This window comes from Pelmatolapia mariae, linkage group LG16_19 (assembly GCF_036321145.2).
Source record: "Pelmatolapia mariae isolate MD_Pm_ZW linkage group LG16_19, Pm_UMD_F_2, whole genome shotgun sequence".
NCBI lineage: Eukaryota > Metazoa > Chordata > Actinopteri > Cichliformes > Cichlidae > Pelmatolapia > Pelmatolapia mariae.
Genome location: NC_086241.1, coordinates 49022531 through 49092890, shown reverse-complemented (window position 1 = coordinate 49092890; position 70360 = coordinate 49022531). Strand labels below are relative to the sequence as shown.

The 70360-nt window shown below is 40.2% G+C and overlaps 6 protein-coding genes across 7 annotated transcripts; 1 reads left to right on the top strand and 5 right to left on the bottom strand.

Annotated features, from left to right (window-relative positions):
* Positions 1-8511: 8511 nt before the first annotated feature.
* On the bottom strand, positions 8512-15303 carry prox2 (prospero homeobox 2). The gene is made up of 4 exons (XM_063500100.1): positions 13753-15303; positions 11899-12006; positions 10350-10544; positions 8512-8679 (listed from the first exon to the last, which is right to left on the bottom strand). Exons 1-4 carry the CDS (start codon positions 15301-15303, stop codon positions 8512-8514), a joined length of 2022 nt encoding a protein of 673 aa, XP_063356170.1.
* Positions 15304-20863: 5560 nt separating this feature from the next.
* Positions 20864-30152, top strand: dlst (dihydrolipoamide S-succinyltransferase). The gene is made up of 15 exons (XM_063499213.1): positions 20864-21002; positions 21768-21801; positions 21885-21927; positions 22176-22237; positions 22503-22577; positions 22660-22715; positions 23015-23123; positions 23218-23388; positions 23561-23646; positions 23762-23859; positions 25852-25982; positions 26385-26458; positions 26555-26638; positions 26766-26933; positions 29443-30152. The coding sequence occupies exons 1-15, from the start codon at positions 20940-20942 to the stop codon at positions 29575-29577; spliced, it is 1389 nt and encodes a 462-aa protein (XP_063355283.1). The 5' UTR covers positions 20864-20939; the 3' UTR covers positions 29578-30152.
* A 2308-nt stretch (positions 30153-32460) lies between these two features.
* On the bottom strand, positions 32461-38320 carry rps6kl1 (ribosomal protein S6 kinase-like 1). 2 transcript variants are annotated; one of them, XM_063498144.1, is made up of 12 exons: positions 38211-38320; positions 37397-37513; positions 37037-37209; positions 36634-36758; positions 36343-36435; positions 36121-36168; positions 35577-35709; positions 34003-35445; positions 33818-33907; positions 33239-33321; positions 33035-33130; positions 32461-32938 (listed from the first exon to the last, which is right to left on the bottom strand). In XM_063498144.1, the coding sequence occupies exons 2-12, from the start codon at positions 37429-37431 to the stop codon at positions 32828-32830; spliced, it is 2430 nt and encodes an 809-aa protein (XP_063354214.1). In that variant the 5' UTR covers positions 37432-37513; positions 38211-38320; the 3' UTR covers positions 32461-32827. The 2 variants fall into 2 exon arrangements, with proteins under 2 accessions (XP_063354214.1, XP_063354215.1); XM_063498145.1 differs by lacking the exon at positions 38211-38320 and adding an exon at positions 38019-38187.
* A 1989-nt stretch (positions 38321-40309) lies between these two features.
* olfm4.2 (olfactomedin 4, tandem duplicate 2) lies at positions 40310-42041 on the bottom strand. Its single transcript, XM_063497017.1, has 5 exons — positions 41982-42041; positions 41713-41880; positions 41416-41628; positions 41190-41331; positions 40310-41103 (listed from the first exon to the last, which is right to left on the bottom strand). Exons 1-5 carry the CDS (start codon positions 42039-42041, stop codon positions 40310-40312), a joined length of 1377 nt encoding a protein of 458 aa, XP_063353087.1.
* Positions 42042-44712: 2671 nt separating this feature from the next.
* Positions 44713-46477, bottom strand: olfm4.1 (olfactomedin 4, tandem duplicate 1). Its single transcript, XM_063497684.1, has 5 exons — positions 46424-46477; positions 46147-46323; positions 45844-46056; positions 45627-45774; positions 44713-45548 (listed from the first exon to the last, which is right to left on the bottom strand). Exons 1-5 carry the CDS (start codon positions 46475-46477, stop codon positions 44713-44715), a joined length of 1428 nt encoding a protein of 475 aa, XP_063353754.1.
* Positions 46478-46949: 472 nt separating this feature from the next.
* Positions 46950-52392, bottom strand: LOC134644596 (leucine-rich repeat-containing protein 74A). Its single transcript, XM_063497683.1, has 13 exons — positions 52281-52392; positions 51982-52154; positions 51799-51906; positions 51602-51695; positions 51335-51384; positions 51134-51215; positions 50957-51042; positions 50694-50888; positions 50512-50607; positions 49605-49748; positions 49315-49419; positions 49099-49184; positions 46950-47559 (listed from the first exon to the last, which is right to left on the bottom strand). The coding sequence occupies exons 1-13, from the start codon at positions 52390-52392 to the stop codon at positions 46950-46952; spliced, it is 1941 nt and encodes a 646-aa protein (XP_063353753.1).
* Positions 52393-70360: the final 17968 nt, after the last annotated feature.

The following is a 70360-nucleotide window of genomic DNA, read 5'->3' as shown; positions in this document are numbered from 1 at the left end:
AAGAGGAAGTGAGAAGGAGAGAGAGGGAGTGAGAGGGATGGGAGTGGAGGAGGTGGGATGGCGAGAGCAGGTTGACTGAGTATGTGTTTGAGCTTTCAGGTGAGTGTCCATCATTCAGGGAAAGAGAATGGGTTCATGGCCTCTGAAATCCATCCATGGCAAGGGGGTCTTCACAGTGAATATAAATATATGTGTGTGTGCCACGGCCAGGGCCACTCTTGACAAGCCAACAGCTGTTAATTATGAATTGGCCTGCAGCGAGGGAGACAGGCTAGTGAATATGCAGAGCTGAAGGAGCGCGCAGAGCCCGTGCAACACAAGTGTCAGACCCCCACTGCACCTAGAGTGGCAGGGGTTGACCTGGGTGTCAATCACAAGCACTGGCCAAGCAACAGGACAGAGTTTGCTTGGAAAGGACCCAAAAAACTGCAGTTTGACTCACACAGAAATTAACTTTTCTATTTGACGACAGTGAGCAGACGTAAGTGCAATCCTTACCTCGTAAATATTGGAATATTAAAAATTAAGACTCGAGGGTGAAAGGAGGGACAGTTCAATCTTTGTACAGTGCTTGTTTTTAGTTTCTCATGACTTACTGATGCTGTAACAAGCCAGTCACTTTTTTTTTCTTCTGTCTGCAGGCATTTTATCCAACTTGAATCATAGCTAAATGCACGTTAAAAATCCAGAATAGAAGACAGCAGGTACATTTTAATTAAATATAAATGTACTTCAAATATAAGCACCACAAAGCAACATTTAAAAAGACACATGGGATATTACAGGTAAGAGAAAACAAGGCTAAGTTTACATTCTTGCTAGCTGCTCTGGTAAGGGCTTTGAGCTAACTGCTAACACAAGATTAGCATCAGGCTTAGCTGTTTTTCCACACTGTTTATCTTATTTGGTTTAGCCTGTTAGCAAAGATAATAAGAGCTAATGAGAAAATAAGTCGCTAAGGGCAATGGTTTTGGAGATATTTGGAATCAAACAACAAAGATGCCAGAATTTTGATTTATGTTTTATGGATGAATTTCTGTATACAGCGTCCTTAGAAAATCCCATAGCAATTGTTATTTAATTGCTGTATTTTACTGTATTTTTAAGGTACTGAGTTTAAATCAGAGCACTAAACCAAGTAAATGATATGGCTAAAAATGCACAACTAACAAAGACTAATTTAGATGAGAAGCTTCAATTTAAATATGTCTTAATTTCTTATTGATTTTGGTATTGGACAATTAAAGCTAATGGTACTTTAGTTTTAAGTATGGCCTGATTTTACTGATAGTCTTCTACATTTGGGATGTAATGGCTCTCTAATGCAGACAGGAGCCTAACCATGCAAAGGTTAAAAAAATGTCATCCCTAAAACATATATATGCACATCTCCTTCCATTCACAGTGGAGAGCCCCTGTGTATACACTAGCTATTCACAGTAGGACCAGGGTTAACAGGGCCTGTGCCTTTAATGACAGGGATATCTCCAGGAATTTTAATTAATTTTCCACTCTTAGCAGCTGAATCTGCGTTAATTTCCCCCTCAAGGACTTTTATAAATTTCATCATTAATAAAATCAGACATTCAATTAGTCCCAAAATCCAGATTGCCAACTGTTTCATAACAGTCGTGGTCTGATTTTCCCTTTTTTTATTAGGTTGGGTGAAAAAAAGTTAAAACTAATTTCATTAATCTAATTGTCATAACTTCGAACCATCTCTTAATTAGTTCAAATTAATATGATTAATCACAATAATGACAAAAACTCATTCAATTACAGGTTTTCAATGGCAAGTGGATGTGTTCGGGGTGATAGGGGCATAAAGGATGAGGGCGGGAAGCTGAGCTGGCTGCGAGAGTTGGGATTGGTGGTGATTATTCCAATGACTGACAGGTTATCAATCATGCTGCACTTTTAATAAAGGCTGCCTGAACTTCAGTGGAAGGCCTGGCTCAGTTGTCTCCTTTCTTGTTTTATTTCTTCAAAATCCTTTGGAACTCTCCTCATTCCTCTGTGAAATATGATCCCTCTTTGAATGACTTGAACTGCACATTTTAATGAAGAGAGTAGTGTGCGTGAAAACAAAAGTGGACTCATCCATATGTAAATAAAAAGATGGCAGTGCATATGCTCATCTCCACTACCCCATTATTGCAGAAAATTGCATACGTTTATGCACTGGAATGATATCACTTTATTTTCATTTGTCTGAGCCGTTCACTAAAGCTGAAGATGAGTCTGCACCCTCTTGCGTTCCTTTCTCTCCGATCCTCTGCAGACATATGGGTGTGAGAGGTGCCTGCTGCTTTGCTTTCAATCAGGGCCACCGATCTAACAAAGCAGGGAGCGGAAGCATGTCACCATTTGTCACATGCCACTGGGGCACAAGTCGAGCAGCAGGTACACCCTCGGGTGTGTTAGGCCAGGAGGGAGTGCTGCAGCTGCCAGTCTCAGGCAGGTTCCCTCTTGTCCCGTGCTGTCCCCCTGGGACCAGCCACCCAAATGTCCCCAGTCAGTTGTCTGGGACGATTTGACCTGTGATCCACCCATCTGGAGAGAAGGCTGCATTCTAACGGCTGCTTAGTTTCCATCACCCTGAGGAGGAAGGAGTCAGATGATCAGTAAGTCCATCTGCGGTTTGAGATCCCCCCCTGGAGACCTCGGAGTCCTAGAGATGTACCTGTTTTGGCTATTCGTGCCTGCTTATTCCCTGCATTACTTCAGACACCATGCTTTGATCCCTTCTCTCGTGGGGATTGGTACTCAACAGGGGAATTCACCTGCCACCCCAGGTGAAGCCAGCCAAAGCCTGCTGGAGCGTTAAGCAAAGCATAGCATAGATACATATGTTATGTCTCTGTGACAGTGCTTATCATGAAGCTCAAGGGCTCCCATCCTTTACCCAATGGTTATATCTCACACAGCATTGGATCCATGTCTGATGCATATCATGGGTGACAACATAGTTGAAAGCCTGGAGCAATGATAGACATGTAAAAGTATATATTGTATATTGAACTGCTCAAAGCAGTGTACACTGCAGCTTTTAAGTCGCTCTACTCTGCTGTGGCATTTGTTTATAGACCCCAGTGATTACAGGCTGCTGGATATGATGCAGAACCACATAGTGCCATACTTTCTTGATGTTGCGACCACATGGGGCAGCATATGGAGCAAGTTCCTCTTCTCTCTCCAGGACTTTTTAGACATGTCACTTGGGCCTTAATCATGCGTTTTTCTGCACAAGGAGAGAATTGGAGTATCTGTGCCAAGCTGGCTTTTGTGCCCATGCAGTTTTTCCACCAACAAAGTCGATCAATAGTGCCCAGCATCAATATGTACACAATACACAAACACACAGTTACAGACAAGCGCAGTAAAACACATACACACACACACAGTTTACCTCAGTCCTATTTAGGAGTCCAAGCTTATGCTGTCTGTTATTCAGGCCACCGTGCTTTAGACCATTCCTTATTGTCATCATGCTTTTTAATTAGAAGAGAGTGGGAACTGGTGGATGGGGGACCATACCTCAGTAGTTTAGCCTTCCAGAGACTCAGGGACAAAAAGGGCATTTTTCAAGGTCTAAACCCACCCTCCCCTAATATGCTCAGCCATCTCCAAGTCCCCAGCCACCCTTGAGAGGGAAGCACAGCCTTCCATGTGCATAAAGTTGAAATAAACTGCAGTCTGTATTTTCATTGGGGAAAGTGAACCCAATTTACACGCTGCTCCATTGGAGATGAGCACTCTAGCATACCCTAGCTGGTAATCTTGCCCAGATTCCCCCCTTTGTGTCCTGCATTATTGTTGAAATAAATAACCTTTCACTGCAATCAGTGTGGGGATCTTCACTTAAATTATCGCCCCACAGATAGCTCACTCATGATCTGCTTCTATATCCATTAACTATCCGGGAAAGTGATTTATTGGTGAAGGGTAAGAAAAAGGGAATGAGGAAAAGCAGAGGATTCGGTTGGGTTAGACAATAGTGCCCTCTACTGTCTGCAAAGTGGATCAGCGTGACGGAGTGAAGACTGGAGTCCTGCACTGATAACATCTTCAGCGGTGATTCTGCGATGGAGTTTTAGGAATGGCTTCAGTATCGCTTGTAAACAAAAACCTTGTTATGTCGAAGTCTAAAAATTCAGTTAAAATGATCAGGCAGGATGAGCAGATTAGATAGACAGCAATATTAGCGCACAATGAAAAGGCCAATATATTCAATACTTTATTCAGAGAGACAGCAAAAACACAGAACTTTCATTTCAGATGGTAGCATGGGCATCATTATGCCCTCTCTCAGCAGCAATTTAAGCCAGGGCTCCACTACCTACCCCCCTCTTCATGCCTCCATCCCCTCCTCTGCAGTCCCTCCATCCCCACACTCCTGTGATGTGTCGTTACACGCTCGACTGGCTCCTCTTCCATGACAGACTGTTACTTCCTGGAGCGGAAACACATTTGATTGTTAACATCTGGGCCATTACAATTGCAAACTAGGGCTCTGTACATCAATCAGGAAGTGATTTCAAAACAAAGAGACCGTCCTCCAATCAATCTATTGGGAAGCGGGGGCATTACATGCTCCTGTAATCCCGGCTAATTAGCGGGATAATGGGAATGAGATTTATGAATCTGCTGAGGAGAGTGGAGGTGCGAGGGAACACTCAAATTAGCAGGGATGCGCAGCAGCCATTGCTGCAATAAGGAAGATGTGCTGTTGATTTTTTTTATAAACCTCTTGCTGCCTGGCCACCTTTGGCTTGGTGTCATTGTGAAGGAGGCATTACAGGGTAATGTACAGGAACTATGTAAGGCAGGGGTACAGTAATCACAAAGAGAACCAGGACTATAAAACCATGATCAGATTCTTAATGCTCCTGATGAACATCTGCCACTTTGCAAAGGAATATGGTTTACATGTTATTAAACAACAGCACTAAAATGACCAAGGTACTTTAAAGACTTTTTATATTAGATGTGTTTTTTTGCTTGCTCTTTGTGTGGTTGTTGCTTCCTACACGCCAGTTGTTCCATGTTTTACATTTAAGCCTCCTCGGTCCCTACCTAGCACATGTTTTTACGTCTTTGTCTGCTGAAAAAATACCCACTTTGTGAGCTGTATAGCTACACACATCGGTCGGTGTTGGATTGCAGATAAAGCAGCTCTGATGATTTGAATGGCAGCCTGGTTGTCTCTGTCACCTGGAGTGCAGTGTATTCAAAAGTAAACATTTTGGGAGTCTTGACTTCTGGTTTTATCATCAACGCCATTGTCTCTTCCCTGTCTCTCTTTATTACCAGCTACTTAAAATCTATGATGTTAGGAAGAAAATTACACTCTAAACTAATTCGATGTATAGTTTGGAATTTAAAAAATGTGGCAAACAGCCACCGGTCTCCTCTTTTCCACAGCTGTCTGTATGAGTGTATGAGAAAGATTATGTGTATAACACTTGCTGTGTGGTAGGCACTGTGTGTGAGGCAGTGGATCCCTGGAGGTGGCTGTCTTGGTGGGACCCTGAAGCCTCTTTCGCCCCAGCGGGCCCCAGGCCTGACCTTGCCCGCTGGCGGGGGGACATCTCCCATTAAAGCAGTGCATTGTGATAAGGCCATTTCTTTTCCTTCAGCATCCCTTTAATGTCATCCCTGAAATATGAAGTCATTAAGCGATATTAAAACAGTGCTGACAAACTAATTAACAGAAGACATTATACGGGATGGGCTCGATTAATCCGCTTTAATTGCTCTTTTAAATGGGGGCTCCAATTAAAATTAATAAAGATTTACTGGTGATCGCACCAAACTACACCAAGAAGTGGTTGTCTGAAGGGCAGCCTAAAGTCAGCGGCTTCCATTCTCAAGTTACACTCCCTTTTGCTCCGAGGGCCCTCCCTGTGCGAGCCTGCCAAAAAGCCCCTATCCATGAGCAGGAGATTAAACAGAGGGACTCTCCCAGTGCCCCCAGTCCCACAGCTCCTATTGTTTCTAGCTCAGGGGTCTTTGATCCTGCCTTTGTCTTTCCAGGACCCTGCTAAGGAGACCAGATCTTTTTTTTTTTAATTATTATTTTTTTATTTTACACCGCACACACTGACAGTGCAAAATCATCCATGCTTCTCCAGCATCCAGACGCACATTTTGCAAATGAAAAATCTGTTATGGCAAAACATTTCATTCAGTATTTCATAGGGTCAGTTTGCAGTGTTTGCTGTCCTAATTCTCTTGGCATCCTCGCAGATTCTACACAGTGACAAGTGCACCCCTGTGTGGAGAATAGTGTGCATGACGCAAGCTGATGCTCGATATTTAATAGAATTAAACATTATACATGCAGAAACTTAAATTTATAAAGAATTGTAGCAATTGGTTGCAAGTGAAAACATATTTGCATACAATATACACTTAAAAGTATTAAACTTACTCTGTCGGAGTTGAATCAGTCAAGTTTGGGTCAAAGCTGAGATGTATGTGCGATACAGCAGACAATCACTAGATGATGCTGTTACCCTTCTGTGAATACATTGCTCTATTTCTAGGAACTGAGCGATTGGCTCTGATTTTTCTTTTTACTGAAAACAAACATCGCATTGCCGAGAATTTCCACGAGGTTTAATCCAAACAAAAAGCATCTGCTCAGCCAGTGTTTTTCTTTTCATTTTATCACGTCCCCATGCCTTTTACTTTCCATTTCATCTTCATTACACAGCGCGGCGTTTTATCTGAGATTCTCTAATACAGAACATAATTTCATATCGCGCCGTTTAAGTTGAGGCCTCGTCAGCCGGAGGCAGTTAAACAACTGAAGGTATTTTCTTTGTTTTCTTTCATTATTTCAGAGGTTACCAAGTCTTGTTCAGAAAATGTCACACAACAAATTAATTTGAGCAAAGCACTTTGGTCCAGTCGGAGGCATTTTAATTGAGTTGAGAATGTAAATCAATTTGCTGAAGAAGACTGATCTAATTGAAAAGAAATGTCTATTAAAAGATTAGTGAGGTTTATTGTCTCCAGTCTTTGTCATCAACCAATCCAACTAATGTTTTAATTTCCTTAATGTTATCATTTCTGATGTAATTGGTGCTTGGGTGCCTAACAGGTTTTCCAATTAAATGTTTGGTTTTGGGCACTGACATTTGAATCTCACGCGGTGGAGAGAAACACTCAGCCTGCACTTTCGAGCTGTTGTGCACGGTACGGTCCACCTTTCTTTTTTGAAATTTTTAAAACTTAAATGCATTTTGCAGCCTTGTTCCTAAGAGTTTTACTAATGAAATTACCTGCAAATATTGAATAATATTATAAAAAAATGTCTATTAAAAGCGACACAAAAAGGAGTTGGCGAATTTGGCATTTAATTCCCCGCTGTGTGTTTATATTAAGCCCGGGGCATCGAGAGTAGCCAATCTGTGATTTCTGTGACATCACCAACCTGCGTGCTTGCGCGTGGTGCTTGCGATCAGCGTGGTCTGAGTGGATGCCTGGAAGAAAGAGTCAACGGGTTTGTGGAATTTTGCTTTGGTGGCACAACTGCGATATGAGGTCACCTCGGGCATTAGTCATTAGGAGGGAATGCATTGTGGCTGTTTTTAAGACATGGCAGTTGTCCGCATCCGCACAATGAATGCAGGCCTTAGAAAGTTGACTTGAATTGGCTCTGGTGAACAATGTGAACAGCATAGTTTGGGGGGCATTTAACAGCTGGCTGTTGGACGTGGATTAGAGGCACCTTAGGGGCTCAGTACTGGGCAATACTGCTTTCACAGGAGGGTTAAACATTTACAACCCCAAATAAAGCGTGTACCTGCTGCTTCTTGTGTCTTCAAATCATGAAAATATGCTCAATATAGTGGAAACTGTAAATTAAAAAAGCCAGAACACACTAGTTTATATTATAATTTAGTGCATCTTTAATTTCCACCATCATCCAATACAATGTCTGTGTCTGAAACATCAGAAAATGATTGTTCTTTACATAAGAGTCATACCTTTACACGTGGTAATAAAAAAAACACATTATTTTCACATGCTTTCTGTCAAGGTAGTAGTTTACAGCATAATTATAATACAATCTGAAACACAGAGTAAGTAAATATACAATTACAAGACACACAGAGCAACAACAAAACAAAAACAGAAAAATGGAATTAAAACTAAACTAATACCAGCATATCGAATGAGTTCCAAAAGGCTCAGGCTACGCTATGAATGAATACACATCTGTAAAACTTTATACACACCTACAAACTCAAAAAGCTCTCTAAATGTGTCGAGGCAGAATATATAAGTGAACACTACAAAAATCCACAAGAGCATTGCTGTGTGTTGTTTTCAGACAACAGATTCGTAACTCTTAAAATTGTGTGTGCGTGTGTGGGGGTACAAATTTCATCTACAGTTCACTTCACTAAGATACACTACAATAAATTATGATATAATACTGCCAAGTGACTAATTTCAAAAATCACCCATTCCTTCACCTGTACATTTCTCTACTTCAGCCTATAAGTAGGAAGACGTCTTGAACTCCTCCGGGACGTCGCTGTCCAGTTTACAGATTACCTTGTATATGGCTTTTTTCCACGATGGGTCCGAATCTTTAGTTGCGGAAATGGCGTTGTAAAACTCGTGCAAGGTAATCTCAGCAACCTCAAGAAACCTATCAGGGACCTGGAAGAGCAAAAGGAAGTGAAAGTAAGTCTAGTTAAAATCATGCTTAGTGGAGAAATGCTCTTTGTGTAAAGCTGTGTTGCAAATGTGCCAAACCACCTGCCTTCAGATTTCTCAAAGTCAAAAACATAGCATTAAGAACTGCGGTGCAAACTCTTCAAACACTCAAACTGATGAAAGGCAGCTCTACTCTTTGTTCTCTGCACAAAATACAATAAATGCAATGCTTCAATAATTAACTTTAAATTATGGGCCTCTTTGATTAGCTTTTTGTGTTTTCTTGAACCTTAACTAATTATAGGTAAGCCTTCTTCCCAGGGATTCTTCTCAGCTCACTAAAATAAAGCATTAGTATGAATTTCAATAGGGATATGGCAAGAAGCTGAAATTCGCTCGTATAAACCTTCAGACGAATAAAGATAATTGTGGATAAGTAAAGATTTGGAGTGGTTATTGCTGGGGGCAAGAATATGGGACTGATAGGATCCACAAAAACACACCAACAAATAAAGACTGGATGCAACTGATACTGGGAGGAAAACTATCCAGCAGTGCAGCACTTGTTTCCCATCCACTGGCCGGTTAGCACAACAGTTGTTGGCATAAGTTATTTTTCTTTCCCCTCATCTCCTGACACAAAAGCATCCCTGGGAAAGGAATGTCTTGGTCCCAAGGTAAAGAAAACGGTCTCATCCCTTTCCCACCAACCGGCCTTCTCCCTCAGAATCCACAGCGTCTTTCTCAGCATTCCGCATCAGTAGCAATCTCTGTCTCGCTCAGGCGTACTGGTCCTCTAATCCCAAGTTGTTTTAGTGGGATTTTGCGGCTTCCTCTTCCCACAGTTTGATAAAGCATCACTCTGGAGTTTAGATAATGGCTGTAAAGGCTGGCCAGCCACAGGTGCAGTGTGACACACAGGTCAGCACACAGACATACATGACTGCAGCCACATGTTGGAGGTCTGACATGGTTACTAATAATAGTTGGTAAATAATGAGTCATCCCTGGCACTTTAAATTAATTGCTTGACATATTGGGAAATACACATTTTAGTGACGAGTTTGATGAGATTTATATTACCCTTACATCTGTCTGGTAATTACAATTACAAGGCTACAATCAGCAACTAGTTATCTCAGCCTACTCTGTAAACAAGGGGAACGTCTAGCTTGACGAAAAGTAAAACAAAAATCAGCTAATACCTCTAAAATCACAAATGAAGTTAGGTAGATATATTCTTCATAGAAGAAGTTCAGAATAAGTCATTTCAAGTGTTTCTTGGCCTTGTACGATACAACTGCACAACATCAAGACAATGTCTATTCCAGCATCCCAGTAAGTGATAAACTGAACAGTTTGTTAGACTATGTCAACACTAATACGTTTTTGTTTTAAGCCTAGCATCTGCGCTCCTACAATGTTTTGGAACCCCTTAAACTAGAAGTTTCTGAAACACTGCTGACACAGTTTTGCTTTGAATCCTCTGATTGCATTTTAGTCAGGATGAGCAGAAAGCTGGGACTGTAAACAATGATGCGGACGTCCGCGTTCACAGGACGAGAGCGCTGCTTCTTTTGACTAAAATACCTCCTCAGCGAAAGCATCAGCAAGATTTGTCAAACAATGCAAACTGGAAAACAAAAGGTCGGTGACTAACAGGTGACACTTACGTGAAAGTCGTTGGCTTTATTGTAGTGCATGTTCAGTGCCCGGAAGAGCTCCGAGTCCCTGCTAACTGAGATGTCTTTGACGTCGGTGACGCCGTCAACGATGGCCTGGCGGGCAAACTTCTCCATCTGGATGTAGTAGAACTCCCTGAAGTTACTGAACCACTTGATCAGCTGAGAGGTGATGCAGCGATTAAACTGGAGGTGGAGAGAAAAGACTTGTTTGACATAATGTAAATTAGACCAAGTTCACAGCAAGAGACTGCCCTGCGACTGAAGCTGCAAGCTGAGAAGAAATGCTCCAGCCAATTGAGAGTAGCTCAGGGGAAAGTGGCTGTTTTGTTGCTAACTCTGACCTTTGTCCTCCTTGCTTGAGCAGACAAATAAATGCAGATTTCTTGAAATGGAATATATTATTTCACAATTCAATTACAGAATTCAATAACGAATCTTGATGCTTTTTAATTAAAAAGGTCTGGTGTTTTGGCATTAGCAGCCATTTCCATTATTGACTAAAAAAATAAATTTAGTACCTGTAGGGCAAAATGCCACCTAATGGTCGACGGAACATTAATTGCTCCAATCTTTTCCCACCGATGTCCGGGATAAAAAAAACATCTGTCGGGGCTCTGTGTTTCTAAACTCAGTCTTGACATTAGTCTTGTTTTTCTATCTTGTCATCCAGAAAGACAGAAAAAAAATGCCTAAGGGCTGGGCAGGCATCAAAGACGCTTCTTCTCTCTGGTGTGGTGGGTGAGAAAGCGGCGGCATAAGGGCAGAAGGAAGCTTCCCTCTCATTGACTCGGGCTGATAGGATGGAATCAGACATTGGGATTAGGCGCTCTTTTGTTCAGTGCCACTTCCCACCACAGGATTGTAAGCAAGGAGGAGACGTTTGCAGGGCTGCAGCGACAGCATCCTCCCCCCTGACCCCCGGGGTCAGAGCAGATAGAGAGGCATGGGGCCCGCACTGGCTCACAGATCCAGGAGACAAGATAGGAGAGGAGATGGGAGAGAAAGTTGAGAGGAAGCAAGGAAAGGCAGTGAGTATGAGTTTGTGAGGTAAAAAGATGGAAGAAGAGGAGCATAGAGGCTAAATTAAAAATGCTAACAGAAAGAAGGAAACAAGAGAAAGAACAAAAAGATGACATGAGACTGAAGCCAGAGCACACAGGATGTTGTGTTTAGGACGAGCTCACCACAGCCTGGTTGCTACCGCATAAGTCTCTTAATACCAACTCTCTGTTGACACTCAATAGCAATGCCTTGCCTACAGAGTCCTTTGTCAGTCCATTTGCTGACTGGAGTGGCTTTTTTTAAAGAGAGAATACCCCCGTATCTCCCTCTGCCCCCAGGACATACTAGCAGCTCAGTGCCTTTGTTTTTTAAGCCCTCTGCGTTTTTGTTTCTCTCCTCCAACACACTGCTGATTGTTTCTGCCCCAAACACACACTGACAAGTAGATACCAGGAAGTTAAACAAAGGGCAAACCTTCCATAAACTGTTCGACATGTTAAGAGATTTGTGTACGTGTACATATAACAAAAATTACCTTGACATCAGGGAAGAAGGTTTTCAGCACGTTGGAGCTGGGGTAGCGGGTGTAGAAGAACATGAGCTTCGCCTTCTTCAGATGACTCGGGGTGAGGCCCTCCTGGATGTTCACGGTAATGTTAAGGGAAAAAAACAACTGAGAACTATACAGCACAGCATACAGTCCCGTGCAAAGTGATAGGAGACCAGAGTATTGTGTTGCCTCAATCTTCAGCTAAATTGAATTTCACTAAAGAACAGCTTGGCATTAACTAGCGAGTCAATAATGACCCTAACATGTGCTTATTGGCAAAACAGAATTACGAATTAGATTAGGGATTTTTAATTAGAGCGTGAAGCACTTCATGCCTGGCAGTTAAGACAGCTTGTTGTGAAATGTTTTGAAAAAAGGAGACGATTTTCTGATATAATTGAGTCGATTTAAAGGCGGCTTATGCTGCTGCGTGTTGTTTTTCTTTTTTTACCCTGTGAAAAGCCGTGAAAATGAAAACAATAGATTTTAAACAGCTTAAAATAATAAAATACAATAATTTAAAGGAGTAAACAGTTTAACATGTAACAACATTTACTTTAATTAACACATTCAAAATTAATAATTGAAATTTTCTTTCTAGGTTTTTGCCCCCCTCCCATGGCAATAAAGGTGCTCTGGATCATTTCCTCTGTAGTCCACCATTTCGCCTTCGGTCATAATATTTCCTTATCAGGTCACCGCACTACACATTTATTAGGGAATCCTACCTTTGAAATATGGAAGTTTGATAAAAGATTTATGTGGTATTGTTCAAAGAGAAGCAGAGCTCTTTACACTGTAAAGATAAAGCAACTCCTGACAGGATCCACACAGTATTCATCTCTAATGCCCCGACAAGACAATCACAACACTTGTGGGATTTTATTTTTTTTAGGATTATTTACTTGTTAATGAGCAGCAAAAAATTAAATTACTTTCTTTTGTCTTAGGAAAAGAAAAACGAATATACACATTATTTTAATAGCATAAATTGTGCATGCTGATGACCTGAAAAATGCATATAGTTTTCAAACAATACCCATTTTTCTTTTTCCCATAAGAAAAAAACCCAAAACTTGATTTTCTTTGAGTTCCTGTGAGGTACAAATACTATTATCTTACACTCAATTTCAATCATGTACGTTCTGACAAAGGTATCCAACAACAAATGCTCAAGACAAGAGCTCAAGTGTTATGGTTTGGAAGCACTTGTGGTTTCCACCAGCACTCAGATGTGACCTTTTAGATGCACCCCTATCACTCTGATGATGGAGAAATAGATCCTGCACCTTTTCAAGTCTGAAAAAACCACGCTTCCTGAAACAGAAACCGATGCTTTCTCTGCCTTTGAAAAATTGGCTTTTGTTCCTGGCAATTCTTATCAAAGCCTTGTATTCCTTTTTATTTGTCTTTTTCTAGACTTAAAGTCATTACTCTGCTCAGATTAAAGAAGATGCTATAATTTTCTATGGGGTTAGTGAGATCAAAGAAAAAATTCTCCTTGAAGTTTGTTACTGGAACTGCTCATGCTGCAATGAGCCTCAACCGAGCATTGTTCAAATGGAGAAGCTGAAATATGTGGGGTTTGTATAAAAGAGAAGGTAAATATGGTCTATATATATGAAATTATCAAACATAATCTGCGCTGTGAGAGTCAGGTTTTCGCTTCAAATTTTGTTTGTGCAGAAAAAAGAAAAGATAAAGAGGAAGTCTTAAATTAATACATTTGATATTGCTAGACTTTAAATCTGCATATGTTAAAAATGAATATCATAAAGGTGATTATGTTTATAGATACAGATGCCATTCTGACTCAGCTGTTAGCGAGTGAAAGGATATGTTTAGAGACATATACGGGTTTCTGTCGGCCATGCCCTGCAGTTCACCGCACTCGATCTTGACGTGAGGGAGACACAGGTTGTCGACCGTCACCCCCCCAAGGGAGGAGGGACGAGCGTGATGGCCGAGGTGGCTGGATGTGACCTTGGATCTCATAGCAATGGTCTCCCAAGGCAGGTCGACTGAGTCCGGGGAGGTTCTGTCCATAGACGGGGGCAGGCAGGGGAGACCCCCGAAGTTGGAATGCGGCCCATATTTGAGAAGATGCTCGAGGATGTGGCTGTCGTGCAGAGGGGTACTGTAGCTGAATTGAAAGGGTGCCTGGTGCACAGGGTAGGGTCTCTTCACTGTAGGGGTGACGGAGCTCATAGGCGGCACCGCAGGCTTCCGTACCACCAGTGACAGCGCCTCGGTCTGGTCCTGTGGGCTGTGAGCCTCAGAGCTTTCGTAGTATTCTAACGACCGGGATTTTATCCCGACTCCCTCCGCCTGGGAATGGTCGAGGGCAGAGCTGGCTTGCTGGCTCTTCCTCTCTGCACCTGTGCTAATTTGCATCTCTGGTGACGAGCAAATGTGCTGCTGAGGGGACAGGTCGAGCCCTTTGGAGGACACATTCTTGAACACCCGGTCGACACAATCATTAACAGCCCTGGTGAGCTCCTGCTTCAGTGTTTCCTGTAGGTTCTGACTTTCTCTTTGCTGTACCAGATAATCGGCTACTTTAATACGGTCCTTACACTCTGCAGCCACCCTGTTTTTTTTCCTCTCAAAGTCATCTTCAGCGCTTATGTAATGTGACTCTGTGCTTTCTTCCTGGATGTCATGCTCAACACCAACTTCGGTCTCATCCCTGTCATATTCGGCTTCTTCCTGGTGGTAAACTTGAAGGAACTTTTCCTGGAGGTGGCGCAGAAGTCGCTGCATGCTGTGGAGCTGTTCTTTCAGCTTGTGGCACTCCTCATCCTTGGTGTTGCAGTTGTCACTGCTGCTGCTTCCAGGCTTTCTGCTCACCTGCGCTGCGGCGCTGTGTTCCTGATGCTGAGGCAGCCTCTGCTTGCGTTTGTTCTCCCTGTATGCTTCTCTGGCCTCTCTGGTGTCTCTCGCCTCATTTTCAGACCGCTCACTGTCTCCATGCTGCCTGCTGTTGGGAGAGCCAACCATGACTCTGATAATGTTCTCCACTCTGGCCCTCTTGGCCTGCAGATGATCGGACATTGCATGCTCTCCCTCTGGGCTGGCTCCTGTAGGGGCGTGACCGCTGGGCGATGCAGCTTCCACAGTGCTGTCCTTTGAGGAGACACTGCTCTGGTCCTCCTGGCCGCAGTCAGCAACTGCGGAGCTGGAGAGGTAGAAAGGGCTTTCATCTAGTGCCCTCTTGCTGTGGATTGTCTTACGGAGGAGTTGGGAAATGATGGATCCGTTTGAGTACGAGGCCAGAGGCTCATCGTACATGTTTCGGTGGAAGCACGGCAGCATGACATCAGCTTTGTCATCCTCTATGCAGCCTTCGCTCGAGCTGTGCATGCTTTGGTCAGGAAGACTGAGGTTCATGGTCTTTATTGGGCTTTACAGTACACACTGATGAATAAGATACGTAATACACAAGAATCTGAAAAGAGAGAAATTCAGACAATAAATTATAAATAATAACACCACCTCTTTACTGTCGTTAAATCCTGCGTTTATAAAAATACTTACCTAATACTTTTAAATGCTATTTTCTGGACACTGGGAAATTAAACATGCCTAGTAATGCTGTGGAATTATGACTATCTATCTATTATCTATTTATGTTTTCAATAGAATATATAAATGTGTGAAGAAAGCAGATAAATGAAAAGGTACAAAACATGTAATGCTTTAATTCGGTCTAAAACTTGATATTATAATTGTGATTGTGAAAGCAACTATATCACTATCACACCAACAGAAAAACAAGGAGACCGATGTTATTTTCATATCTTCAGTTAAGGAAAAAACAACCACAACAACAACACCCATAAATGCTGAGCTTATATAAAGGAGCATATTCTTTTAGATCCTTTCAGCTTTGGATTGTATTAATGGTTGACACAAAGGTTAAAGAAATTGTGATAAAATCATGAAAAGTTACATTCAGGTCATGAGAGCAAAGCACTATGCAAAAGAAAGAGCTCTGTCTATACATTATTCACAAGAGAAACTACTCAGAAAATGTCTTTCTCCTTCTGATTTCACTCTAAGGAATAACAAAGATCATCAGTGCCGGTGAAAACAATAAAGCTCATGGGGTGTAGACTGGCTTTAGCCATGTTTTGTCATAAAATGCTTATAAGGCACAAATTAATCAAATCAATTCAAAAAAAATGTGAATAGGGATAAAAACCAAATTGATGGTTTCAAGGAGAGCAGGTTGAACTTTTAATGTTCAAGTCAGGAAGTCCCACCTGTGTCTGTTTCTTGCTTTTTATATGTGTTCACTACAGTGTGGCAAATTAAATAAATATATAAATGAATAAATAAAAATAAAAATTACACACTAAAAAATCTTGGGAGTGATTTCTATATTTCCTTTACTCACAACAATTTTTTACAGCTTCTGCAATATAATGTAGCTGCAGTCCAACTGCTTTGCTGGGCAAATTGTGATTTCGCTAATGCGCACTGCGTAAAAAAAAAGGAGCATGCACTTGCAGTTTAGATTCATTTTAAAATTTCAAATTCATCTAGATAAATCTATAACAGATTAGAGTACTGACGACATGTCTATAGCCTTTTTAATAAACATAACACCCACAAGAAAACACTCGTGAAACATTCTCTAGACAATAAATAAACACTCAATTAGTCGATCAAGACCTTCAAGATTAAAACCATAAAACACGCATTTATAAGCTGTAATGTGTGTGAGAGAGTGACTATTATTAAGATCATTAAGTTATTAAAAAACAAAACCCTCACTAAACTTGAAGCAAAGTGAGCTGCAGGCATGCGTTTTCACACTTGTAGGGTTGTGCAGCTAAACCACGGTTCGCAGACGGAGTGAGCGGCGGTGATGGGACCTTACCTGTTGCGCTGCGTCGCTGGTGTCGAGCTGCTGGCCTGCGCAGACTGTGAGTTGGATAGGAGAGTGCAGGAGAGTCGATGCGATGAGAAGGAAACTGAGCTGGGGCGTGGCCACATGAAAGCAAAGATAGTCCAGTCAACCCCACTCAAAAAAAAGGCCGTGCAAAGGAGGAACCACAGCAGTAATGTTGTATAGTTTTCACTTCTCCTTATGCTTTATGCTTTTAAAATACTGTTTCATGGCGCTGGGGAAACATTTATTTTCAACTTTAATAGCAGCGAGGCCCTCTGGGTAAAACATCGTTCTTTTTGTGTGGTTTGTGTACACATATTTAAGATGTTGATATTTTTGGAGTCACTCTTTCACTTTGTTTCAATACTTTAATATTTTTAGGTGGTGTTATGCCACAATATTGTTTGCCAAACTGTGATAGTGTTGCACTTATATTCACAGTTCTATGTATGAATAAGTGGCCTCTATTGGGCTATTACAGGTCAGTATTCTGTTATTTTTGCCCTTTTTGTCCTGATTTAAAAACGTTTTTCATTACAAAACGTAACTCAAAACAGAAGAGAAGAAAAAGTAATTTAGGTAATCCAGAAATGTTCCTATTGTATAGTTTGCCGAGCAGAACGGACTTCTTTTGTTTACAGTACTCTGCAGCACCTATAGCAGAGCAGGTCTGAGCATCACAGCTGAGCAGATGATGATGTGACACTGCTCCAGTGTCAGCATAGATTCATAAATAATGAAATACATTTTCCCCTAAAAATATCTCTTTTTTTTTTCATTCTAAAATCAAAGTGTTTGGTATTTGGTATCTGTGTTATTAATATTATTATTATTAGTAGTAGTAGTAATAGTAGTAGTGATGTGCAATGAAAGCACTTGAGCTGGTTACACAACACCCCCACCCTTTACATCCAAATGTTTTATTTCATCATTATGTTTAATTACAGTGCAGGTTGTGGCAAGTTTAAAGACCCAGACGTAGTCTGATTTTTCTATTTTTTAAGTGTATCACCTACCTGATGAGCTCTAAAACACTGAAATTGTGAAGAAAGCAGAGGACAATGAGTGTGCAGGGACATTTCTTTACCAGCTGTAAAGGAATACATTTGCTCAGAAAAACTTTCACACTCACGGAGCAATATTAGAGGCCATCTTACTCTTACTGTGAGAGTAACAGGGCCTAAAGGTAGGTTTTAAGAATCAGTGCTAGTTAATTGAGTAGACTGCTTCATTTTCTCATTTGCGTATCCATTTAATTTTTCTGTGTGTTGCATTGACAGGATCGGTCAAGATATGGTACACAGACTGTATGTGATCACAGCGCATACAGTCATAAAAAGGAGGCACAACCTCTTTCACTTCTAAGATATCAGGATATAATGGAGAAAAAAAAAACATCTGGTGCTCGTCAGGTAAATACAACTTCAGGTCAATGACAAATGACATATTAGACCACGTCATTATTTATCTGACAAAAATTAAGGCAAAATACAGAGGCAGTGTGTGAAAAGCCTTATTGCTTCCACAGGAATTAACAGGGTAAGTAGTAGCCAGGTGCTGCTAATCAAATGCATTTGATTAATTGATCATCAGCAAGTGTGAGCACCTCTATAAAAGAAGAGGTTTCGGTAAAGTGCAGTTCTGGAGCAGTCAGATCTAGTAACACTATGCCGTAGAGGAAAGCATCAAACATCACTATATCCCATCATTCAAAAACTTGTTGAACCACTTTGGTAGACATAATGGGTAATCATTTTCTATTACGTCTTGTGGTTTGTTCAAATGCAGTTTTGGAAACCTGAGACAATCTGTCATGTGCTTTTTAAAGAAAAGAGGCCTTGTTCAGTGTTTTTTACGCCATTAATTTTAACATTTAGCATGCTGAGGGCTGTAGTATCTGAGATGTAGCTCTTGGGTTATTTGCAGTTTCTCTGACCTTTGCACAAAATAACCTTGGGATGAATTTACTGGGATGTCAGCTCCTGGAAAGATAGGTGGGTATCTTCAGTGTTTTCCACTTAGAAACACTCTTTCTCACTGCAGAATGGATGAACTTCAGATAGTTTGGAAATTACCTCATAACCTTTGCATTTGGTTAGTCACCCCTTGATGCTAACCGAATGCATGCAGTAAGGATGTACTTAGCTTTTCACATGCTACTTTTGCATTTTAGCTGAATTTTTTGTCAAATAAATAATAACACAGTCTAAAAAGAAATGCTTTGTTGTTCATCTGAGGCTGTGTTTACCTAATTTTGAGACCTGATAAGGGCCAGATGTTTTTTAATTATGCACTGATATGTAAAACTGTCTCATTTCAGAAGAAATCTCTAGAGAGGAAGTGTTGTGAGGAGCACTAGAAGGAGAAGGCTGGAAGATTAACAAGTACTTCAATGGTTTTGTCTACTGCAGTAATTGAGTTTACTTACCTTCACTGAAATAAATCTAAGGGTTGACAACTAGTTTGCTGCAAAGACTCTGTATTGATATTATTTTGAATGTGTTGAATTTGATTAGAATCTCGTCATGTTTTTGGCTACAGGAGGTGAAGTTTAAAGTCTTTTAGAATCGACTGAGCCCGATGGGCTTCTGCTACAGCTGCTAATCATCTCAGAAAAGGTACAGAGTATCTAGCCAACATAAAGGAAACACGGGTCTATCCATGTTGCTTTCCACCTACCTTCAGATATGCCAGTGAAGCATCGCAAATTACAAGCATTTTCAAGCTTGACGATACTTACCTTTTCACCTAGCATCCTCACATATATCATCATTTGTAAGACTAAGACAAGTTCTATGTGCAGAAAATTTAATGCAACTTAATAATTATATTCTAATTTAATCAATTATGTTTATTAAATTTTGATTCATTTTTTTTCTTTAAATGACATGGATGCTTCAGTTATTATACATATCTGTTTGCATGTCAAACAATGCAGCGAAAAATGCAAATACTTTCATAAATCCTTTGAAATAATGTTCAGATAGAGATAAAAAAAAAAAGCTGACGGTGTAAAGCTCTGACACTGAGGACCTAAATTCAACCCCAGAGTTTGCCATAATCTGATAACTACATAACTGTATACGGTTAATATACGGTTAACATATTATTTTAATGTGTCATTTGGAGAAGGCAGTTATGCTATACTGCTGTTCAATGGTAAACATGACAGTTAAAAATAAAATATTGATCTTATGATAACATTGTGTACATAGTTATACACTCGCTTTAAGTACATATACTCACATTTTAGGTGTCAAATGAATAAATAATCATAGTCAATAATTTGACTGATGGGCTTTAAATTCTCGTTTGTTTCCATTTTTATACATACTGCATCAATATTCTTATTGTAACTTATTTTGGCCATGATATCAGACTACTGAAAACCTGTTATCACATAAACTCTTATGCAGTTATTACTGCAAGTCACACTACAGTCACTGTGAGTTTAATCACTGACTAGCCACCCATGTAATGCCAAAAAAAGAAACTCCACTGAAAGGTGTGTTTCAAACAGAATGGGCCTAAAAGGACGATTACAACTATTACAAGTAAACTAAAACTGTGGCAAATAGATGTCAAACATGATGCAGGCCTTTATAAATGAACATAAGCCTCAACCTCTTAATTTTTTATTTTTACTAAATAAATTACCACATTTGTCTTTAAATCCAAATGTCGTTAAAATCTTGAGGATAAAGAAGGAAACAGGAGAAGAACAGTGAAAAAGTTTAATATTTTAGGTTAACTACAGATTTAAATATTTAACCAAAAAAATCATTATCTCATTCCGTTTTTTTAAAGCTCACCAAGATAAGCTTTGTCAGTTGAAACCCTAAATTATCTGTACCTTACCTTATTTTATTCAGTTCTATATTACTATTTCCGCGTTTACGTTGATACTTGTTGGCTGCCTGCGGGTGTATTCATGGGTGTACTGTGCGTACACAGTTGGGGGAGTAAAGGCTCGGAGGGCCAGTATGGACTCCCCTACTCCCCCTCCAGTAGGAGCAGTTGGTTTATCCCATAGTACTTCCTCAGTTGTTGCGCGTGCCTAGCTTAGCTGGTCTGTGTCACCGGAGTTTCCCTTCCGCTGACGGGCTGCTGTCACACACACACAGGTACCATGTTTTCCCATTCCCGGTGTCTCACCAGGAATTTTGGCCGATCCCTCTCTGCCATCCGCCAGGTAGGCCGCAACCTCATAAAATGTTGTCTTTGCCATTCACAAGGGAATTGTATCCTGCGGCAATTTCTTCCGTTCAGCTCTACTAGAGCTAACGTTAGCATTAGCCGGCTAGTTGCTATAGGCCAAGGAGAGGCCGTAACATTGTAAGCCAAGGACAGTATGACACTTCCGCTCACAAGTACTTGCTGCAGCTTAAAGTTAGAAACCGTACCTTCTGGATGTGTTTGATTTTACCTTTTGACATACGTGTAGGAGGCTTGTGGTTTAGGCAGAGAGTAGTTGATCTATGTTCATGCAAAATCATTAAAAATGATTTCCACAGAATATGCTAGCTGTAAGCTAATTGTATGGATAACATAGCTAGCTGTCATTTTTCCGAGGTCATGTTGTGGTATATGACAGAAAAGTAAGAGTCTGGTAGTGTAGCTTTCTGTGGCTTTGTTTAAAAAAAACTTTCAATTAATCAAGACAAGTCCAGTTAATATAGACTGTCAGGTTGTTAGTGAGATTAGTAGTAAATAATTAAGCGTTAATGTAGCTAAGAATCCCCATGCTGAACACTCAGTCCAGCTGTCGTTCAGGTCATTTTATTGATCATGTCAAAGGTCATCTTACGTCAGTGTGTGGAAGTGACTTTTGACCGCCAGCTTTCTCCAAAACAATTTATTCAAAATTAAAACTGTGGGTACTGTTTAACTTGGTGGATATTTGTGCATTTCCAAAGATTGCAGATGTTTTGTAATGATTAACTTTGTCGTTTTACAGGGGAATAATGTGTTAGCTCGTCGGGCTGCAGCAGGTGTGTATACTTACTGGACAAACATGTTCATCCCCTTCTCTAGAGAAGTTCTTTACATGGTTATCTTGTCATTCCTCGAACAGCTCTGTCAGCTAGCAACTCTGTCATCATCAACAGCAACAATGTGTAAGTGCATACACTCTCTAGAGACTGTCTGAGCTACTGTCAGAATTTGAGGACACTTTTACAAGAAATATGTGATAAATTATCATCAAGTGTGAGTGTTATTCTATTCTTAGCTGGCAAAGTTTAATATAAATTCCATTTATCAGTGTCTCTTTCCTTTTTTCAAATTATCCAATAAACACTGCATGCTTCATGGATATGTTTCTTGTCTGATTGGGGTTTTTTTTCTTCCTCCCTTTTATGTTTAGAAAACATAATCCCCGATCCAGTGTCTTCCAAATTCAGTACTTCAGAACATCTGTAGCCTACAGTAAGTATTAACTTGATTTCGTGAGGCCTTTTTAGCATTTAACATATTAGAACAGTGGACAGAAAACAGGGGAAGACATGCAGTAAATGTCTTCAAGGGAAGTCGAAACTTGGGCTTATAGGTTGTCTGGTCAACCCAGTGATCTAAACTGGCGCCTCAGCATTAACATATTTTAATGTTTCATTTTTACTCTTGTCTAACTGTCACTAAAGCACTTTCACAATACATTGAAATGAATGTCCTTTTACTCGTCTTTGCCCTTCAGGAGATGAAGTTGTCACAGTTAAGACCCCTGCATTTGCAGAATCTGTCACAGAGGGGGATGTGAGGTGGGAGAAAGGTAATGCTTTTAATTCCTAAACATAAACTCATTGTTTCTACTATAGACATGGTAAGATTGTTACAATGTTTTCTCCTTACAGCTGTTGGAGACACTGTCTCTGAGGATGAGGTGGTGTGTGAAATTGAGACCGATAAGGTAAAACTAAATAAATGTTAAACTAATTCAATATGTTTTTTACTGCTGGTCGTTGTTGGACTTTGAGGGCTAGGATATATTTCCTAACTTTACAATCTGTTTTGTATTTACCTCTTCAATACAAAAATGTAAGATTGCAATCAAAAGGTGGTTTTTAAATACATTCTTAATTTCACATGTTTTAGTTTGGCACGTGCCGCCTCACGAAGGTAGACTGTGTGGTATTGGGTTAATATCCTGGAACTTTGTGTATTTCTTTTTATATTTTAAACATTTTTACTGCTTTTCCATGTTATTAGACATCAGTGCAGGTTCCTTCTCCTGCCTCTGGAGTGATCGAGGAGCTTTTGGTCCCAGATGGAGGGAAGGTTGAAGGAGGAACTCCACTTTTTAAGCTTCGAAAAGGAGGTCTGTGGATTTTTGTAACTTTTTTTTTTTTTTTTTTGATTAAACACACTTTAAAGACTGGGTTGTCATAACTGTTCATATCTCCATCTTTTAGCTGGTGCTCCTAAAGCTGCAGAAACTCCAAAAGCCGAAGCTCCAGCTGCTGCAGCCCCTCCACCACCTTCTGCTGCCCCTCCACCCCCTCCCCCTTCATCCGTGGGCCCAATTCCCACAGCCATGCCCCCTGTGCCACCTGTGCCAGCACATGCTATGGACAGCAAACCAGGTTAGTTGCCATCAGACAGACGGTCTGTGTCATGTGAGAACTGTTTTGCTTGACAGCTGCGTTCTTGACCTCCAGCTTACTTGATTAAACGTTGTTTGGTGCTCTTTCGGCAGCAGCTTTCAGCAGTTGTAGACTGTATACTGATGTCCTTTTGCCTCATCAATTCTCACAGTTTCAGCCATCAAGCCCACCCCTGCTCCAACTGCACCAGTGGCACAAGCAGAGGGAGGGGCCAAAGCAGCCAGGACAGAGAGCAGGGTAAAGTGCAAAACATGACATTTAGGTGTATTTGAAAATTTCAGAGTTGTTTGATTTGAATAGTGTAGAGATGAAAAATATGCAACATAATTCTGTGTGTATTTGTTTTTTTTAGGTTAAGATGAACCGCATGAGACTGAGAATTGCCCAGAGACTGAAGGAAGCCCAAAACACCTGCGCTATGTTGACTACGTTTAATGAGGTCGACATGAGGTAGGAAATTCGAAATTAACTGACCTACATTATTAAACGCTCTGTGCTATTTTAGATAATCAATGTGTTCCTTGTTACATGAACACACACAAATGGAAATTTCTAAAGAAAAAAACGACCGACTTTGCAAAGTTTATGAGCCAAACTCTGTGCAACTGTGCAAACGTGTATTTGTTTGTGGTATTTTGTGTATGTATTATACATACTGTATCAGTGTTAAAAGCCAAAGAAACACTTTCACAAATGGTTATAGATTGGAATCTGTCCAGTAGGAAAAGCTTTTTGAAACCCAATATCCTCTTAAACACTGGAATGTAAATATTTGGTCGTAATTCCATCTAAAACGAAGATAAGAATTGTTAAAACAGGTTTTATTAATTTACAAGGAAATGTTATTGTCTGCACTTGCCCCCTGTGCTGAAGAGGACACTTTGAGGATTTCTTTTCCCCGCAAATGTGTGGTGTCAGCTTTCAGCTATTCAGGGTTTTCTATGTATCCTAATTAGATTGACATCGACGGTCTGGAGGAAGACTTCCCAGGCTAGGGCTCATCTGGAGCCGAAGGAGCTAGTCAGAACAGGAGGCTGGAGCATCTGCAGGGGCCCACAGAGACCTGCGCTCTGAGTGGAAGAGCTGCCTCAACCGATATGGGCTTTTATGACAGCCCAATAAGATTTACAGGCTCTAGAAAGTGAAGATTTTTATCGCTTCTTCTCTCCTTTCTCGGAGAGTCTGTGTCTTGGGAGGGGCTAATTACGTTAGCGGCGAAACCCTAGAGCTTCAACAGGGTTAGATACAGGAAAACAAACAATTAAAAGAGATACAAGAGGAAAAATGACCAATAGTGAAACAATTAGCAGGCCCAAAGCTTTTTTTTTTTTACTACTATCAGAGCCAACATTCTTTTATAGCCATCAAAAAGCTATGTGTTAAACTTCAGAAGATACAGTATTTAAAACTCTTAAATAAATACAATAGTGGTGCACTTTGTAGTAGAAACTTGCACAATGGACAATTAAACGCTGCTCTTGTTTGTCAGCATGAGAAATAGGTTTTCATACTTTATTAAATTGTAGCTCAAAGCTTGCTAACCATTGGTTCAAAGATGCTACCTGGCACAGCTCTCTCTCTGTGTCTCAGGAATTTAGACACAGTCAAGTTAGACCAAGACAACCAGAGTAGTTCTGCAGTATTTTGATCTATTAAATGAACTCTGTCAGCGTTAACTGAGCTATAACCACTTAACCAGAGGAATCCTCAAACACGGTTTACACAGACACGTAGACGCTATCCTTCAAATTCATAACTCTGCCGGTGCTAGAACGGCCAACATGAGCCACACTAAACAAGCTAGTTATTTAAATGATATTGTTTATAAAGCTATGTCGTTTAAATGGCCTTTAAAAACTTATGCTAAATTTGTACAGACAATGTTTATCCATGTTCCTTTTAAATGTGCTCAAGTTTGGAGTGTGGTTTTTACTGTTAGACTAGTCAGGTAGTCTTTTTTTTTTTTTTTTTTTTTTTTTTTCTTCTTTTTTTTTTATCACTTCGTAAATTAGTCAGTAGGAATAATTTAATGCCTTACTAGCATGAGTCATGGATTGTCTAAGAAATACTAGTTAAATCCTCAGAAAACCATTAACTTAAAAAATAAAACTACTAAAAAAACTAAAACTACTACTAATCAAGTCAACCAGGGATTGTAATACTATAGAAATGATGGCATTTCTAAGTAGAGTATGGCCATTACATTATATTTTTGGTTATGCACCACCTTTTTGTTTTTAAAGAAATCAAGTTTTATAAATATTTTACATCTTTTCATTCATATTTAATGTGAATATATATTCAAATACTCAGATCTTGATAGACTGCTCTAGTTAGAATTCCCTCCTTTTTTGGATTCCATCAAATCCAGTGTCTGTAGGCTTGAACTCTGCTTAATCCCCAATTTCTTTCAAGTTGATGTTGTTTCTGTTTTTTCCACAGCAACATCACAGAGATGAGGAAGACTTACAAAGATGCTTTCCTGAAAAAGCATAACATCAAGTTGGGCTTCATGTCTGCATTTGTGAAGGCTGCTGCCTACGCTCTTTCTGACCAACCTGCTGTTAATGCCGGTATATATCAACCTCAAAAGAATGAGAACCCTTACTTGGTGGTATCAGTTTCGCACCACTGCTTTGCATGTTTGGTATCAAGTCATAGCAAGTATGTGCGGTGAAGAAAAAGATTTAAGTTTCAGTATCTTTCATTGCCCAACCACAAAACCGACTCTAACTTATTTACTGCTCCTAGACCACCCTGACCTATTTAGATAGACCTCAGTGAAACATGGGTGGTCTATATTTCTGCCCTATCTATAATTGTCTGTGGGTTTTTCTTGCCATGAGTTTTTACTTGCATGTAAGTGAAAATGGTACATAAGAAAAGGAACTTTTGGTTGCATGTAGTAGTGGAGATTCATAGTTTAAATCTGCATGTAGATTTTTCAGTAAGTCTTTCTTGTTTTGTGTTTCCAGTAATTGATGACACAACCAAAGAGATTGTGTACAGGGACTATGTTGATATCAGTGTGGCTGTGGCTACACCAAAGGTAAGACAAGTGAATTTTATGGTCGAGCTCATTGTGAGTGCTTGATGGCTCATTTCTGAAATCTGACTCACGTGACTTTTTTTTTTTTTTTCTCAGGGTTTGGTGGTTCCTGTAATACGAAATGTCGAGGGAATGAACTTTGCTGATATCGAGAATGCCATCAATTTGTTGGGAGAAAAGGTAAGATTGTGAAACATTAAAAATTTTGTTATAGTTTGTTCCTTTCTTCTGTTTCTTTTTCTAAATCCTTGTTGGTAAAGAGTTTCTATCCATGCGTTTCCTCATTATATAAATAATGCATTCTTAGGCCCGTAAGAATGAGCTGGCTGTCGAGGACATGGATGGAGGAACTTTCACCATCAGCAATGGTGGCGTGTTTGGGTCTCTGTTTGGCACCCCTATAATCAACCCACCGCAGTCTGCTATATTAGGCATGCATGGCATCTTTGACAGACCTGTTGCAGTCGGTGGAAAGGTTTGTGCTCTCATTATTAAAAAGGATCATGCATGACAGAATCACTATTTAATGAAAATGTGCTGATAAATCTCTTTTACAGGGTACAGCTTGGTTTATTTACGAATCAGGTTTAACCTTTGTGCACATATCTCACTAACATGCACTGGTCTCCAACTTGACTGGGGAGAAACTTCACATTCAACCTAATATGTACAAACACCATATATTTTTATATACATAAAAATCACTGTAGCGCATACACATTGTGTCAGTAGTTATCTGCTGAATAATATGTTTGATTAAGTTAAGATTGCTTAACTTGTGCACCAAATGTAAAACAATTGTTATTGTGAGACCTGATATACCCGAGACACCGACCAGAGTGCAGTGGGTCAAGCAGGTGGTGGGCAGGTTGCAAAGGCTCACCTGTGATGGCTCTGATTCTCCTGAGACAGGAGGATCTAGCGCTGGGGGTGATAGAGAGCTATCAGTGATTTTTTTGTTTTTGTTTTTTTTTGGGGGGGGGGGGGGTTGGTGTTAATTACCCTCTGTACAGATTTCCTGTTCTCAGTCGTGCCCCCTGCGTACCAAACACCCAGGCAGTAGGAGAGCACGCTCTCCACTGAGGAGCAGTAGAAGGCCAGCAGCAGCTTCTGGTCTAGGTTATTCTTCCTCAGGACAAAGAGGAAGTGCAGCTGCTGCTGGTCCGCCTTTACCAGGGCATTGGACCTGAAACCTTAAGGTGGAAAAAGGATCCCACCTGTTCTACATTTATAACATTTATGATTGTTCCTGGTGTTTTACTGCCAAAACTCAAATATAGTTTTGAAACCTACAAATACGAGAATGTAAATACATTGGAAAAGTGGGAAGTAGTAAATGATTCACATTATGAAGGCTGTCCATTGTTTTGGGTTTTTTTTTTCACATGTACAGTAGAGTTACACTGATCAGGCATAACATTATGACCACCTGCCTAATTTTGTGTTGGCACCCCTTTTGCTGCCATAACAGCCCTCACCCTTTGAGGCATGGACTCCACTAGACCCTTCGCCAAAGTGTCTGGCACCTAGATGTCAGCAACTTTAAGTCCTGTAAGTTGTGAGATGGGGCCTCCATGGATCTGACTTGTTTGTCCAGCACGTCTCACACATGCACGATTGACTTGAGATCTGGGGAATCCATTTTTGCTCCGTGGCAGGGTGCATTATCCTGCTGAAACAGGCCACAGCCATCAGGGACAACTGTTTCAGTGAAAGGGTGAACATGGTCTGGAGCAATGTTTAGATAGGTGGAATGTGTTAAAGTAACATCCACATGTATGACAGGACCCAAGGTTTCCAGCAGAAAATTGTCCAAAGCATCACACTGTCTCTGCCAGGTTCCTATAGTGCATGCTGTTGTCAGGTGTTTTCACAGGATAAGCAACCAGGCCACCTTTTTCCATTCCTCTGTGGTCCAGTTCTGAGGGTCACATGCAAACTGTTGGCGCTCTTATGTTGTTAACAGAGGTCAGCATGGGCAGCCTGATGGTCTCCAGCTATGCAGCCCCATATTCAACAAACTGCGATTGCAACAAGCTCAACGTCCAAAAGAGTAAAAGTCGCTCTCGAGGATGCCGCTGTTCACATTTTGGACCGAGAAGACAAATGGTTTGAAAGAGGAGTAAAAGACGCCATCTACGTCCACTGTAAATGGCTGTCACTGAAAAGAGGTGGTGGGTAACAACACCAACTGTCAGCCATCTAAAGTGTACTCTTGAGATCCCTTCCCACGGTCTTCAAACCCCATTCACATCTTGTGTTAGGTGACCTCAATAGGCCACGTGATGGGGTGGGGCAAGGTCTGATAGTGGTTTCACCTGAAACCTCGGGTGGTATAACCCACACCTCTTTTAACACTTTGGCTCACATGATTTATAGTGGGTCAACAACCGCCTCCTAAGAGACGACCCCCACTAGGGTTTAATACCTGGGCCTCTCTGGCTTTTGGTTTTTCATTTTAAAAAAGTTAAAAAGAAGGTGGCTGAACTTCTTTAAGCGCTTACCATGACCTGGATGACTGAGAACCTACACAGACAGCTCGTCTGCCCACACAGGCCAGCATTGGTTTCTCATGTGTATCAGTGAGCCTTGGCAGCCCATGACCCTGATCGCTGATTCACCACTGTTCCCTCCTTGTATCACTTTTGATTGATACTGACCACTGCAGACTGGGGATACCCCACCAGAGCTGCAGTTTTGGAGATTCTGTGTTGTCAAGGCATCACAATTTTCCTGCTTCTAACACATCAACTTTGAGGACAAAACGTTCACTTGCTCACTAATACATCTCACCCGCTAACAGGTGCCATGCTGAAGAGATAATCAGTATTATTCATGTCACCTGTGATTTCTCATAATGCTGTACCTGATTAGTGTATATCATTATGACTCTCTTTTTTATTAAACTAAATTTTATGGACAATATTATCAAGTAAGTTAAGTCTTCACTTTCTTCATCATTATCGTTTGGTTGTGTCTTGTAGGTGGAAATCCGTCCAATGATGTATGTTGCCCTGACGTATGATCATCGGCTGATTGATGGAAGAGAGGCTGTCACTTTCCTGCGCAAGATCAAGTCAGTGGTGGAGGACCCCAGGGTGCTGCTCCTTGACATGTAAACCTCTGTGAACTCCAGGCCCAAACAAACAAACCACCCCACACAAATAGTGGCTGTACTCATCTGACGAACATTACTACATGTAATTATATAATGTGTTGTTGTATTGGTTAACTACAGGAGGGAAAAAAAGAAGACAACACTTGGGTTGTGCAATGGACATTTGCAAAGCTAGCAGTGATAAAGGGTTTTGTGCTGCTGTGGAGAATTGTTGGGGTCTGGGGTTTCTGGTGCTGGTCTATAGATCAAAAAAAGAAAAGAAAATTCTCATACTCATGTGCGCCATATGTCGTTTTCTACATAGGACTGAAAGATTTTCAACTTATTGTGAGACGAATGGCAGACATAGATAAAACTCCATAGATTAATTTTATTGTTTTAGCTGAGAGAAGAACAAAGAGCACATATTGGGCTAGAAACCAAGAAAAGCTGTTCTAAAATCTCCAAAGTGATGAAGTCCTCAGAGAATTTACGCCACCTGTTCAGAATAAAAGAAAAATTCTCATTTTGCTGTGTAAGAAAAACTATTTAAGGAAAAAAAAGAACATTTTAAACAATAAAAGCTGAATTACTCGACTGTAGTCCTTGTCTGGGTTTGTTTTATTCCTTCCAGATTAACCTAAAGGAATAGATGGCTTAGAAAGTAGCTGATTGACGTGTTTCAAATGAGGGGTGGATATGTTGGTTTGTAACATGAATGATAAAAATATGGCATGCTATGGGATGTAATCCAGCCCAGTGGATGGTTTTGTTTAAAAAATGTTTGAAATGTCCACTGCAATTTACACCAGAAAACATTCTTGCAAGTGCTTAAGAACCGATTGTTTTGCATAAGTTTGGTCAGAAATGCCAGATGTCTGACTCATTGTTAGCTTGGAGGCGGCCTTACTCACAAATTACCCGTGATCTATCTTAGTACGCACAAAGTTCTGTAGGCCAAAGCGCCATGCTGACACACTGCTTTGAGTTATGACAGTAGTGTTCCTTTGTAATGGCACATTGTGTAACTGCAGTTATTTTTCTGAAGACATCTCAAGCTGTTAATGTGTTTTGTAAATTAAAGGTTGATTTAATGTGAACTTTTTAGAATCCAGTTGTAATTCTACTAAAAGAAAGTGGGAAATGTTGGCAAGGATTTTGAAGTTGGAGCTGCAAGGCAGTAGGAGGAGAGACCACAGAGAAGATTAACTGATGTAGTGGAGGAGCACATGAGAAGGACTTGTGTGACAGAAGAGAATGATCTGCTGTGTTGACCCCTAAAGGCACCGGCTAGAGGAAAAATGCAAAGTAGTTTTACATTTCTGACCCATTTGAGATCAATTTGCACCTCATGTGATTTAAAATCAAACACTTCTGGTTTAAATGTAACCAACCAGAAAATTAGATAAGGCTCCATTAAGAAATATTGCTCAACATTGATGTGAACTCCCTGTGCCTTTAAAATATGATATAGTGTAAAATAAATACTTTTATAATAACATGAATACGAGGTGCTTGTTTGGTAGTTTGTTCTAAGCATCTTGTCAAGCCCCAGTGGATTTATGCTGTCCTCTCTTAAACTGACTCATAATCTGTTTCTGTGGGGGCGATACCATCTGTTGTAAATAACTTTTTTATAGTAGTTTCTGAACATACACTCACTGACCACTTTATTAGGTACATTATTGCTAGTAATGGGTTGAACCTCCTTTCACCTTAAGAACTCGCTTAATTCCCCATGAATTAAGCTTTTTTTTTTGATTCAGCAACATGCTGGAAACATTTCCCAGAGACTTTGGTCCATACTGTCGTGATAGCATCACAGGGCTGCTGCAGATTTATTGGCTGCACACCCATGACACAAAACTTTCATTCCACTACATCATAAATGTGGTCTATTGGACTGAGATCTGGTAACTGTGGAGGCCACTGTGGATACTCAAACTAGCCCCCGTGTCACCAATAACTGCACCATGTTCAAAGTCACTTAACCCACCTTTATTTCCCCATTCTGGTGCTTGGTTTGAACTTGACCACGTCTTCATGCCTAAAAGCACTGAATTGCTGCCACATGATTGGCTTATCAGCTTAATGTTGGGGCTAATGTGCAGTTAAACAGGCTTACCCAACAAAGTGATCAGAGAGTGTAGGTATCCATGTCAATATCTGTACATTTTGAGTCATACTGCTGCAAATCTAATCTCAATAGGTTTAATGTATCCCTGATAGTATTACTGTTGTTTTAAAACAGTGGAGCCTTAAGACTCAGTGACAGACTTTGTGAACATATCCCAATGTACACCAAGGAAACACAACTCCTGAAGGGAAGGAAATGTCAACTTAAATGTAAGTTTCAGAGTGGCCTGTGGAGGTCCACAGCTATGGAGTGAACTTGAAAGCACAATAAAAACCCTTCTCTGTCTTTAAAAAGTGTTTTGCACCGTAGCCGCTACTAAAATATGTTTAATCCCAGTACAGCTGGGATTTTACAAAATCTGCAACAGCTTTACACTTGAAGTCCACACCCTAATGAATCTATACTTTTTATATTTTCATGTACCACTATCTAGAGATGTAATCATTTAATGTTATGATACTTTAAGATCTAGGTTAGTATGAGAATGCATGTTCAAAATTATATTTTAGGTATTATGCATGTATTTTCTGGTGTTTTGGGTCCCTGGTTATGAGCCCTGGATATCTTTTGGGGAGTCCCACTTCACAAATGGCTACTTTATATGTAATCATATTTGAAAAAGTTTAAAATTAATTTGAATAAACCAAAACTTAAAATTGTGCCAATCTTTGGAAGCAGTAATGGCCTATTTATGAATGATAACCCAAAATGACAAAGGCTTCATAACAGGAAGGGATGTTCAAAGAAGATGTAACAATTTATTGCCTATTTATTCATTCTTCATTATTGTTTTTCTACATCAAGTAATCCAAAATTAGTAATTTTTTCAATTGTCACGTTAGGTTTAGTTGGCATCAGTTTTCATGCACGGTGATACTGAACTTGTAAAACTATCAAAATTACATCAAATATATATTAAGTTACATCTCAAGGGTTTAAAATAATCCATCTTGTTTCACTGTCCATGTGACAGTTCACCATTTTTGTTTCAGTTTTTATTTTGTCATATTTCTTTGGGAAGCACAAAATTCAAATGAAACCAGTATGCGGTGCTACAACTGTTAGGGCCACGTTAGGATGCTCGGATTCAGCCCAGAGTTTCAAGTCCAGTGTAACACACAGGGATCATCTCCTGCTAGCAGCTCAGAGCCTTCCAGGAAACTCCATTGAAAAAGGGATGACATTTGATGTCACTTACACCCCCACCTCCAGAGCCCAGGCGATAACCAGCATCGAACTGGAGTAACTGTAAGTGAAAATGAGTAGAAACACAGTTTAAAACATTTTTGAATACACCCTTTATAACAAAAGCCTAGCAGATCTTTCAACCCTTAACTCTAACCTCGGTAAGCAGAGAAGCGGCCGCGGTGCTCAGGTGGTCAGGGATGAGCAGCTGAGTGTGGGAGTGGATTCCTGCTGGGTGGAGCTGCCACAAAGGCTGCGGGAGAGTCAGAACCAATATTTTGCAGGGATGGTACAAAACTTACAAAATTCAAAAGTTGCAGACTATTACATTATTAATATGCTTGGAGAGCGTTTAGCTTACCATTCCTGTAAGAAGTTCGAACAGCAAAGCCCCAAGACTCCACCAATCGCAAGACTCTGTGATCCGGGACACTCCGCCAATTTCTGTCAACAAACATCAAGCTGAGCTGAGTTCAGTTATCACTGATGTTCCCTGAAGGTGTGTTTCTTGTTATCGCTTTATATTCACTTGCAATGTGTCGAGTTGGTTGAGATGAATTTAAAAGGCTCTACAGCTGAGTGAATGTGGCTCAGCCAATAGAGTGGCCAATTTCCTAATTGGAACGTTGGTGGTTTGATCCCTGGCTGCTCCAGGCTGTGTGGCAAAGTATTTTTGGGCACGACACTGAACCTCTGAGTTTGTCCTGATGCTGGATCACAGTGTGAATGTTAGACAGAGAGCACTTAGATGTAGAAAAATGTCCTTGTGTGAAGGTGTTTTGTATAAGAAGAGTAGAAAAGTGATATATAGAGACCTCTCCACTTACCATGAAGTACCCGACTTCTTGTTCAGGACAAAGCGGACCAAATGGACATTGCCACTAGGTGGCAGTTTATGCTAAGGAGTAAGCAAGGGTGCCAGCTTAGAGTGAAGTCTTACCGGGAGCACAGTACATCTGTTCCATGGCTTTGGAGCTGATCTCTGACTGAACCTCACTCCACTGGCTGAAGAACGTCAAACACACCTTACCTGTGAGAACAATATAGCAAGTTAAACTCAAATTCAGCACAAATTGGGTTTTTTATCATGTGGTCTTTGACAGTTGCTAGATTTGATAGCCTTACCGTTGCTAGTGAGCAGAACATTTCTAGGGTTAAGATCCCGACACAGGATGCCTTGCTGATGCAAACTCTCCAAGGCCAACAAGATCTGTGCCCCCCAGATGCGCACTTCATTCTCAGGAAGCCCCCAACAGGTCTGCATGGTCTTATCTGCAGCCCCGGGCGACTTGATAGGGAACCGAGGCAGATGGCACCAGCCATCCACCTCTATGAGCTGGTCTTCTCTTTCACCATCTGGTCTTTCTGATTTTACAAAACCATCCACATCCTCTCGCTTCCTGTTGGGCGGGGCATCATGAGGGCCAGAGGATAACCAGCCTACAAATGATCCCTTTGTTGTAGGCGCACGCTTCTCTCCAGGGCTTAGCAGCTCACGGGCTTCCTCTACTCCTTCTTTTGCCTCACTTGGGCAGGCTTCCCCTTTATTACTGAGCCCTGATAAAGCCAAGGGAACCCTGGAAAACATGTGCTTTTTTTCTGTAACACTGAGGCAGAGGGGAGCTGAGGAAGGCCAAGAACTGTCCGAGGTGATCTGTGTATCTGTGTGGTCAGAAAATACTACTCTGTCTGTGCTTCTGATAACTACCATTCCATTTCTTTCTTCCACAGTGGGACTGCTGCGTTCCTGCTTTGTGTTTAATTCTGCTGAGTTTACACCTAAAACAGATCCCTGGGGAGAGCCATTCATATCCCATGAAGCCCTGCCATGGATCTGGGTTTGGCAATGAAGAGGAAGATGCAAGATGGCAGGACTAGAACTCAAAACATTTTCACCGTTTTGTGACCCTGCTTTAATAAACGAGTCCTGATTCGTATGAGGTGCAGTTCGTTCTAGGGATAATTCAGCGTCAGTCACTGCATAGGGGTTTGTTTTCTCACAGTTGTGCACTGGATCCGCAGCTTTCCAAGCCACTTCGAATTCGGAGCTGCACTCTATCAGCCCCATTCCAGGTTTCTTTTTATGGAGCTCTGACATGACGTCGAGAGCTTGACTGACACGAGCGCAGGAGAGAGGAAGAGCTGGCTTTTCCTGAGTTTCGCTGGAGTGCAAACACAAACTAGGAGCTGGTGGATGGATGTGAGTTTTGACCTGTGTCCTCGTCGGGCCAGACAGCAGAGTGAGCCGATCAAGCTTGGTGTAAAAAGACGCCGCAGAGCGTGTGTTCTGCAGACAACCCGTCTCCTCGATGTAGGAGTGAGTCCCGCAGCTCTCCAGTCGCTGCTGCGTCTCATCCCACAAGGTAGGGAAGTCTGCATCGGGGCTTTCATCGTTTAGTTTCTCAGGAATCGCCGCTGCACTTCTGCTATGCTGGTAGTCTGCGCTGATTGCAGGTGAGGTCCGGCTGGTCTTCAGCTTGGTGTTATGATGGCGAGAAGCGAAGCATTCTGGGTGTTCCTTGGCCTTCTCGTTCCTCAGTTTATGCAGCTTGGAGAAAAGCCTCCCACCTATAGAGAAGGAGCAATGCAAAAAACAAACAAAACAAAAGAAAAAAACCTCTATATTACACTCCATTATTGTTACCAAAAATCCATCCACATTTTTCCAGCAGCAGTGAGAGCAGTGGTTAAACGCTCACCTTTGACATGCTCCAAATGCAGATACACAGCATCCTCACTGACGTAATATCTTAGCAGCTTAACCATGTATGGCACCCCTTGAGGAATGATGGTTGGCTGGTCCCTGCTCTCCCAGCTAGACTTAACCAGGCTCTGGAACATAATGAGGATGACTCATATAGTTATATATAAATTAGCATTTTCTAGATGAGTAAGACGCAGGTGCATTATTACTCATTCAGGCGTAGATTAACCACTGCTTGGATTGACCCTTTAGGTCCAAGTGCCTGTCTGCTGCAATGTCTATCTGTACACTGAAATATGAGGTGCACTAGCACTGGCTAAAAGGGTGAGAGCTCTTAGGCTTGATTAATGTGGAGTGATACTCTGGGAGACAATCAGCATCGACTAGCCTGCAACAGAATACAACAACGGTGTTGCTGCTAGACAGCAACCCTCCCCCTCAAATCATCTCAACTATCTGTGGACACGTGTTGGCCAATGGATGTGTTTTTATAGGTATAATTTTGTTGATCAACTGGCTACTATAGAGCACACACTCACCTTTACCACAAATGTCTCCTTGTTGACCATACTTTGCACAATTAGGACCTTAAGAATGAGAAATAACACCTTTAGCCTTCCACATAAAAGCAGGTAAATTATTACAGCAAGTTTCAAGGTTGGAGCGCAGTTGATCATTGACACTTTCACTGTGTACTACAAGGAGTGCAAAAAGGCAAAAGAAACAATAAAAATCAAAATTAAAACAAAAGTCTTTCATACCTTGTCAGCCACACCCACAACCTTACACATCTCCAGATCCTCCACGGGTGAACTCAGGTGTCTGATTGGACGGAACCTCAGACTGCTGTAGCCCTGATGACACAGAAATCAACCAGATCTCAAGTAAGAATTTAAAACTTGGTTTGTGATAGTAGGCACTAAATGTTTTGTCCTTTGAGAAAAGTACAAGCAAGGAATGCTGAGCTACAATATGTTACAACCCTGCATACAGATTAACAAACAATATGCCTTTTTTCTTCTCTTAAAAGCAGCAAAGGATGATTGTCTTACCCCTAAATGAGAGCTCCCTTTTCCCAGGTTATCCTGTAGATGTGTTATAAAGATTTCTTCTGCTCTCTTCAAATACTGGGTTGTTTTCCTCTTCACAGCCTCCCGACGATCCTTGTTCGGATCCACTGCAAAACAATTAAACTCAGTCTCACACCAGTAAAAGTGGGTAAAACCTTGGCTTTGGGAATATATTAAATGCCACAAAGTACCTTTGATCTATAAAACAGCAGCACACACCTAAAATATTTGGCCAGCAAGCAAATCTGTGCTTAACCTTTGGTTTATGACTTCCTGTTTTTATACTCGTTCACATCTTCCCATCACATGTCTTGTGCAAACATGCATTTCCATGTTCCCTATTCACTCTGTCACACAGAAAAGAGACCGGATATTTTCCACTTACATTGAACCCCATTTAGCAGCAGGTCCACGCCGTTCTTGTAGTAACTGAAAGCTGCCTCATAGTCCTCATTCACCTCACTGTCCAGTGCCATGCGGATCTGCTTGGCCGCCTCCACCAAGTAATCTCTTTTTGCCATCACTTCTTCTTTTGGACCCGTCAAGGTCCAGCTGGGCCTGTGCATAGCAGGGAAAGTTAGACATTACTCTTAAATAAATGGAACTAAATTCAAATATAGTTGAGATATGAGCAAACTGCCTAATCACAGAAACAGAAACTGAATATAAAACTTGGGTATGTTAATCACACTGCTGCTGTGATTCTTTTAAAATGATATTAAAACAACACAACCGTTCAGATTACCTTTTCTCTTCAGTCTTATCAACAGCAGGGCTCATCTCTGCCCTCAATCACTGGAATCAGAGCGTGTCTGCTCCCAGTGACTCCAAAACGTGGGTCTCTGCAGAAAGGCATGATCATCTGAGCGAGCACAAGCAAAGAGTTAACCGTCAGAGCAGAACAGGAAGTGAGTGCAGGCTTTGCTCTTCTATTTGTGATGAATGGAAAGAAGCAGAGCAGAAAATGTCCAAGATGACAGAGAGATGACTCAGAGCACTGAGGCTCATAGCTGTATGTCTAATAAATGCAATATTTTTTCCTTAAAACATGATAAAAATGCAAAGGCATGCCCGAAAAAGGTGTACACACAAGGACTCCCAACTGTACATGCTATAAAAACTGGGGTAATGGAATCCCATGGTTATACAAATCACATGACAGTGATCACTTCCATGTAGCAAAAAAGTATGTGCTAACAAGAGGCTTGATTAAATTTTTAGTATGCCATTTATAACATTAAATGAATTAATTACCAGGTTGCATGTGGAAGCTATGGCTCAAAATAAAACCTTCTATATATGAACATCCTATATCCCCCCCTCCTCCTCCAGTTCAGTCTACACTGAAACATCAGAGCCATACACACCCCATCCAGCCGTGGAGGCGTCATCATCTGAGAAGTGTGAGCCACACAGACCCATCTGCAGTCTCCTCCATTATAATCCATCATCTTCACAACATTCACCTCATAGCCAGTAAGCTAGCAGTGTATCATAATACATAAGTGCACTAACACCACAGAAAACACGTGTAACCCGCACAAATGCACGCTGTGTACCTGATGCAAGGCGAGCATGGCCTGGACCCTCCGCCCCAGCAGCAGCATCAGCAGCAGCAGCAGCAGCCCGTGTCTTTAGCAACCAGAACACATCATCCCACAAGCAGGACAGGAGGAGAGAGCTCAGGCGAGGCTGCTGATTGGCTGAGCATGATGTCACTTTAGGGTACCGTTCCACACACAGAGACCACTTCCCTCCTGTCATCCTGACAGATGCTAGAGGATTTAAAGAGACAGTGCTGTATTTCTGTTGACTGACTGAAGGCTATTTTCAGCCCAGATTTATTTATTTATTTCATTAAAAATAATGGATTTTCCTCAGATTTCTCCAGACGAATCACATTTAAAATTATTCATTTTATACAACAATCGATTTTTTATTTTTATTTTTTTAAATGTCGACCATGTACAGTTAATGAAAGGTTCCTCCTGTTTAGAATTGATAAGCTGCTGGGTTTCAGTGGGTACTTGGTACCAGATGGAGCCAGGCTCCAACCAGAGCACAAAGGCAAGTCCTCCCCCACCCCCTCACCCACCCAAGGGAGGGATTGGGTTACGGAAGTGGGAGGAAACTCCAGCATGTCCCTGGAAGAAGGGGGAGAAAGAGGGGCATGAGATCAAATGCTGTAACCTTATCCAAAAGGGGAGGGGTATTAGTCACCACAGAGGTTTTTTTTTTTTTTTTAACCCATCCACAATTAAATCAAATCAAATTTTATTTTGTTTTAATTCAAACTGAAGCAAAATAACCCAGTTGAATGATAAACTTTGATTTTAGCACAATGTAAGACAACATTTATGACAGTCACAATACAGGAGACCAAGAAGATGTCCGGGTGTTGAATGTTTCATGATAGGAACCATGATGTCACTGCGTTTGTAGATCCTCTGATTAGTGGGATTGTATGCAAGCTGACAAATTTCTCCTGAAATATCTGTAAGATAATTCTCACTTCCCTCAGTGTCATAGGTAGTAGAACTTCAAAGTGTCTGGCCTGGTGACATAGATACCGTTTCCTACAGTTACAGCCATGTACACAGTTGTTGTCTTTTGTATTTTTGTTTTATTGAAAGAGCAGCATTAAAGACAAAGCAGTTGTGCTCTTGCTTGAAGAGTGACAGCTGCTGTTATCTGTAGTCTAATACCCCTCTTATTATCTTAGCTAAACCATGTGCCATCATTTCACGGCCATAAACAATTTATTAGAACAGCATCACTGACCCTTGAGATTAGTGCACGTGTGTGCATTATGTTTACTATCCTTGGACTACTACAGGTCCATGACAGGGTTCCTGTTGTTTGTTTTCTTTATTTAATCTGATGTATGAAAAAAACAGAATTAAAAGATGATTATGGCGAATCTTTATCTCAGTACTTATGGTGAGAAACTTGCGTTTTTAGTATCAGAAAGTAAATCCTGTATGAAGCTGGGGTTTTCTGTGAAATGTGTGTATATGTTTATTTACATCGCATGATAACAGTTTATCTTCAGCTGCAGTTTAAAACAGATTATTATCTCCTTTAAACTCCTGTAAACTTTCCAGTTACATGAAAGAACTGCTCAATTAGTTCACTTATATCAATGAAAGCTAAAGTGATTAATCTGCAGTAAAATCACATTTTATACTCAACTTTATGCGCATGTTAAATTCTGATTGTGAGTCTTAATGCCCAGCCACACATAGAGCACACAGTTATTTAAAACCCTGTTTAACATGTGAATACTGGACAAATGTGCACCACTCTATCCCTATTTGTCATATTTTGGTTCATATTTTTCGATTCAATAAGGACTTGTGTGCAAAAATGTTTATCTGACTACAGTAAGAATTATTTTATCAAATTCATGCATTTTTTCTGTTTCATTTGATTATCTAGAAATATTTTAAATCTGAAACTAAATTTGTGTGCCATAATTTCATAATGATATAATTTATGTGTATAGACAATTGAGACAGTTCACTTTATTTGAATGCTTCAGTTTGATTTTATTCAGGAAAAGATAGCCAAAAGCCAATGCATCACAGAAAACACAGGGCTTAAGAGATTACAGAAGACTCGTATCGATCACAATACGGCAGATGACCGAGAGATAAAATTATTCTTTGTCAAATTTCACATTATAGGACACATAATAGCCATTGTTGTACATGTAGAGTTTCTGGTCGGTGGGGTTGTAGTCCAGGTTGGTGTATTTGTCCTGGAACTTCTGAAACTGAATGCTGAGGTGTTTCTCCTCCTTGGTCTTGGTGTCAAATGCGTAGTAGATCTCCTCTGTGGTAACATCCACTGACCTGGTGGCATACATAACTCCACAGGCCATGAAAGAATTACCCACCATCTCCTTAAACACACCAGTATTCCACTGATCTTCAACACCAAAAGATTTTTCTTCTATCTTAGTAATGACAATTTTCCCTTTGCTTGCCTCTGAAGCATACATTACCCACATTCCATTTTCATCAGCTGCAAAGTCTAAGAACTGACTGGCTGAGTAACTGTAAGAGAACTTTGAACTAGCGGCTGAGATCACTCTGTAGTCATATGTGGAACTGGTCAGGTTCAGTTTGGCCATACTGAGAGGTGAGCTGCGCTGATAGTACAGGCTGTTACCGTGAACAATAAAATTGCTCCCAAGCCCCGCCCACCCGCTTGGTGTGCGATGGTTTTTGAATGCAGACCTCAGCATCAGCTTATCATAGTTAGAGTACAAGTAAAAGTCACTGATTGAAGGGGAGCTGGATGCACCAAAGAAGTACATGGACTCAGAACCTCGAAGAGGTTTGGAGTCTTTTCCCCAGCCCCCATAAATGTAACCTGGGGTCAGATGAGCATTCAGCTGAAGCACCATTGGCTTGCTGAGGGCCAAGATTCCTGTGTGATTGCAGTTACCTGAAGAGAAAAATAAACATGTTTAAAATGATTAGTAATGTCAAAACTGTACACCAGCGTTAATCCAGCCAAGGCAGTAGCTTTACCAATATCTGGATTGATGAGCTCCTGCTCCTTCTGGCAGTCCTCCAGCTTCTTCTGCAGCTTAGCCAGCTCAATGCGGAACACCGCCAGGTTGCTCTCATCATAACTCTCCAGTTGGTTCACAATGAGGGTCATGTTGTGGATCTAAAAAACACAGAAAGACAGACACATAAATTAGGTGCTCTTAAAAATAAGTTATTTGCATGTAAGTTCAAAAGCAGTTTTTACCTCAGTGTACAGGCTGTCAAATATGGGTGAGGAGGAGTTGAGAGAGTTTTTGAGCTGAGATACCAGAGCCTCAAATTCTCTCAGCTCAATCCTGAGCAGTTCAAAGTCCAGTTTGATGTATTTGTCAGGACTGCTTTCCAGTATGTTCACTCTAATTGTCAGCTCAGTTAGGTCCTGCAGGTAGACCTCCAGCTTAGCCTCAAAGCCCACTATCTGGAAGGGTGAAAAAAAGCAATGTTAATGTGTTACTACAGCATATGCTTTCAAATGTCACATAATTATTTAGTCCTACTGCACCTTGTTCATTTGGATTTCTACTTCCAACATCAGATCTTTAGTGACTTCTTGCATGTGCTCAACCCGGTCAGCAGGGAAGGTTGTGTCAGGCAGAAAAACATGGCAAACACACTGACCTGACTCACTCACTGATGCCGTTACATTTCCAGACTCCCAGTCCTCCACTGGCTAAAATAAAAAAAACAAAAACAAAAAAAAAACAAAAACATTAAAAAGACATAATTGATCACTGTGCCTGCACACTTTATTAGAAAAGTAAAGGCACTTACAATCCAGGCCAAAACAGGGCTGAGGGCTGGCAGGAGCAGCAGCAGAAGAGCTGGCAACATTGTGTCTCTCTTCATCTCTCAAAGGTTTTCTCTGTGGCTTTCTCAGAGTGTTTTTAAAGGTAGCTCTTATCAGACCATCGCAAACACCTTCTCTCTTCACAAATTTATTATCTTAGTCCAACATACACTCAGGCATTGTATTTGTTTGCTTATGACAAGCACAGAGGAATCCACCACGTCACGTTTAATACAAATGTGGGGTGCGGATGAGAAGCACAGCATGTGTTGCTGCTGTATTGTTATGTTTATGACCTGACAATTTGGACAAGTATTCATTCTATGATCCTGAGTCCTGTTTGCACAAAGGCAAACACGACTTTTTTTTAGGAGTAGATTGCTGTAAGTCATAAAGGTTTTTTAGGACATTGTCCTAAAAGTGTGAAGTCACAAGTCCATTAAAATGGAGCAACTTATACTTCTCCATCTATGCCAGTAATTGCAAGTGACTTGGGTGGAGTTTTTGAACGCCGTAGTTTGTGGAAACAAAGCGTTTTGCCACAAGGAACTTTGAATAAAATGCTGACTAGGCCCAATAAAATCAATATGTTTGACAAACTTATCTGAATAATCATCTGAATCAAAATGCTGGTTTAAAGATTTCCTCATTAAATAGCATTAGAGTTTAAATTTATTAATAAAAGGCAGATGATACTCGAATGCATTTTCTTGTGAAAAGCTGACAGTGAGTGATTGAAAATCAATAAAGAAGGCAGTAATTGAAGACTTTAAATGAGCAAAGACAAGTGATAAAGCCACTGCTCTCATGACAGAAACCTCTGAGGGCAGAAGGACTCACTGGATCATTAGATGAAGTATGTGTGAATCAGTCAATTTGGGCTTTACAGTTACCAAATGTACCAAGTCTACCAAAAGTATTTTCTATATCAGACATGATCACGTCACTCAAAGAAAGAATTTCAAGTAACTGAAGCACTTTGGATTTAGTTAAACTTTTTAAAAGTTTTTTTCTGAAACAATTTCAAATGTTTGCCCTCATTAAGGTCTTTTTTGTTGAACAGCTATGGGAGATTTTGCCTGTTAGTGTGTGGTAGCACCTCACTGTGAACTAGTTCACTATATGGACTAAATGATTTCTGCCTTTCTTGCTTTGACACACAAACATATTTATGGGGTTTTTATTTATTTATTTGTTTGTTTATTTATTTCACATATTTTTGAACTCTTAAAAATGTTTTCACAAAAAAATCCCCTGCTATTTCTCATATTAGAAAAACTGAAAAACACTGAGCAGTGGAAAAATGCCAAGGGACAATCTTCCAATGACAATTCTAATGAGTTCTTGAACAATCTTCAGACTTGGCGTTCACACCTGTAAAGTTTTGGGACGACTTGATTTCATGATGAGGTACAAACATGGACTTGCACAAAGACTCATGAGGTGAAACAATACCAGGTGTGAGAAATGTTGATCTTTTTTTTTATTATTTATGTGGTTTCAAGTCTGAATGTCTCCATCCCATATATGCCTAAGAATGCCCTCTAGTTTATTTTGTAAGGATATGTAAACACGATAAAGTTCAGTGCAAGGTGGGATCACGTTTGTTATATGCAGGAATAGAACCCTGTATTGGGTGTCTCATTTACCCAATTGCAGAATAAGTTCTCTCTCCCTGAGTCACATTTTTTTTTTCGATATTTACAGATAAGAAACTATGTTTGTCAGAGTATTTTCAACTTTCCATCTCTTCCAGAAGAGGGACCAATTTTTAAGCTCCTTCTGGGCTCCCCGAACTCTAACAAGTTGGTTTCTGGTTTTGTGAATGTTTTTCCAGAGTATTTGAATTCTAAATCTGACTTTTTGAAAAATGCATGGGAGGAGCTGGGTTTGCAAATTGGGGATGAGGTGTGGGAGAGGAGTCTGTGTAGCAATCATCATTGGAAATGGGGTAGGATGTATTCTCTGACTGCCACTGTAGCAGTTTTTAGTCAAGTTACTGCACAATAAAATTGATGATTATTCCAATGCACTTTAAATGCAGACATGCATACAGTGGTTCAGTTAGATCATTTATGACTGGAGTCAACACAGATGTTATAGTTTTGTATGTTCTAGTACTTTTTTTTCATTTTGACATTTTGTTTTTAATTCTGCGTAATTTGAATTTCCAGGGTGGATTTCCACGTTTGAGTTTAATTTTTATTGTGGGAAAATGTTTAGTTGAGTTTGGATCAGTTTCAGTGTTAGGTTTTTTTTGTTTGTTTTTTTAATCTTTTTAAATTTTACTGAATAGAGGGCACACATCTGAGGCAAGATTTAGGAAAATTAGTACAGGTGTTACAATAAAAATATAAGTTTGTGAAACACTCACACTCTTGTAGACATGCCTATCAATGATTTGTCAGGGAAGTTATAATAATTACAAATATTGTATTAATAGTTAGCAAACTAACTAAAACAACAGATATTACCTCTACAGTAGAATACAATAGAATAGAATAGACATTTTTGAAGGTACAATTAAGAACCATTTTAATTTTAATTCTGTTTTAGTTTTCAAAGTTCAAAAAAAAGACACTCATGACACTTGTGTGATGCTTGAAATCATTTATTAACAATCAAGAAGGATTAGGAGCTCATTACTCGACAAGATGAGACAATAGTTCGCTCATTCATATGATGTGATACTTCAGAAAATATCAGATCTTCAATTTAGGTTAAAAGAACTTGTGGCGCCGTGGTGGCTGTAGCCGCAGCTGTGTGGTTAAACCACAGGTGATACTGGACATAGTAGCCATCATTGTACATGTAGAGCTTCTGGTCAGCGGGATTGTAGTGCAGGTTTGAGTACTTCTCTTGGAACCTCTCAAAGGGAATACTGATGTAAGTTTCCTCTTTGGTTTTAGTGTTATACTTGTAAAATATCTCTTCAGTGATGGTATCAATTGTCCTGACCGCATATAAAGTGCCACAAACCATGAAGGCATTGCTCACACCCGGCTTGTAGATACTAGTCTCCATTTCCTCCTCTATCCCAAAAGATGCCTCATTTATTTTAGCAATGACCATCCGACCAGCAGACTGCTGTGTGGCATAGGTCACCCACAGCCCGGTCTCATCAGCAGCAAAGTCAAAGTTCTGACTGGGGAAGTATGCATAAGAGAAGCCTGAACTAGCCTTGGGGATCACCCTGGACTCATATGCCATTGTGGTGAAATTCAGTTTAGCTAACCCAAACGGGCTGTTGATCTGATAATACAGAGTGTTGTCACGGAAGATAAAATTGGTTCCTGTGCCACGCCAGCTGGTTTGTAAGCTGTGATGCTGAAAGTGGTTTCTTAAAATGAGGTTCTTGTAGTTAGTGTAGAACCTGATGTCAATAATGGAGGCACTTGTATACCCAGAGTACCAGTACATGGACTCTCTGTCTGGAATAGGTTTTGAATCTTTCCCCCAGCCACCAAATTTGTAGCCAGCGTTTAGATGGGCATTCAGCTGGCTTACTATGGGTTTGCTGAGCTTGGTGATACCAGTGTGTGCACATGAACCTGCAGAGGGAGAGGAAAATTAGGTCGTAATCACAAAAACAGGGATTACAACCGGAATGATGGTATAAGGGAGTTTACCAATGTTGGGGTAGAAAAGCTCCTGGTGACGTCTCTCACACTCCTCTAGTTGCAGCTGCACTTTAAGGTATTCTCGGCGTGTCACCAGAATTAAATTCTTGTCGTAGGTCTTTTCCAGCCTGTTCAGGGTCTCCACCATGACTGTAATCTGAAAGATAACACAATGGATCTCCACTACTTCTGCTGGCTTTTAAAACACCTTCAGCTCGGGACATACCTGTACACGCAGAGATTTAAGGACAGCAGTGGAGCCGTTGATGGAGAGCTGCAGGTCTATAATCAAGGCCTCCACTTGTTTAATCTCAATCTTTATCTCACTCCGTTCACTTTCACTGTAGCCATCAGGATTCTCCTCCATTTTTTCAATTTTTGCTGTGAGTTTTACGATCTTTTCTTCATATTCTGTCACTTTGATTTCATATTCCCCCAGCTGTAATTTAATTGGGAAAAAAACATTCAAAAATGTTTTTGTCACAATTATGTAATCTTTTAATGCACACGTTCCCTTATGAATAAATACCTTGCCCAATTCCAGCTCCAGTTCACGTGAGATCTCCACTGCAGTCTGCTCTATCACCACCAGATCACCTACAGGAAAAGTTGAACCGGGCAGGAAGGCGTCACAGGAGCACCTTCCAACACCTCCACCTCCGGACTCATTCCTTGGATTCCCTTCACTCCACACGCTCCTCACTCCCTAAAAAAAGTGTTAGATGGAAGAAATCGTCTCACCTAAATGTGTACGGAGCTTTAAAGGATAAAGATGAATCGCTTGATCTACGTCATGCCATGCGTACCTCCCAGGCAACCGTGGAGCTCAGCAGTGCTGAGAAATACAGAGTGACAATCATTCTGCTGCAGTCAGAGTGGTTATGACTGAGATAGGTGGATCATTTGAATTTATATATCCTCTTACATCATATCAGAGGACGCAGCACCTGTCTCAGTTCACAGAGTTATTAGTTGAGGAACATGCCAGGATATAATGATCGTTCTTATCTACAGCAAACAGAAATTAACCTCAGATGTTTGTTTACAATTATCCTCAAGTGTGTGGGCTCACATGAGAACAACATTCCCGAATACCATGATGAAATATTATGTTTCTGAAGAAGGCCCATCCCACTCAGTGTCGTTAACTGCAAGGTGGGGAAGACATGACCGCTGATAACTTATTAAAGCAATAAATATAGATTTTTAGGTAAGATTGATAATCAAATTTATTATTTATTTATTTAAAAATATTGCATGACATAATAACCAAGGGAAAAACAAATCACATGTATAATATAGCACGTAATACAGCATTATACAGTGTTCATGTCACTTGACCGTTACTGCGGGGTTCTTTGAAGCTTTGTCTGCATTCTTCTTCGGTTTCTTTTTCTTCACTTTCTTGGCTTTGACTTTACTTTTACCCTCAGTCTGCTTTACATTAAGAGCAGGCCTGGATCTCGTCAGGCTGTTAGCAGTGGGGCTTAGCTTGCTGTGGCTCATCTCTGGATCAGAGCGAACGCCTTGAGCAGAGATGGACTTGTCTGGAGCAGAGCGAGGGGAATCGGCCGACAGGTTTGGCTGGGAGTACGAACGCATCCAGGAGGAGCTGGTGGGACGGTAAGGCGTGGCGCCTCTTAACATGGGCAGGTGGATGTTGCTCATGTTAGTGACAGAGTAGCGGCTGCTGTTGGACATGACAATGTGGTGCCAAGAGCTGAGAGGGGTGGCGGAAAAGTGTTGAGGGCCACTCGAGTCTTCTTTGGCACCTCCTGGAGACATGACCATGGAGCTGTGAGGTGTCACCGCCTCCACAGCACTTTGGAAGGTTTTGAGAATGCGGTCACTCTTCTGTTTCTCTTTCTTCTGACGGGACTCAAATTTCCTAAGCTGGCGGCGGTGATCCCTCATCATTTGTTTCCTTGTATCTGCCAGTCCCCTGCACAGAATGGTCAGATTATAGTATAAACATCACTGACTGCTTTTAGATTCATACGCTAACCAATTATCTACCTGTCTCTCCACAACTGCACTTTTCTGTGAAGCCTAACAACCTGAACAGCCTCTCCTACCTCACTGATCGCTTCACTACCATTACTACTTGGATGTCCTTAAATTCTCTCAATTTCAATCCTGACAACTGAGGTTCTTGTGTTCGGCCCTGACAGCTTCTCATTCCACTGGCTGACTCAGTGGCAACTATCTCATCCATTCTTGTTTCTTTCATCTGAGAAACATTGCAAAACATTGCGGACCCATGCTCTACTATCAACCAAAAACTTAGAACCGTTATTAAAACACATTTTAGTGTTCTCCCAGATTCATGTTAAATTTAGAGTTAATTTCAAAATGTTAGTATTTATCTATGTGCAGTGTGGTAGAACAATGAGGCAGTGGTTAACACTGTATGATGGTCCTAGTTTGAACCCACCTGTGTGTGGAATTTTTGCACGTTCACTAGGTACCCCAGATGAATTGCATACAGTATAAATCCCTCATACCCAGGCTTCTGTATGCATGAAGATCTGCTTTAACCTTATTCCAGCAGTAACCTCCCTGATCATATGATCAGGGTCTTATAATTGTCATATTTATTTATTTTATGCTCATATTTTAAATCTAGAGGCGATCATGTTTTTGAGACTGTAGCTTCTAAACTTTGGTACAACCTTCCTCAGCCTGTCAGGATGGCTGAATCTGTGGTCTGCTTTAAACAACTTCTGAAAAGGGTTAGCTTGTTCTTAAACCTATGATCATTACTTTTTATGTAGTTTATAAAACACCTATATAAAAATATGAATGTAGGGATGAATGTATAGACCACATGGTTTACCATCTGTTTGTATGTTGAGCTACGTGGACTTCTTTAACATGTGTTTTTATCCAAACTGTGGAAGAAAAGTTCCCATACAAGTTATTCTTAGCTTATGATTTTCTCTGTGCTATACATAACTATACATATATAACACTATTACTACTTCAGTGGAGCTTCTGCGATTAGTTTGGTGTGTCTGACTGTTTGGCTGTTAGTATGATTACTTAAAAAATGTGGTCAGATTTTTTTTCAGGCAGATTTGCAAAAAAACAGAAAAGAAAAAGAAAAAACAACTTCTGTAGTAAATTATATATACAGTAGATCTGTGAATATTTGGAAAAAGCTTTTACCAGTGCGAGAGACAACCCAATATCCTAATATACCAGTCAAATAGACTTCTGCTGCGAGTGAACTTTTCAGGCTTGAAGAGGTTTGCAGTTTTCAGCTACTCTTACTTTTGATGGGGTCAATTGAACTTAAGATCTGGGCAAATTCCCAGGCCACAACTAAGACACTCTATGCCCAGCTGTACTATCAGTAAACGAGAGATAAAAACAATCAAATGTTAAAATGATAAGCTTTAACACACCAAAGCTCCACCTTGTAAGGTAAATATTGAAGCTTCAGATGTGAGTACATTTAGACAGTATGGGAAATGCTCACCTGTAGTCCACCATTCCTGTCCTGTCCCGATCAAGTCTCTGAATCAGCTCCTCAATCTGGTATCGGTCCAAGGGAATACTTGATTGCTTACAGTTTCACACAAAAGAAAAAAAGGGAATCAGTTTCATAGTTGCTCTCTTTATCACAGTAAACTCTCAGTGAAATGCACTGACTCTACACGGCTCCATATACAGTATCACAGTTTGTTTGGAAAACCTGAACTGCTTTCCTGAAGTCAGTAACAGACACTTTCATGATGCCATCTTTATCGATGTTTCGAAAGAAATCCCACAGCCGCAGTTTCCGTTGGTCCAGATAATCCTTCAGAAGGTTGGTAGAAGTGATTTTGACAATAAATAAATGCAGTCCAACAAAATAAGTAAACAGAACAGTAAATATACTCTGAATAAAGAAGAAATAATAAAAATAAAGATATATCGTGTATATTTTCACAATAAAATTCATGCAGTATGTGTCAGACGCTCATTCGACCAACTGAGACAGACCTGAATGACTTTCATTGGATCAACACGTTTTGGTGGCTTCTTAGCCATGAAGCCTCCTACGCCTCCATACTGTACATCCAGACCAGGATGCTCCTGACACGTCACCTCCAATAGATGCACAAAGTGCTCATTTACCAGCACATTCTGTTCAGATAAAAGACAACATGATATACACACACACACACACACACACACACACACACACACACACACACACACACACACACACACACACACACACTTTGCTTCCTGTGTCAAAAAAAAGGAAAAAAATTGCAACTTTGACTTAATATGAAAACAAAATTGAACTGAAATCAGAGCAAAAATGACTTGGTTAAAGAGAAAGTTCACCTTATAATTACATGTTTTAATCTGGCCTGTAGTGCAGTTTCTCTGTATAGACTTTTTAGATGAGAGTTGCTCAGTTTCAGTAGCACTGAATATTTCCAGAAATGACCTGGTTGTGAGCAGTTTCATTACTATTTTTTCTCCATAAAACAACACCTGCTGACTGTATAACTGTGCCGAAGGAAGCGTGCATTTACCCATGACGAGAACCTGGTGATTGTGACAGCTTGGCAGGATGTAAACGCTGATAATGCTTTCTGCTATGATTTAATATCAACCAGCTGCATGTCTACTTTAGATGATGTCGTTTGGTAGAAAGAAAAAACTACGTTGTGCAAGAATTGCTCTGAATTGCTCAAGACTTGCTCTGCTCTAATTGGGTCTTGATCTGTGGAAAGAAACTCAAGAACTGGGACATTTGCACCAGAACAATTCACATGGATAAATCCGACTACAGGCCAGCAGAACAATATGTAAATTTGATTTGTGGATGAACTGTCCCTACAGTCTGTGGTAATCTGTCATGACATGGAGCAGAGCAGGATGCAATGCCACTCACACATATGTTGATCTCCTCCAAGGCAGTTTTAGGTGATTTCTTCACCACGTTGACTAGAGCCAGTGCGCCCTCTACTGTCAAAGAGTTATAAGCCAACTAAAGAAGCAGAAGACATTATCCAATATTTCACTTGAAGCCATTACTGTGATACACGTTACCCTAACGCAATTTCGTCCACCCACCGTCAGGACTCTGAGTGTGTCATTGAATTCAAGACCCCTGCACAGCATGCTGACGCCTTCATTGGTCAGGCGGTTATTGTTGAGGTTGAGATGCACCAGAGTGGTGTTGAATTTGAGGGCTTCTCCCATTGCCAGAGCACCTTCGTTCCCAAAACCGTTCCACGATAAGTCAAGGTGCTTTAACATCATATTCACCTAAATGGGAAGACTGTGATGAAATGCTGCACACAGAGTAACTAACAAATTTTGTTAATCAGCCCTACTTTTAACCCAGCACAAAAAGCCACAGCCCCTTTCATTCTTAGATGATTCCAGCTGAGGTCCAGCACCTCCAGGCCCTCATTGTTTGCTGTAGAAATAAGAGAGCCAAGTCAGTGAAAGAATACATCTATAATGTTATTAAGAACTAGTCTTAGACCTATTAAAACCTTTTACCATACCCAGCAGCTGTCCCAAATGCTCTCCTCCTTTTCCACAAAACTCATTATGGCTCAGATCCAGTACCTTTAACCTGGAATTGGTCTGAATGTAACAATATAGCAATGTGACAGGTGCAAGTAGCAAAAGAACAATTTATGAATATAGAAATGACTAAAATGGGTTGTTATGTGTGAAAAAGCAGGAAATAACTGATAACTTACTGACAGAGCATCTGCAAAATATTTAGCGTCATCATCAGTAAATCCATTCCCTGCAGGGAAGAAAATGCTTTCAAAACAATCATGAAAAAAAAAAAAGATCACAATAATTATCGCTGTTAAATAGACAAACCAATCAGAAACTAACCTCGACTAACCTGTCAAGAAAAAGGCAACCCCGACAAAACAAATGTAAGCTGACTGTTTGTGATGTCAGTCATCTGTCACGTAACATCTGACAAGTTAAATGCATTGTCACGTGCATATTACCTGAAAGCTTCACAGATTTTAACGAAATGCTGTCCAGCAACATTTTAGCCACATACTCAGCCCCAGCAGATTTCAGATGGTTGTGGGATATATCCTGAAAAAAATGTATTATTAAAACCAAATTTGATGTAGAGCTTTCAGATTTAGACCTGAAATACACTTGTGCCCTCCAGTGGTCAACCTGCAGTCTTACATACCAGGTGCTGAATGGTGAAATTAGCCCTCAACGTCTCCATGAGGTATTTGGCTCCCTCAGCTTGAATTGAATTGTCTGCCAGTGCCAGGGAGCTTATTTGCGTATCAGTCTAAATAAAACCTGATCATCAGTTTTCTATTTAAAAGCGCCTCATTGATTAACAGCTCTTAGATTTTAAACCTACCACTAAAGCAATAGCAAGTGCCTTGCATCCCAAAGGTCCGAGCCCATGGTGGGAGAGTGTCACAGCTGGAGAGTCAAGGTTTCGAATAAAGTAAGAGACCGGCACTACACCGACCTGCTTGCAGGCCTGCATGTACACCTGAGCAGTGTCCATCTCCTTGTTGATCTTATTTCCTGCATATTATAAAAGTCATAAATTAATATAACTAATGTATAGATTTATAGTAACAACTACTAAATTACTTAGTATTTAAACAAGAACCTCAAGGATCATTCCATGATTGAATTTAATATGCTCACCATATGATTCCAAGTCTTTGTCAAACTCATCGCCAAAGCTGTCGAGATCAGTTGGGGATGGACAGTTGTCATCGTCTTTTAAGCAGAGGGACTCAAATGACAGTATCGACATTATGGCCTGTCTTTAAAACTTGTCCTTTTTGAAACGGTTCCCACTCGCAAACATCAGGCTGTGATGTGCCTGGTAAGAACAGGGCCTGTGAAATGAAAGGGGCCTGTACTATGCCCCGGGTAATTCTACCCCTCAGGTTGTGTGTCTTGTGTCGTTAACAATTTATGCATCACTCGGGTTACAATCCTAAGCAAAAACTACAGTTATAGTGTGCTGTAATTTAATTCATCCAATGTCACTTATTCGACAATCTCCCACATTTACAAAATTCAACACATGACTGTCAAAAGCAAAGTATGATACGTGTGCAGATCAACCAATGGATCACCTCTGAGTCACAGAGTTACTGTAAATATCAGAGTTCTCTGGGAATTAAATGCTGCCTTTTAAGATTTTAACACTGAAAATAATACAAACTGATGAGTTAAAGACTTTTACATGCATTATACACTCATAGCTCCCTACAGCTTGCTAATATAGAGATAGAATTTAAATGAAATTTTAGATTTCAAAACAGATCAGAAGAAGTTTCATAAAAATGCAATTTGTTCTTCTTAATTGAAAACTGTGACAATCCATCAGTTTGACGGAAGAAAGTGTATGTTTATGAGCAAATGCTAATGCACCAGATAGCGCTACCAGTCGCTGCACCGTTGAACTGTTAATATATAAAGAATTTACTGGGTCAATACTGGATCAATACTGGAGTTATTTAGCAAAAAGAAAATTGACTGTAATGATTACTAACTGGTGTTTTATGTAAGCTTTTCTCCTTCTACAAAATATGGAGCATTTACAGCCATTATAATGCTGAAAACACCATGAAATAAAGACATTTTTGGCTAGAATGGTTATGATAAAATGGCTAGAAATATGTATAGCTTCTGCATTTAATACAATTAAAAGATAAAATATACAATGCACTTATTCAAGTATTCACCAGTGATAGAGAAATGAGGATTAATTAATTCATTATGTCAGAGATTTATGGATTTCCACACAAGAATTGGCCAATTTCTGAATGACTGTGGGCAAGTGCAGCGCTGAGGTCTAAAGATGCCAGCAGAAATGAGACAGCAAGCTGAGAAGGAAATTTAGTTAATCGTTTAAATTTACTAGTCAACACAAGTTTCAGTTTATATGAAGATTTGAGGAAAATCCAGCTTTGAAACCGGCTTCAGTTCAAATATACATGTAGTGTAGGTAGTCTCTAAACAGCTTAGAAATTATGTTTTTTTAGATTACTGTAAACACGTAGTAAAGGCTTATAATCAAGGGAGTAGGGGGGAAAAGGCACAAAGTTTTAGAAACTTGCTAGGAGCAAGTGAAAGCTTTACTAATGGTTGAAGCTGTAACTTCTACATCCTGAATTTGGCAACAAATGCACCATTAAATAACAACAGTAACCTAGCATTGTGTTTCAGCCCACGCCAGGCTGCAGAGCGCAGCTGTCTTCATTATGCTAAAAATGAATCTTTATCTTTGAACAGGAACTTGTTACTTTGTTAAATACATGTGTTTAAAAAACATGCATACAGAGACAGTAGCTCTGTTTAACAGTACAAACAATAAAACCTTTATTGTTTAATAAAATGTAAACAAATAAAACTAAATTAATTAAAATGTTATTGAGCAGCATGGAATGAATATGGTGAAGAAAAGTCCAAATGTATTATTTTTGAGGGCGTCGAATCTCAGTAGGCTATTCTTTTTTTTCTTTCATATACAAATATATGCGTTTTAAGGAGTTTGTCACGGCTGGGATAGCATTCATGTGGTGTTTGCAGGAGGACCCAAGTTGCAGACAACAGCGGTGATGCGAGTGAGGTTTCTTGATGACGGGTGACACAAAGCGGTGATGAGAATTACAAAGTAAACTGAACTGGGAAAGCTAAGCTGACCTGAAAACATAACACAAAGGGAAGACACGAGGCGAGAAACAGAGAGACACGGAGAAACACTAACATAACACAGACGAACCGACGATGAGCACAGATCGACACCCACGCCACACACACACACACACACACACACACACACACACACACACACAGTAATTAGGAAATGACACAGAGGGGGGAAGCACAGCTGATCCTAATCACAAGATGACGGGGAAACCAACACAAGCTAAACACAGTTAAGTCACACACGGATCTACAAAGTAAAACAGGAAGTCCCCCAGACAGAATACAAAATCAGAATGAAACTAGAACACGAGAAAAATAATCAAAACAAAACCACTGGGTGTGCAGATTCAGGACCATGACAGAGTTACTTAAATACAATGAAACAACAGTCTTTTTCATGTTTATTCAGAATAAAATTGTTAATTTAAAAATTAAATACCGTATAAAAGCTTCTGTTACGTCCCCCCGAAGGGGTCTAGGCATGCGAGTGAGGGGGATCAGTAACAAATGAGTCCGGAAACAGAATGACAAAGAAAACAGACAGAGTTGTTCTATAATAATAATAATAATAATAATAATAATAATAATATAGTTTTATTACAAATAATATAATTTTATTACAAATGACGTTAACTTAAAGAGCCGGCAATGCCGTTTTACCAATAATGCCAAAGGAACAAAGAAAACACTCGCAGCAACAAAAGAAAAAGCTATCAAACAAATAAGGGAGGCACTTCCCACTTCATCTCTTACTTCTCACTAGTGATGGCCCGCGTGAAGCTGACGCTCCGGAGCGTGTGTCGAAAAAAACAACACACTGGTTCAGAAGCACTGTGTCGAGGCTTGCTTCGTTTGGCAAAAGTCACGTGACCAGTGACGTCCGAACTTCATTACGCACGTAACTGCTTCGATACCTGATTCAAATGGATATGAGGAAGTGAATCATTCATGGAATTTGTGGAGTGTGTTGATGGTGACAGATAGCGAAGAGGTGATCATTCCACTTATATATATATATATATATATATATATACACACATATATCCAGGTGTCCAGTGGTTAATTGCTAAGTACCTGGAGGCAGGACCTCACAGCAGAGGCATGCGCCATAATGTTTTGTATGTTATTATATGTATTTTGCATCTATTTTATTTACCAACATCAAGAAGTGACAGGCAAAGAAATACCACACCATGGTGCATGTTTACATAAGAATGGTTTATTGATTAAATCTATCCATTAGACTAATGCCCGCTTGAAGCTGGCGCTCCGGTGCGTACCCAAAAAACAACACACTGCAGAAGCACTGTGTGGTTTGGCCAGAGTCACGTGATCAGTGATGTCCGAAGCTTCATTTAGAACACAAGTGATTCAGTGGTTTATAAGGAAGTGAATCATTTGCGGGATTTTGAGTTGATTTTGCTCAATTTATTTTATCTGCAGAAGTGAAAAATGTGAAATGTCCAAAATCATCTTTTCATAATGTAAATATCATTACAGCATATGACTTTAGAAATACTTCCATGTGAATTAAAGCTAATAAAGACTAAAAAATGTATTTCACATTATACGTAAATTACATTGCTGCACATTTTAGAAAATCATTTTGTTTATTGTTTTTAGGTGATAGTCTGCAGGACCCATGTTAGAGTGAATTGTTAAATGTTTGTCATTTTTATGCTTACTTAATTCTAACCCTTCATGACTGAGAACCTTCACAGACATCCATTTCTACATTGTTTAACTGTAGGATGAAAGGAATTCCACTGTCCTTCCCCCCAGATTCTCGAGGTTCTGGTTGGGGGGGCTGTAATGTTTTATTGCAGATACATCCTATCTGGAAGATCTGCTTCTTTTGATGTAAGCTTCCTGCGTTTACGACCCTTTGGTCAGCAGGAGGTCACACACACACACACACACACACACACACACACACACACACACACACACACACACACACACACACACACACACACACACACACACACACACACACACGTCTGGTTTGCTATCCTCGTGGGGACATCCCATTGACATAATGCTTTCCCTAGCCCCTTACCCTAACCCTAACCATTAAAAATGAATGCCTAACCCTAACCCTTACCCTAAACCTAACCATAACCTAATTGTAACCCTGACAGTAAAACCGCATTTTGAGTGTGAAAATTGCTTTCAACCCCGAGGGGACCTGGATTTTGGTCCCCACGGTGCAGAAAGTCCCCACCAGGATAGTAAAAGTCAGATTTTGGTCCCCACCAGGATAGTACGAACCCGTACACACACACACACACACACACACACACACACACACACACACACACTCTTACTTACATACAGAAGTTCACACACAATGCCTTAGAACCATGTGGGTGTTGCTTTGTTGTGTTTTGTGTGAACTGTCTCTCAATAAAAGGCAGCAGGAGGAGGCCATCGTCGGGGTCATTTTCGTGGTGGACACAGACAGGCCTCCCTTGCGCAAGTAATCGATCGAACGCTGTTGCCTTGTTTTTCTTTCATGGGAATAAGTCCTGGATACAGCGGGGTCTGAGTTTAGACCCAACACCAGGATTATTTAGGAAATGACCGTCTTAACTGCATCCCACCTCAGCAGCAATAGCGCGCTGTGAGCGACCCTACTTATGCAGTTCAACAAGCCGACCATGTTCAAAAAGGAAAATGTTTTTTGCTTTTGCCATCAGAACATCCTGACAGTCTGACTACCTGACAGAAAATGACAATGAATCCACAGTTTTGCACAGATTTGGCCTTTTAAAGGCATGTGGTCCTAAACATTTGATCAGCTGTAAAACAGCCTGTCCCAGTTTAAGTTTGTGAAATGTAAGTTAAATTTTTTGTCTCACTCCCATTTCTGCTTGTTGCATGTTGTTGGAACCTTGTTAAGATCCAACCATGCAAAAGATGATTTTTTGCCATTTTTCAAGTGGTCTTAAACTTTTGATCGGGACCGTATTTAATAATCAATTACTTTCTTCTGAATGGATTAAGAATGCTTTATGTCCGCAGTACAATGCATCACAATTGTAAATCATTACACGATTAATTGTGTCAGCTCTATTAAAAGTAAGATTGTATATTTGCTTTTGAAATGGGCAGTTTGCTTTATTGTGCTTTGTATTTGCTTTCAGACTGCAAGGAAAGAACGCTGATGTACACCGAGCATCTGAAGAACAACATGCAAGTCCTCCAGCACATTGGATCCAAAACCTGTTCCAGTTCCTCAGACACCATCAGAGACTGTTTTGAAAGCCCTCTACTATCAATCTGGATAAAAAGAAACTTTACCAACCACTGCAAGTATCAAGTGTTTTAAATTTTGTTTGAATGTTTATTATGTACTTATTTGTTTTTGGTTGTATTAAGTTTGATATTAATTAGATCAGTGCCTTTTTAGTCATTAATTTGATTATTAAATATTAACTGTTTAGGGCAGCATGGTGGCACGGTGGTTAGCACTGTTGCTGCACAGCAAGAAAGTCCTGAGTTCAATTCCACCATCAGGCCAGTGTCTTTCTTTGTGGAGTTTGCATGATTAATTGATTAATCCAAATTGCATAGGTGTAAATGTGAGTGCGAATGGTTGTCTGTCCCTGTGTGTTAGCCCTGTGACAGACTGGCGACCTGTCCAGGGTGTACCCTGCCTCTCGCCCTATGAAAGCTGGGATAGGCTCCAGCGCGACCCTGAAAAAGGATAAGCGGATGGATGGATATTAACTGTTTAATTTAATCATTGTCTTTACTGGTTTTTATTAATGTTTCTAGCAAATTATGACAAAAAGTCAAAGAATCTAAGTTTTATGCCAGTTAGCCCTATTATGTTTATTACCTCATTTGTTGGACCTTAATCTTTTTAGACAACATTCTGGCTGCAACAGCTGCCAATAATTTCATGTAAATATGAACTTTTGAATAAAAAGGCATGTCTTGTATTATACAGCTCTTCTGTGCTTTGTCAATAGGAGACGGTAAACAAGCTTGTTAAATGTATTTTAACTGGTTTACTTTATAATAGTTTTTTATTTCAATGTAATAATTGTACAAAAACCAAAGTTCACTGTGAATTTTACATTTATCAACAAGTATACCGTTATGTATTCTGCATTATCACTATATTTTCCACGGTGAAATTCTGGCAACCACAGCTGCCAGTATTTTACCGTAATATTCAACTTTTTAGGTATGATACCGTATTATTTTATACAGTTTCACTATATTTAACAAAGTAAGACTGTAATCAGATTAATGGAATGTCTGTTGTTTTCACATGAATTTATGTTTAAATTCAGTGATTTACTGTAAAAAAAAAAATTATTTACTGTGAAATTTAAGGTTACTAAAATAGGATACCGTTTTGTGTTCTACATTTACAATTTATTTTTCACGGTAAATTCTGGCAACCACAGCTGCCAGTAATTTACCGTAAATTCTACAATATTTTTTTTACAGTGTACAATTACAAGTGCTTATTCTGATGAAAACTTTTCATCAGCAGCAAAGGCATAAGGATCACTTAAATGGATCACTTAAACTCGGGTTGATGGTGCACATCTTTTTCTCTGCTGTGCTAAAGATGCTCTCAGCTGTTTAACTTTAGGGATGGGAGAAAAGTTTGACATATTTCACAACCATTAAATATTAGTGAGGCCTCTGAGAATGAGGTCAAGCAAAAATCCCTGCTTGTGCTCATGGACTCTAAATTTCAACAAATAAGACAATAATACGACAACTGCTGAGTGACACAAGAGTATAGGGGAAGGGCAAGCATGAAGTGAGATGCTGTGTCTGTGTACACATGTGCTCACACATGTTGGTACCTCTCTCCCTGTAGCAAAGTCCTGAATAAAGTCTGAATGTTCAGTCAATCAAGATCCATATGAGCTGTAAAGAAAATAACCTCAGCTTTTTCTTGGATGTTCAAAGTTTTTCAGTTCATACAGGAACATCAGCAGTCTGGGTGAATGTATCGCTGTTTACTTCCCCCGTCTCATTGAGCCTGGTCAGGATGTGTTCAGAGGAAAAAAGAGGAACAAAAAGAATTTTTAAAAAGTTAGGGGTTTTTGTTGCTCTTGTTTACTTTTAAGCCAAAAATAAAATAAATAAAGCTACAAGGTTTAATATTGAGAACATTGAGGTGGAAAATGACTTGAGCATTATATAATTAAAGTAACATACCATGAACATATCTTGAAAAAGTAAAATAAATCATAACATTAAACTCACCTTGTTTTTGTAGAGAAGTTGATCAGGCTTTTGCTTCATCCCCTGAGACCAGCTGCACTGAATCATCACCAGCTTTTGTCCTCATCTTTTTCGCTCAGTGAGGTCTTTCCTTTTCTTGGCCATTCCTCTGCCAGCTGCCTTTGCACTGGAAAACCAAAATGTGCGATCACAGGTAAAGTAAGGGATATTTTTTCCAGTGCAGGGTTAAGAGTGCTCCATTTGGTGATAGCTGTTGAACAACATTTCTAAGGATGTTGAAAAAGACAAATATTTCTGTTTACTATTAAGCAAAAGCGTTACATAAATCACCTTTTAAACAAAAGTTAGAGTGAAGGCACAGTTACAGGGAAAATGTGTCTGTCTGTGACTAAACATTTCTATGTGCTACAACATGGACATAATGATTAAATGCAGTGATGGGAATAACGGCGTTACTTTTTTCAGTAACGAGTAATCTAACTAATTACTATTCCTATCGTTACAACGGCGTTACAGTCACTAACAAGGAAACGCGGTCCGTTACTATTTTTCAACAAACAGACTGTTGAAGCTGTGTTCAGCTTACCGCATCTTATATCAGCTGCACGGAAGTAGCTGTAAGTAATCTGGATGCTACAGCTTTAAGCAGGTGCGCGCTCCCGCGGACGGCAATCACAATCACTGTCTAGCACAACACCTGGAGCTAAGGGGGCAAAACAATCACATGAGTGCTGCTGTTTGACTGAGGAAGAATAAAGTAGTCGTGGTAAGCCAATCACATGACCACTTAAAGACAAAGCAACAAGGTGATATATACCAGTTTTTAAATTGTGTTGATAGGCCACGTAAAACCAGAGTCATGATAAACGATATATACGCGGCGTTTTTTCCTCAATAGTTTCGCCACGTTAGCGCTAGCAAGCACTCTCTGCTTATGAGCAAAAAACAAAACAAAACAGGGGAAGTTTTAGGAGTGACGGCGAGAGAGAGAGAGAGAGAGAGAGAGAGAGCAGAAAAAGAGAGGGAGAGAGAGAGAGAGAGGGAGAGAGAGAGCAGAAAAAGAGAGAGAGCGAGTTTTTGAGATGTGAGAGATTTGTGACGTTTAGCGTGTTTGGAGTGTGTAGTTAATGTGTTGTCTTGTGTAGTGTTGTGTTTTGTGTTGTGTGTCAGAACAATGAGGCGACTGCTGTCTCCAGGTAGAAACAGCAGTGATACACCTGCTGCTGTCAGACCTGCAGGTATCAGGCTGTGATCTTCTCCTTTATAGTGGACAGAAATTATTTTTTTGGAGTGGCACAAATAATTTGTGGCATCTTATTGAAGAACAGCTGATTGTTCTGTAAATATAGTTTGAAATGGTTATTTAAAAAAATCAAGGTAAATGGATGCAAATAACTTTGTTGTTTGCAAAACTTGTGCATAGGATTTTAAAATTGACAATTAATATTTGCATTTGAAGTTATGAAATATGATTCATTAAACATGTTTATGGTTGTTACAGTAAAAATATAACTTTTTATACTCTGATTTTATGGTTTTTGTCTGATTTTAGATCAATTCTGGTTATACAGTATGACAAAATGAGAACATAACTGTAAATTCAGGCACGTGAAGTTGTGCTGAAAAGGATGATACCAAACAAAGCAAAGTAAATAGTTTTTAAAGGTAAAATGTGGAGGGAAAATCAAATGTAGTAAAAAATGGCCAATTATACCCTGGACCTCAGAGGGTTAAACGTTCTTTGTTTTTTTTAAAGTAACGCAATAGTTACTTTTCCAAGTAATTAATTACTTTTAGAATATTGTAACTCAGTTACTAACTCAGTTACTTTTTTGAAGAAGTAACTAGTAACTATAATTGAATTACTTTTTCAAAGTAACTTGCCCAACACTGATTAAATGTACTGAGGTGAGTAATTTGCTATCAGCCTGCTTATTGATTCATTGTACTGATGCTACAATTATTTGTACAAATCTTGGAAATTTACAATAATGTTTATATCTGTGAAGGTTCTCAGTCATCCAGGTCATCGTAGTCAAAGGAGTTTGCAAAGAACAGCGTCTGGACGTCTTTAAGTTGCTTGAAGACGTTTCACCTCTCATCCGAGAAGCTTCTTCAGTGCTAAGGTCAAATGGCCGAGAGTCCCAGATTTAACCCTGGTTCTCCAGGGTTAAACCCAGTGGGAGTATCCCCCCAAAGAGGGGGATAAATCTGGGTTTAAATCTGGGACTCTCGGCCATTTGACCTTAGAACTGAAGAAGCTTCTCGGATGAGAGGTGAAATGTCTTCAAGCAACTTAAAGAAGTCCAGACGCTTTTCTTTGCAAATAACATTTATAAATAAAACTGATGATGTACAATGTTGTCAAACCAACTGATTTATAATATTGCTACTTAAGAATAAGAAAAGAAACAGTCTTCAACACTTGCAGATTACAAACTCACAGATTCTCACCTCACGCTTGATGATACTGAACGCATCAGCAAAGAGCTCATCAACCTCCAGGACACTTACAAGACTGCAGTGGAAACCATGAAGGAAGCCAGGAAGCAGCTGGACAGTGAGATGAGCCGTCAGACACAAACCAACTGGGAGCTTGAACACCAGACAAAACGAATCAATGACTATAAAAGTCAGATGGAAAAAGTTACTAAGGAAATTGAAGCCATGAGAACACGCTTATCAATGCTTAGTAGGACCGGTTTCATTGTTTCTGTATATGATAAAATTGTAAAAGCATAATGATTTGTTTCATAATTTTCTATAATGGTGGTATTATTTTTTGGAAACAGGCGATGGCTGCAAACACTGTCCTGCAGGATGGATTTTAATGAACTCTGTATGTTACTACTTCCCCTTGAAATCAAATGAATTCAAAACATGGAAGGAATCCAGAGACTTCTGTCAGCTGCAGGGAGGAGATCTTATAATCATAGACAGCCAAGATGAAGAGGTTTGTTAGTATTTCTGTGCAGCGGTGTTCATGCAGATTTCTGAAAATTTATCTTTGGTTTTGTTTCTTTTTTTGTTAGAACTCAACAGTCAATTATTTGAGAAATCAGCAACCTCTGTGCAACTGATATAAGATGCGGTAAGCTGAACACAGCTTCAACCGTCTGTTTGTTGAAAAATAGTAACGGACTGCGTTTTCTTGTGAGTAACTGTAACGGCGTTGTAACAATAGGAATAGTAATTAGATTACTCGTTACTGAAAAAAGTAACGCCGTTACTTGTAACGCCGTTATTCCCATCACTGGTCTTTCCTCATCATAAAATTTAGATTTTGTGGTAACAAACACATTGATGGCTTACATAATTGGGATAAAGCGGTTAAAAATATGTACAGCTTCTGAATTTAATGTAATTAAAAGATAAAATTCACAATATGCCCGCTCAAGTATTCACCAGAGAAAGAGAAAATGGATTAATTCATTTACTATGTCCCAGATTTAGGGGCTTCAACACAGGACTTGGCCAACTGGAATCAGGCAGAGAAGGCAAAAATACTTTTAAAATTAAAATAGTGTTTACATTTATTACTCAAGTTTGACTTTATATCGAGACTTAATGAGATAAAGGCAGGTTTCAGATCAAGTAGACATGTCAGGTGTGTGTTTGAATCAATGTCTTTAGAAAATGTCTGTTTGCCCCACTCATTGCAATGAAATGTTTGTAAAGCATTTTAAAAATATATAAATATTTTCCCGTTTTTTTCCAGACCAGATTATCGCAAAGTAACAACTGAAAGTAACACACTGGAAAAACAAAACACAAAAAACATGACTTTTGCCTTCAGGCCCCCACCCTCCCACAGCTATCACCAAATTCGGAGTGCGCATGCGTTGATTTCTGTACCGCAACATGATTGGCAGTCTGATGTTTTATGTGCTCTACTATTTATCACGGTACCTGACCGTTCGACCCTCAGGTAAATCTAACAGTGGATTTGCAAACGTGCCTGAACTTATGATTGTCGGCTGAGCAAATACGGACTGAAAAAAAACTACGTATGTATTTCCCCAGACACGCTGCCTGGAGCTAATAGTGCTAAAGTTTAGTTAGCACTTTTCTTGCTGTCTGCTTCACCGGCATGAGGTTTTTGGTAATGTTTCCCGTTATAAGCTCAGTGTGACACACTGGTTAAATATTTAATCTAACTAAACCCTAAAGATGGAGTCAGAAGACAACAGTCACCTGAAGGGGCTGAAAATTGTAAAGACCCTACAGAACAATCAGTAAATGTCAGTAAATCTTTGATTCTGTGAGTAACACACTGGGTTCAGTTTGGAGGTTGAACTCTCACTCACCAGGATTGACAGCCATCTGTGCCACAGTTAAACTCATGCAGTGCTAATTTAAAAACTCTCAAATATTTTGGACAATTTATATTTTTCTGTCACAATAAATACAAGTCTTCATTGAAGTAAACACACAGAGCACTAGTGGATTTTTTTTAAATATAATTTTTCTTTATTTTGATTAGCCGCTAACCGCATTGTTTATATTTGTAGTTTTTGAAGTATGGAGCACCAAAAAAAAAACAACCTACAAATAAAAAAAACAATCCAGCTAACAAATTTTGTGCTCTCTACTATCAGAACCTAGGCCCTGCCCATCGGCCCGTCGGGCTGGGCTAGATTTTGGTGGCCCGACTGGAGAAATCGCTAGCCCCGGGACATCGGGCTAGCGATTTTGCGAGCCCTGGTCAACCCCTCACTTGAATTTTTGATTTTCAGTTTAAGTTTAAATTAAATTCAATCCAAAAATTCAATCCCAACAATAAAGTGATCCCCTGTGAGCAACTGTGGACAGAAAAAACTCCCTTTTAACAGGAAGAAACCTGTGACAGAACCAGGCTCAGGGAGGGGCAGTCTTCTGTCATGACTGGTTGGGAGGTGAGGGCAAAATAATATTGAACATAAAGGAGAGCACAGGTTGTGGACCGTGGCTGGAAAACATTATTACTGTTTTTAAAAGGCACCCGGTCCACAACCACAACTACAATAGGGCTGGAATGGATAATAAGGATAATCCCACAGAGGACGGACATTCACTTCAGCAGAAAATATTTGAGACGGCCCAGCAAGCTGCAGGAACAACAACGGCTGCTGTGACAAGACCTAGACCTACTTTAAGTGCGAGTTTGGCACCAGCACACCACCAACCACTAGTCTGAGCCTCGTCAGTAGGTGGTCCTGTGACAGGAGTCTTTAATTCATTGAACTCCCTTTCAAGGTTGTCCAGCCTAGTAATATGCATTCTATTTTGCTCATCGAGAAACTCTAGATGCTGTACTAGTCTCTCATTCTCTCTTTGCAACTGCTGCTGAGACTCAAAGTTACTAGTCTCAAGATCATGTATAGTTTCCCTGAGAGTCCTGTTCTCTTTCTGTAATTGATTCGACTTACTTGTAGCCTTGGCCAGCTTCTCAGTGAGAAGCGCTATCTGTCGCATAAAATGTGATTCCTCTGTATTATCATCTCTGTCCTTAGGTGAATTATTTAATGTTTCCTCCGACATTTCTTTAATAGTATAAAAGCACAGTGTCAAAAGAAAAAAACTTTGTATGAATTGTATGAAAGTATTATCTTTGTCAAAGACAACTCGCTTTGCAAAAACAACTCGCTGTTTCTGAAGACGCACCAAACTGTGTTATAGCACCTCTATTTATGGACTCATGTGGCAGAGATGGTGACGTCGACTGCCACGTCGAAACTGTGACGGTGACATCGAGCGTCACGTCACAGTCTCCCCTTTGAGAAGATCAAAGGATCAAAGAAGCGCTCCGTATCATTCCGCGCATGCTCAGATCATGCGTATTGAAATGAACGGGATATTTATTTATTCATTTTTATTTTTATTCATTCATATTACGGCAATATTTTTTATGGTTTTTATGGTCACTGTATTATTAAAGGTTACACCAGAGATTACTTTACTTTTATTTTCGATTCACTTTTGTCACTGATAAAAGTTTGAACTGGAATTCAGTAATTAAGAATTAAGCAGCAGTGAGTTGTGTCCACACAGCAAAGTGTCTTGCCAGATGTGAATATAACTGATATTGACTACTGGTTGTAATTTTAATGGTGGATTTGATTCACTCTTTTATCAAGAAGATGTGTGTGCCATCCTCCTTAACTCTTTTTAAAGCCATTGTTGAAAATTTATGGCAGTTACATAAGAACACAGTTAAAATCCATCTAATAACATTCATATATTTGATGGTCTGAGGTGTAACCCGGAGTGGTCCTCAGCAGGAAAAGGGTGGAATGCCCACTCCTGGTCAGGAACAAGTCGAAGATCCTCGTCACCTCCAAAGCCCACCAGAGGAGCCTCTGCTTCACAACCAGCAGCTGTTATTTTTAATTTTCAATGTAATAATTTTATCCTGTTTAAAATTAAACAGTTTTTAAAAAGATAACTGTTTCACTGTATGGTTTTTTTTTTTATTCATGTAAGTCCTTAAAATGCATTCATGTATATGAATATATCTACTAGGCATTTTAGCTTACTGAGAGCCTCATATGGAGTTATTACACTGACTTTTTTTCATCCTATACTTTATTCTGCTCAATAAAATGTTGACATTTTGTTAAACAGTGATGACTTCATTCATTTATAATATAAAATTAAGTTATTGTCTCTATATGAATACATATTAGCATCATGAAGACAGCTGTGCTGTGCAACCGATTGAAAGCTGAAAATATAATGCTAGGTTGTTGTTGTCAGTGTGCCCTCACTCAATGATCTTGTTCCCTATTTAATGATGCGTTTGGCACCAAACTCAGGATGTTGATCCAACTGTCAGTAAAAGTGTTTTCACTTGCTCCCAGCAGAGGGCAGTGCAAGACAGTCAGAGACAGTCAGCCTCTTTCCTCTGTTCCCTTGACTATGATGCTTTAATGTATTTCTTTTTTTTTTTTCTTTTTTTTTTTTTTTTTAACCTGTCCCGTTTGGTTCTTTTGCCATCAGAATTATTGTCTAAAGGCGAAGAAGATGCCCAACGGATTTACTTTACCAAATGGACCATCCCAGCCTTGCCGTAATGGTCCATTTGATTCAACTTTTTATTGTTTATTTTATTTTCACTTGCTGAATACGGGACAGACTTGACTGGAGGAGAGAATGTGGAGAAAGAAAGAGGGAAAGAAAAAAACCTGAGAAGAGGGACGGGGAAAAAGGGCAAAAAACAAAAACCAACAGAATAAGCAGACAAAAAATACATATATCGATCACCTGGATCACCTGTTGAGAAAGAAAAAAGAAAGCAAGCAGAAGAAAACGAGAGTAATAAACAAGATCACAATGATATATGAGAATATGACAGTAAATACTAAATATTAAACATTATTGTGCAGCACGTGAGATCGACAGCGCACAGTGTGCTTTGAGGTAGGAGCCAAAAAGGGTGTAATTTGTGTGTGTGATCACCCGTGTGTACACCTGTGAGCATGAACGCGCTTGTTTTTAAAAGGTTCCTTCATGTAATGATCTGCTAGAGGGTGTGGGGGGCCACTGCCCCGACCTCCAGGGCATGAAGCAGGTATGGAGGAGATCAAGACTCCAGACATCCAGAGGCCCCCAGAACACAAGAGACCAAGGAAGACCAACAGAGGGGCAGCCGCGCCACTATCCCAGAAAGAGCTGAGGAGAGTCCCAGATGAGGGGTCACTCAGCAGCCGCGGAGCAGAAGCCAGGGGGGGTTGCAGTGACGTGCCCGTGAGCTCCGCCGGCAGCCAGCTGTGCCTGAGTGGCCGAGCCCCGGGCCGTGAGGCCGAGGGCACCCCATCCCCAAAGTGGCCCGAGCGAGCCCCAGGCTCCAGGCCCCAATAAGCAGCCGCCAAGGAGTGAGCCGGTGGGTACCTGGGCGCCCACCCCCGGAGACAGAGAACCACCAACGCACCGATGTCTGAGGGCGTCCGCCACCGGCAGGGGAAGTGGTGGGGGGAGATGGGCCTCCAAACCTTGGAGGGCCTGAGATGTCCTCAGAGAGGTGGCGTCTGATACCCAACCTGACATATAGACACAGACAAACAGGCACACACAGATACAAACATCTATTCCCACCCTCATGCTCTCATATACAATTGCTCAACACTCACCCAACGTGGAGACAGACATAGAGAGACGCTGTACACACAATCACACTCCTTTAATGTATTTCTTACGGTGGCCCTGAGAGGCCAAACGGACTGCAACTTCAGAAAACACTTGCAAAAAGAAAAATGCTGCAAAAAGAAAAATGCTGCAAAAAGAAAAACACCTGCAAAAAGAAAAACTCTGCAAAAAGAAAAACACCTGCAAAAGCACACAAGACACAACGGAAATGTTTCTGGGGAGACAATAACCCGACGGACCAGTTGCACGAACCAAAACATGCTCGGGTAGTGACAAAGTGCACTGGGACTGGGAGACACTTCAAAGAAGTGGAAGCGAGGCGGCCAAAGAGTAAACTTTCAAAAGTAAGTACTGAATATTATGTCACTTATTTATGTGCAAATGTTTAATAATGAAGAACATTAAAACATTAATGTTGGCCACATGCCGGCAAAGTTATGTGACATTAGCGATATTTGTACTTTCAACGTTTACTTTGTTTTCAAACCTTTATACGCCGTTCGATACCTTAGACCTTAATCTTACAGAGAATGTGATGATTTTATGGATAATTAAAGTCAGTCATATATCCACAAACACAACAAGCTGAAAGTCAGTGATGCTGCTCGGTTTGCAGTAGGGCTGCCACGATTAGTCGACTAGTCACGATTACGTCGACTATCAAAATCGTCGACGACTGATTTAATAGTCGACGCTTCGTTTGAAGCTTTGTAAGATCCCAAAAGACGCAGGAATAAGTAGCAGGATTTAAGAGTGTAATAACGGACTGAAACAGAAGATGGCAGCACTGCATGTACAAGGATGCCAGCTGCCGTTAAACCCCGAAGAAGAAGAAGTAGCTCTGTCCCAGAATTCATAGCGCAGCCCAGCTCAGTTGTCAACAATGGCGGCAGCTAGTTAGTTTTAATATTACTCTTATTATTCTTTCTGGGTCACAAAATAAACGTTTAACATATTTTCAGGCGAGAATGTAGCTGTGTAAACCTCAAATATCTGCTCAGTTTATCAAGACACCACATATTTTCAAAAGCGCTCCGACGTTTTCGGAGACGTCTGTTAACCACTAGCTCGATAGCTAGCCGGGGGAAAGGCTCACTAGAGCCGCTGAGAACACCGGACTCCCGGCAAATCGTTTTCAAACCCACCGCCGTCTTTCGCTACTCAGGTTAAACATGCATAAGTCACTTAGATAACTTAAAAATGTTATTGTTTGGCTTTTTTAGTATTTTATTTGTTCCTGAGTAAATCGGTTTGCCTGAGATTAAAGTTATAGTTTTTACACAGCTGAATAAACGTCAAGCAGACAGCTGGTTATCAGAAGTGTGAGATGCTCGAGAATATACTCCGGTGTCCTGTTATATTTTAGATAGCAAGGAGTTTATTAAACTTCACCGAAACAATCTGCAAATTTCATTAAAATTTAATAAACTATCATCTTGTCTTTATTTTTAGTTAGCACAAACTTTAAACACTTAAAGCTGTAAGCTAATGATAGTTATATAAGAGCAGATGCATGCTGGTGGATGCATGACCTGATTAGTCGACTAATCGCAAAAATAATCGGTGACTAGTCGACTATCAAAATAATCGTTTGTGGCAGCCCTAGTTTGCAGTCCTGAATATGACGGCACAAGCAGGATTCACTGCACTGTTAATGTTAGCTATGTTATATTGCTGCCTCTGTTCGATGGTGTCGAGCCAAACGGACTTTAACGTGTGTTTGAACGAGCTGTTGTTTAGCACTCGTAATAACACAAACACTAAATCCTCCTTCTCTTGTGCTGTTTTGTAGCAGTGTATACACCTGAGACTGTCACCTGTCTGTCTGTCCTGCACTCTCTCTCTGTTTCTTTCTCTCTGATTGTGTAATGAAAGTATGAACATGTATGTATTTATAAGTTACACTTGTGTTTGAATCCTGCAGCTTATCACACATTTGATTTCCATGTGTGACGACTGCAAGTGTCCAGAGTGAGGACAGACTGAGGGACCCACTGCTGCACATCATCTGTGAGGCTTTGCACCCCTGATGATCCACCAGGACAAACTCAGCAGTGTGTGAGGAAGAGGAGGAGGAAGAGCCAGCAGCAGCTGACAGATGGAGAGAATAGACAGACTGTTCCCTGTTTGTGAAGGACTGCTAGGAAAGTTATAACTAATTGTCTGTCCTGAATCAGTCTTATTAGGTAATTTTCAAATAATTTTATCATTCCAGTGTTTTCAGTGTGGGAGAAAGTACTCAGGGCCTTCAAGTTACACACTATGAAAGGCAGCAACAAGTTTAATGTTCAGAAACCTAAAGTATGTATCAGCAGCAGAATGGACCTAAAAATAAATGTTTGTTTCAGTTCTATGAAGCTTTGAGTATTTTGGATTAGTAGTACTGCTGTGTTTGTTGCATCACATTGCTGTAATTGTTTATATGCTTTATATATTCTGAGGTAAGTTGATCTATAGTGTTATATCATATTCTATAAGGATGCCATGTGTTGGTCTACTTTCTGCCCAGTTTGACCCATTTAGCAGAAGTCAGCCTGTTTAAGGCTCTGATATCTATTCTGTATGACTTAAAGCAGTTATGACATGGTATCATTTTCTCACCCAAAAAAAGGAATATTTAATATATCAGTCTACTCTTCATTCTATCAGAAACAGTTTTCACAGCTCATACATTTTCCTTTTTACACATATATGTAAGCATTGAGCCAAATGTAATAATG

Coding starts and splice junctions, on each gene's coding strand:
- prox2 (XM_063500100.1), bottom strand. CDS start 15,303: ATGAACCTCAGTCTTCCTGACCAAAGCATGCACAGCTCGAGCGAAGGC. Junction 12,007..13,752: donor ACCCGTATATGTCTCTAAAC/ATATCCTTTCAC, acceptor ATTACCGTGAAC/ATCCAGGAGGGCCTCACCCC. Junction 10,545..11,898: donor CCTTCTTCCCTGATGTCAAG/GTAATTTTTGTT, acceptor CTCCACCTCCAG/TTTAATCGCTGCATCACCTC.
- dlst (XM_063499213.1), top strand. CDS start 20,940: ATGTTTTCCCATTCCCGGTGTCTCACCAGGAATTTTGGCCGATCCCTC. Junction 21,003..21,767: donor CCCTCTCTGCCATCCGCCAG/GTAGGCCGCAAC, acceptor GTCGTTTTACAG/GGGAATAATGTGTTAGCTCG. Junction 23,389..23,560: donor TGCTATGGACAGCAAACCAG/GTTAGTTGCCAT, acceptor CAATTCTCACAG/TTTCAGCCATCAAGCCCACC.
- rps6kl1 (XM_063498144.1), bottom strand. CDS start 37,431: ATGAGCCCTGCTGTTGATAAGACTGAAGAGAAAAG. Junction 35,710..36,120: donor AGGAGACATTTGTGGTAAAG/GTGAGTGTGTGC, acceptor ATTATGTTCCAG/AGCCTGGTTAAGTCTAGCTG. Junction 33,322..33,817: donor ACAGATGTACTGTGCTCCCG/GTAAGACTTCAC, acceptor GTTTGTTGACAG/AAATTGGCGGAGTGTCCCGG.
- olfm4.2 (XM_063497017.1), bottom strand. CDS start 42,041: ATGTTGCCAGCTCTTCTGCTGCTGCTCCTGCCAGCCCTCAGCCCTGTT. Junction 41,629..41,712: donor TAGAAATCCAAATGAACAAG/GTGCAGTAGGAC, acceptor TCACCCTTCCAG/ATAGTGGGCTTTGAGGCTAA. Junction 41,332..41,415: donor TTGACAGCCTGTACACTGAG/GTAAAAACTGCT, acceptor TGTGTTTTTTAG/ATCCACAACATGACCCTCAT.
- olfm4.1 (XM_063497684.1), bottom strand. CDS start 46,477: ATGATTGTCACTCTGTATTTCTCAGCACTGCTGAGCTCCACGGTTGCC. Junction 46,057..46,146: donor TGGAGCTGGAATTGGGCAAG/GTATTTATTCAT, acceptor ATTAAATTACAG/CTGGGGGAATATGAAATCAA. Junction 45,775..45,843: donor TTAAATCTCTGCGTGTACAG/GTATGTCCCGAG, acceptor GTTATCTTTCAG/ATTACAGTCATGGTGGAGAC.
- LOC134644596 (XM_063497683.1), bottom strand. CDS start 52,392: ATGTCGATACTGTCATTTGAGTCCCTCTGCTTAAAAGACGATGACAAC. Junction 51,696..51,798: donor ATTTCACCATTCAGCACCTG/GTATGTAAGACT, acceptor CATTTTTTTCAG/GATATATCCCACAACCATCT. Junction 49,185..49,314: donor ACTTCAGGAAAGCAGTTCAG/GTTTTCCAAACA, acceptor TGAAACTGTAAG/CAATCAAGTATTCCCTTGGA.